Source organism: Acinonyx jubatus, chromosome C1 (assembly GCF_027475565.1).
Source record: "Acinonyx jubatus isolate Ajub_Pintada_27869175 chromosome C1, VMU_Ajub_asm_v1.0, whole genome shotgun sequence".
Taxonomy (NCBI): Eukaryota; Metazoa; Chordata; class Mammalia; order Carnivora; family Felidae; genus Acinonyx; species Acinonyx jubatus.
The window spans coordinates 75,567,420-75,639,508 of record NC_069381.1 but is presented as its reverse complement, the minus strand read 5'-3'; positions in this window follow the sequence as shown (position 1 = coordinate 75,639,508).

The window sequence follows — 72,089 nt, the reverse complement described above, 5'->3', positions numbered from 1 at the left end:
TTGTGACTTGACTTGGGTGGCTGCTCTTGGTTCCCTAATTATCTATCTTTGAGTGTATAAATTTAGGAAATCCTTTGTTGCCTGCCCACCTTTTTTTGCCCTTGTGAACACTGTGTTCCAATAACCATCTCCGTATCTCTCTGGAGGTTGTGGTTCCTGGCTGTCACTCCTGTGTTACCATTCATCACAATAATTGGGCCCACTTTGCTTTGGTTGGTTCTGTGTTACAACTTGACTTCTTTTATTCCAGGATTCTAGAATCTCTGTTCTATAGCAGTATCTTCTGCCACCAGCCTTGGCCTACAGAGTGCACCACTGAGCTGTTCAGTAATGCTGGTCTGTCTTTTCCTAGCACATTCCATATCCATAAGTTTGGTAAATGGAATGTACTCTGGTCCCTTTAATGAACATAGTTGGTTGGGGGATTTTCTTAAGTCGTATATCCATTCTAGCATACTAACTTGTATGATCTTTTAAATTCCCTTTTCCCAAATTACAGTAATTCTGTAATTTCTAGTTTACTAGGTATGAGCCACTGATTTTCCAAGCTTCCAGGAGCTATCCTAGCAGTGTGTTAGCATTGCTTACTGGGATCATTACCATAGACTTAAATCCCCCCAATAGCTGGGAGATGAGTAAATTAGCTCTGAAGAAGAGATTTCATGGAGCCATGAAGTTGATACCACAGTATCTACTCACTAACTCACTGAGAAACACACTATACCCACAATCATTAGTTTTGGAATGACTTTTGTCAAAAGTAATACAATCCAACTTGGCAGCACTATTTCCAAACAAGTGACTCAGACTATATAGTACAGAGGATTTAAAGACTACATGCTGTAGGTATCAAGGAAACACAAGATACTTGTACTGAAGGAAAGCTTTAAATGATATGACAGAGTTGTGGGGAATTGCACCTGCAGTCAACAGACTAATCAGTGAACAGGTCAGAGGGAGTCTTCCAGTCAAAGAGAAAAGTTAGCTCCTTTATATTGTAATATAAAAAACCCCAAACTGAATTCATTTACATGGACAGTTCACTGAGGTCTGTTCATTATTATTTGGCCTTTTCAATCCCGTAGAGAGGTGATAGTCACCAGTGCTACAAGTCCTTCAGTATACAATATAATGATAATAGCAACCTTTTATTGAGTTTTTTGATGCTTGATAAAACATTATCTTCCTAAATACCCACGTATACATGAGAAGGATGATCATAAGGAAATGTGACCCTTGTCATAGTTGTAACCTGCATAATTCTGTACTTATTCCAATGAAGTTTGTTATCATTCAAACAAATTCATTGCTCTTGTTTGGGAATTGCTGTCAGAAAGTGTGGAATGTTACTATGAAATTGTCGAATGTGGTACAGTGTCATTCTGTGCAAGAGGATTTGGTGTTATGGAAACCATTGAGTCATTCATGACCAAATTGGGTGAATAATTTGGAAAGGTAGTCAAAGTAGATAAAACAATTTTAGTTCTTTAAAATAAAAGATTTGGCTTCTTGACTACTAAGCAACAGTAATCTCTGTTTTCTTGGGTGTTTGGAAGCCATCTCTAAAGCATTTCTCAAAAAGTAGTGTAAGAATATCCTCTAAGCAATGGCAGAATTGTTGGAATGAAAGTGACTTCCTAAGGTGAGTACCTGAAGAGCAACACTTACTTGTATTAATTTCATTAATTAAATTTATTTTACTTTGTACACAGGCAAAGAAAAGGAGGGGAACTATTTTATTGACTTAAAAATGGGTGCATTTCCTTAAATGCAAAAAAATTAACTTGATCCATTTTCTTTTTTTTTAAAAGGTTTTATTTTTTTTTATTTATTTTTCTTCCCCTCCCCCCATGGACTTCTGTTAAGTTTCTCAGGATCCACATAAGAGTGAAAACATACGGTATCTGTCTTTCTCTGTATGACTTATTTCACTTAGCATCACACTCTCCAGTTCCATCCATGTTGCTACAAAGGCCATATTTCATTCTTTCTCATTGCCACGTAGTATTCCATTGTGTGTATAAACCACAGTTTCTTTATCTATTCGTCAGTTGATGGACATTTAGGCTCTTTCCATAATTTGGCTATTGTTGAAAGTGCTGCAATAAACATTGTAAAAGTTTTATTTTTAAGTAATCGCTATACTCAACGTGGGGCTTGAACTCACAACCCTGAGACTGAGTTGCATGCTCTACTCACTGAGCCAGCCAGGCGCCCCAATTGTATCCATTTCTTACACTTGAGTCATAGTTGCTTTGCTCAGTCTATTTCATAATATAAGGTTTTGATAGACTTGCTTTCATATACCTTATCTTTAGAATCTTGAGTTATGTCACCAGAGTGTAGCAAATTGTAGCTATATTCTTTTTCTCTATATATTCACTTTATTTTTAAAATTATTGACTGTATTCTCTAGGCTGAACTTTTCATTCCTGTATATTTTGTTTTTGTTTTTTTAAATTTTTTAAATTTTTATTTTTTTTCAGTATATGAAATTTATTATCAAATTGGTTTCCATACAACACCCAGTGCTCATCCCAAAAGGTGCCCTCCTCAATACCCATCACCCACCCTCCCCTCCCTCCCACCCCCCATCAACCCTCAGTTCTCAGTTTTTAAGAGTCTCTTATGCTTTGGCTCTCTCCCACTCTAACCTCTTTTTTTTTTTTTTCTTCCCCTCCCCCATGGGTTTCTGTTAAGTTTCTCAGGATCCACGTAAGAGTGAAAACATATGGTATCTGTCTTTCTCTGTATGGCTTATTTCACTTAGCATAACACTCTCCAGTTCCATCCATGTTGCTACAAAGGGCCATATTTCGTTCTTTCTCATTGCCATGTAGTACTCCATTGTGTATATAAACCACAATTTCTTTATCCATTCATCAGTTGATGGACATTTAGGCTCTTTCCATAATTTGGCTATTGTTGAAAGTGCTGCTATAAACATTGGGGTACAAGTGCCCCTATGCATCAGTACTCCTGTATCCCTTGGATAAATTCCTAGCAGTGCTATTGCTGGGTCATAGGGTAGGTCTATTTTTAATATTCTGAGGAACCTCCACACTGTTTTCCAGAGTGGCTGCACCAATTTGCATTGTATATTTTGTTTTAAATGCATGTTTCTTGATGAAGATATTGACAATTTAAACACAAAACTTGTTTTTCTATTTATGTTCTTAAACTTATAATACTAAATTATGTGTTTTTATAGGAGGAGCATTACATTTGATGACTTCTGACAAATCCCATATATGTCTTTTGACATTTATTTTTATTTTATCTCTTCTACTAGTGGATAGATCAGTTTTATTGTAGCATTGGATGACAAAAATGTGTGCAAGATATGGTCAAAAGGATTTAGGAAAATTGACAATGTACCTATGTGCTAACATAAAACGATTTAGATCATTTTATAAAAAGGTAAAAAAAGACAATTCGGAAAATAAACCACATCCACATTCTTAAAAAACAAATGCTTCTTGTATGGATGTGTCTATCACAGGTAGACTGCTGTGCATGTTAGATGCTGTATGTTAAGTTGCACTGAGAATTTACAACAATTTTCATAGGTGTGAAGGTGTGTAGGTAACTTCAAAATTGATTGTGTCAAATGTCATGCTTAATTAAAAGGTGTTCGTTGCAAATGTAGATCTAAATTTAGGCCTAAGAATTTATCCGTCCTCCCCCATCTTTCTCAGAAAACCATCCACTGTAATTTGGGGGCTTGCTGAACAACCCCAAACAGAGGATTGCTTTTTGTTTGAAGATGAGAAGAACATTTCTCCTAGCAATGTGTGCAAAGAGCTTACTATATAGCAAGTACTAGTTACAGATTTGATTTGGGCATTTATATCCTGGCTGAAATTCTCATTGAAAATTAGGATTTTTAAAAAAATTACACTTTAGTTTCCTTGCTACAATTTGTTATATTGCGCTGCTAAAACAGATCCTATAGCCCCTGTCGTTGTCAGGCTAAGAAATCGATGTTATTATTCTAAAAATTGGTCACTGCTTTGAAACAGAGGCGCAATCAGTCCTGTAAAACAGCATAGCAAATTTGTTTAGAAACAGACCAGATTGTTATTTTGCCTATAGTTTCATCAGCGTGGTTTATTACATTGTGATTATGACAGTTTGGTAGTGATAAACTCCATTATCACTGAACATGCTGAAAAATAGATCTTGGTCTTCAGCACTCCTCTTTGACAGTCTTTTATTAATGATATATTTCCACGTTTCTGTATCATGCTACTGAAATTTGTTAGATGCTAAAAAACAATCATTATATAAATGGCAGATTTTTTTTGGTAAATGTGCAGATTTTCTGCACATTTTCTGGCTAAAATTAAAATTTCAACTTTGGTAGAGAAACCGTAAAAATGAATTCAACTTCCTGAAAATACTTAAAGGAAATTAAAATGCAAAGAGGTATTTTTAAATCTGGCTATTCTTTTCCAAGTCAAAAAAAAAAAAAAAAAAAAAAAAAACAGAAAAAGAAAAAAGAAAAAAGGCTATTCTTTTCCAAGCAAGCAATCTCTTGTAAAAATCCACTTTGTTGCCTCTACTCGAATCATAGAGCAAGATTGCCTCATTCACTAGACTTTGGAAATAAATCAAGGACCATTGTACGTGCTACTAAATAATGTCTGTGATATCACACACCCAGCAAAGATGCCTTCTTTTTTAGTTGCCTCCCTGTCTAACTTGCTCCGTATACTAATGTGGTTCTGTGATGATTGTGGGAGATGTTGATATTTGGGAATGCCGCCGATCGGCTTTCTGGTTTCAGAAATTGCACCAAAGACTTGAGGTTTTAGCGGAATTGATAAGAGGAAAGCCAACATAAGAGCTCTTGCTTTGATGCATGTTATAATAGCCAGCAAACCCCACCATGGGCAGCCTGAGAGCAGGCCACTACTCTGAGGAGCACTCAGTTCTTTGGGGCTGATTATGGCTTATTGAGGCAGAAAACTTGTTCGAGTTCAAACTCTTTGAATTCCTTGTTCACTCAATAGTGTGTCAAAAAAGAGCATTCAATGTTTCATGTCACAAAATCACCGCCGGCCTAAATTGTTCCTATTTCTCTTTTGCATATGGTGTGCAAGAAAATTTTCAGCACTCTTCCGTAGCACCAGAACGCTTTGATATGGGTAACATTGCCATAACAGCCTGCATTAAGGAACTTATATTTTATTCTTCTTTTCAGTGTACATAAAAATCCCAGCTTAGTCCTTTTTTGTCTTTTAGATCCTTTGAACTCTTTCAAGCTATGTTTCAAGACTTTCTGGGCTTTGACGGGGCTGGGCATTCACTGTAAAAGCAGTCAATGCCTCAGTGAGACCACAAGCAAAACTGTGAGTGTCTTAAGCAGGGACCACACAACTCTTGTGAGTATTTGCATATTTTAGCAACTCTGTTGAGTGTGAATCTCAAAGCCGAGAATGCTGCTCATTAATTTCCTTCATTAAATATCTTGGGCCATCTACTTTTCTGAACAGACATTACCTGTGTTGGATCCCTTGGAGCTGATTGTGTGGGTGCCGGTGTGTGCACACGCTGGCTGGAATATAGGTGTGTATATGTGACAGCGTGCTTGTGTATCAGAGTCCTGGCTTGATGTTATTAGAGAATATGTTTACACTGCAGTGTGAGATTCTAGAATCAAGTGCTGATTCAGACACACAAGTATATACCCTGAAGTAGCCAACTGTGGGCTCAAAGAGAGCCAGGCTAAAGCTGGACTGCCCAGTTCATTTTCCAGTTCAGTAGCTGTAGTAATCCAACTTCGCCAGCTGCTAACAAGATTGGGTCTGAAGTTTACCTCCACAATGAGATAATCAGATTACCAGCCACAAAGATCAAATAATGACCCAGCTTTCGAGCAAGTTCAGCAGGCCCTTGATAACACTGTGTGGTCCTTGAGGCTTGATTAAAAAATTAAATGGCTAAACTTTGCCTCAATATTTTGCATTGGGATTTTGAGTGACTTGATGATTCTTTTCATGGTGCACTTTCCTATTCTTCTGTAGGTTTGAAATTAAGAGGTAGGAGAAAAGGAGGATGCTCCCGCTGTGCAGTTGTTCTTGAGCTGGGCTTTAAATGAAGCATGTAGAATTTTTAATTTGGTGGCATAGGGAAGACCAGGCAAACTCAAAATCACTCGTGAGCAAGGAGCTGGCCTGTAACAAACTAACAACCGTTGCCTGTGCTCCACGCTGTCTCCCAGTCCTGTGCTTCTGGACCAGAATGGATTTGGTCTTTCGCTCCCAGGCCAAAAATGTTTGAAAGTTTTGGTTTTGGCTACTATATGATAGCTGTTTTCAGTAGTAAAGGGATTATTCTGAGAGGCATACAAATGTGATTGTCTCACAGCAGATGGTGCGCACTGCTTCACCTTTGAGAAAAGTTAATTAAGCCAAGCATATTGTGCCCATAGAGAGGAAAATGTAGATGAATATTGAGCAATCAAACTCAGTGTCTCCTTTTTTCATGCCTTTGCAATGGGACACAGAATCCCATTGAAAAAGAATTATGTACAGAATCAAATTAATTCACATCCAACTTTACTCTCTTCCCACGTTTTAACAGGGGTGCACACCAGGCCCTTCAGAAGTTTTGTCCACAATCAATGGGCCACACTGCGGTGTCCACTAAATTAAATGAACCAGTGCAGAAGAATCTCTTGTGAGATATTAAAAGGGTGAAAGGCTGTTTAATTCAAATCCTTCCGTAGAGTCTTTTCACAGCCCCCTTTCCATAGTACAGTATAAATTATTAACTAACTCCTTTCATCTGAGATCAATTTACAAAACAGAAACAATTACCCCTTGTTAATGAGAGTGAACGCTTCTAATAATTATGAAAGTTGCGTTTGATTCGGTTTCCTCACAGGTCCTTGTTTACAATCTAATTTAGAGTTGCATCAAAGTGAAATAAAACAGGAATTCTCAGTTTGAGAAATGGCTGGTCTTAAATAAATGGGCTTCACATGTTAATGAGTGTTGCTTGAGGAATACATTCAAATATGGTTCATTGATACCTGCTTCCATTTCATTAATTTGACTCTTGGACGGTGCTTGCAAATACCTAGGTTTCTCAGGGGGCTGCTTTTCAGTTTGGGGGTTTGGGAAGGTGTTCACGCCACTGGCTCTACAAATGGTGGGTAATTGTTGATGGACAGGCTTACTTCGAGGAGAAGAGGGAGAAAGGGCTTTACTGTGGCCTCCCGCCATGCTGAGTAGTTTGAGGCCTTAGGCAGGCTCCATGGGCTTAACTTTATCTTTCCCTTCAGAATCAGTGACGAATCCAAAAGGATAAAGGTAGACTTTAGACACCAAAGGAGCACTGCGACTCAAATAGAAAGGCAAATTTTCATCTCAATTGGATAAAGAGGGGGCAGAGGAAATGACTCAGATCAATGAAAGAAAAGGCCAAGTCTGAGGTAGGCCCAGCAGCTGGGTTTCTGCACCTGTCCAGCCCTCCTTCCCATGACTGGCCAACCCCCAGGCTCAACTATTATTTTGGTTTCTCAGGGTGTATTCAGAGAGGCGAACAGTGATTGTGGAGCTTGAAGGGGAGAGGGAGGCAAGTCATTGGAAGAGAAGGGAATGGTAACAGAGGCCAGCAGAGGCCAGAGTACTTACTAGGAGGTCTTCCTTGACTATGGGGGAAAATCCCAAATAGGAAGAATTTCAGTAACCACCTCGGTCATAGAAAAGTGACTTAATAGATGAAGCCTTACAAATCATAACTTTGTGGTAGGTTACAATAGCTCACTATGGGGAAAGGAAACAATATTATTTGAGGACCTAGAAATGATGAACATACTAGGCAGTAGTGGCCATCTAACTGCTCTGATAAGAGAACTTTATTTTAGAAGTGTTATTGCAGAAATTAAGTCCTAAGTAACTCATTTTTTGTAGATAGAGTTTACCAAAATCTCTTGTGAAGGAGCACCAGGGTATCATTTTAAGTATGCTGTATTTTTTTTCCTATACTTTTTAAAAAAATAAGCTTTTGATTTTTAGAATAGTTCGAGTTGTGGAGATAGTACAGAAAGTTCCCATATACATCCTACCCAATTTCCCTCATTATTAACATCTTCCATTAGTATAGTACCTTTGTCACAATTAACCAGTATTGACACATTTTAAAAATTATTCTCAGTTTTTTTAAGTTTGTTCATTTTATTTATTTATTTATTTATTTATTTATTTATTTATTTATTGAAAGCGAGAATGCATGTGGAAGGGACAGAGAGGGGGACAGGAAATTCAAAGCAAGCTCTGTTCTGATAGCAGTGAGCTTGATGTGTGGCTCAAACTCATGAACTGTGAAATCATGACCTGAGCTGATGTCAGACATTTAACCAACTGAGACACCCAGGTGCCCCAAGACTATAGCTTGCTCAGATTTTCCCTGTTGTCTGTTCCAGGATCTAATCCAGGATACCACATTACATTTATTTGTCCTTCTGGATATAAGTTTCTTGATTTGATGGCCTTGACACTTTTATTTATTTTTATTTTATTTAAAATTTTTTTTAACATTTATTTATTTTTGAGACAGAGACAGAGCATGAACGGGGGAGGGTCAGAGAGAGAGGGAGACACAGAATCTGAAACAGGCTGCAGGCTCTGAGCAGTCAGCACAGAGCCCGACACGGGGCTTGAACCCACGGACAGTGAGATCGTGACCTGAGCCGAAGTCAGACGCTTAACCTACTGAGCCACCCAGGCGCCCCAGGCCTTGACACTTTTAAGTAGTGGTTGCATTTTTGAGGGAAAATCCTTTCATTTGTCTTATGTTCCTATCATTAGGTGGGGGTTACGGAATTTGGGGAGAAACACAGAGGTAAAGTGCCATTCTCATCACATCCTATCAAGTGTATGTTATCAAAGTGGTGTCACTATGGTTGTTAGCCTTGATCACCTGAGTGACGGTGTGTGTGTCCTTTCTCTGTTGTAAAGTGACTCTCTCCCCCCAACCCACCCTTCCCCCCCCCCCCCCCGCTCTTTGCATACTGTTCCTTTTGGAAGGAAGTCACTGTGCCCAGCCCACACTTAAGATGTGGGGAGTTATCTTCCACCACTAGGAGGGTGCAGATATCTATATAAATTACTTAGAATTCTTCTTTTTAAAAAAGATTTTAAGTAACCTCTACACCAATGTGGGGCTTGAAATCAACCCCTGAGAGGAAGAGTCGCATGCTGTACTGACTGAGCCAGCTGGGCACCCCACATGACTGAGAATTCTTATGCCTGGAGTATTCTTCTTTTGTCCAACTTATTTATTTATTCATTTATTTACTTATTTTGAGAGCGAGAGAGAGAGAGAGTGAGCACATGTGCAGGGAAGGGGCCGAGAGAGAGGGAGAGCTAGAATTCCAAGCTGGCTCCGCACTGTCAGTGTGGAACCAACCCAACATGGGGCTAAAACCCATGAACTGGGAGATATGACCTGAGCTGAAGTCAAGAGTTAGACACTGAAGCGACTGAGCCACCTAGGTGCCCCAAAATTTGTAATCTTTTTTTTTTTTTAATGTTTGCTTATTTATTTTGGAAGAGAGACAGAGACAGAGTGCATGGGGGCAAAGAGAGAAAGGGAGAGAGAATCCCAAGCAGACTGCGTGGAGTCTGATTTAGGGCTCAGTCTTACATGATCATGACATGAGCTGAAATCAAGAGTCAGATGCTTAACCAGCTGAGCCACCAAGGCACCCCTTTTTTTCTAACTTCTTTATTCAGTCATTTATATCATTATTCGTTTTATGCTTTGGGTTATAATCCAGTACTACTTTATTTGTTGGGTTGCTTAAAGTGTTTTAGCTTTTGGGAGCTTTATCATTGGCTCCTGTGTCGCTTTGGCAAACTCCATTTTTTTTTTTTTTTGAGTACTTCCTTACTTTCCCACATTGTAAGATGTTCTAGACTCATCTTGCATATTCTCTGTCCCAGCCAGCCCCATACTCAACCTGGAATCATTTATCCAAGAATCTCTGGTTTGTTGTTAAAAAGTAGTATTAGAAACCAAGATCTGGGAGCTAAGTGTCCCTTATCTTTTTAAAATGTTGCACTCCATTAAGGAGATGAAATTTGAACTCTAGTAACATCCATTCATCTATCCAAACATTCATTGCAAAAATTTTTGGAAAGCTTACAATGTACCAGGCTCCTTGCTAATACTGGGAATAAAAAATAGAGCAATATTTGTTTATATAGAAGTTCTCAGTTGGCTAGTAGCAGGAGCTTAGGCCCCTACACAAATGCCATGATGAAATCTTGTTTAATTTTATTTGACAAATAATTGTCATGCGCAGCAGAAATTGTGCTGAGTACTTGAGATACAAAGAGAAACATAGCCCAGTGGTTGCCTTTAAGGAATTTACATGTAAGTGAGGTGGGGGTGGGGATCAGAGAACACATGTAAACAATCAAAATACAGTGTGGTCTGGGATGTGGAATCTACTCCCAGTAGATAGTTTGAGAGTGGGATAATGCATCCTTCCCCAAATAGCTTTCCAACGGACAATATCCAAGAGCAATACCTTAGTCCCCAAAGGTCTGTACTATCAATAAATCTAGCCTTAGCCTTTATTTTTATTTTTAAAGTTTATTTATTTTGTGAGGGCGAGTGTGCATCTGTATGTGCAAGCTGGGGAAAGGCAGAGAGAGAGGGAGATAGAGAATCCCAAGAAGGCTCCTTGCTGTCAGTGCAGAGCCCAGTGTGGGGCTCAATCCCACAAACCATGAGATCATGATCTGAGCCAAAATCCAGAGTCAGACACTTACCAAGTGAGCTGCCCAGGCACCCCTAGCTTTGGTCTTTCTTAGTGTCTGCTTTCTCATGTGTTAAAAAATCCTTCAGGATTTTACTCGTATAAAATATTTGCCCTATCTCACCAATAGAACTGAGCTTGTATAGAATAATCCTTAACTTATCCCACAGACTGCTCTAGAAAGAGTGTCTGTGTCCAACTTTGAAGACTTTGTTCTTCTTGTCACTGCTGCCACCCCCTGGAGCTAGGACACATTACCGCCCCCTTCCATGAAGCATTTTATATTGGGGCTAAGTTCCTTGCCTTTGTCCTATTTACTCAAGTATGGAACTGTCCAGTCTCACAGGTTTGGAGACTGGATCTGCAGCTTGGATGTAAGTATTTATATGTAATGGAAAAAATTAATAGGTACGAAAAATCCCGTAACTTAGCCTGACTTTGTCCAGGATTGCTAGACTTGGAGTCATGTCATTTGGGTGTATAAATGGATGACTTTGGCCAAAGCTGTTGATGGCAGCAGTGAGTTTTCATAGTGTCCCCTCAGTCTCCCTCTTCTAGGTATGTGATCTTGGATAAGTTGTTCAATATTTCAGACTCTCAGTTTTCACATTTGTAAGGAGTGGGAGTATGACAGCTTTGCTAACTTCTTCTTGGGGCTGTTGTGACTATCCAGTGAGTTAATGGATGGGAAATCATTTTTTCTAATGAAGAGTGTGATAATAATAGTAATACTAATAATTATTTTTGTCATCAAAATATTCATTGAGTTTATAAGCACGTAACTTTGGAGCTAGATAGACCTGAGTTTAGTGCTTCATTCTGTGTCCTTGAGCAAGTTATTTACTGTCTGAATCTCAATCTCCTCATCTAGTAAAGGAGTGATAGTATCAATTTTAGAAAGGGTGCCAACATATGTGATTGCATACTTAGTGTTACAGATGCATGTTTGTGTCCTCCCAGGATTCCTACGTTGAAACCCTAATCTCCAGTAGGATGGTATTAGGAGGTGGGGGCTTTGAGAGGTAACCACCAGGTCATGAGGGTGGAGCCTCCATGATAGGCTCAGTGTCCTCAACAGAAGGGCAAGAGATCCACCTTCTTTCTTTCTTGCATGTGAAGACACAGCAAGAACATGGGTCTTTGCAACTCAGAAGAGGGTTCTCCCCAGAATCTGTACTATGTTGATATTGCCATCTCAGATTTTTACCTTCCATTACTGTGAGAAGTGAGTTTCTGTTGTTTAAGCCACTCAGTATATGGTATTGTGTTAATAGCAGCCCGAGCTAAGACTCTTAGACTAAGGTTATTTATTGTCATTATCTAAACAACACTGATGGCAGGATTCACACCTAAGAGAGGCATTAAAAGATGTAATTTCTGTGAAGATTAAATGATATAATTGATTCATTCCTTTAAATATTTATTGCTATTTTCTAGGTGCTAAAGAATATCAGTGGGGAATAAAGCACACAAAAATTCCTATCTTTAGGGAGCTAACATTCTGGAAGTGGTGGATGATATACAATAAAAGAAAATTAACAAGTACTGTATGTAGACTATTAGGTGGTAGTAGGTGTGTTATGGACAAAGATTAAGCAGAAGCGGGGATTTCTGATTTTAAGTAGGGCGGTCAAGGAAGGCCTCACTGAAGGAGGTGGTCTTGTGTAGTGACCTGAAGGTAGTGAGGGTGAGAATCAGAAGACTCCCTGGGGAAGAGCTTATGGGGCAGAGGGAAGAACAAATATAAAGGCCTGAGATGAGCATTGACAGCAGGCCTGGCTGATCTTGAGCTTTATAATTAAGGCAGGACACTGATGGGGCAGTCTGTGTTCAAGACTGGGTTCTGATTCCTTTTTTTAAATTTTTTTTAATGTTTATTTTTGAGAGAGAGAGAGAGGGAGAGAGACCAGCACAAGTGGCGGAAGGGCACAGAGAGAGAGAGACAGAGACACAATATGAAGCAGGCTCCAGGGTCTGAGCTGCCAGCACAGAGCCTGACATGAGGCTGGAACTCACAAGCTGTGAAATCATGACCTGAGTCGAAGTTGAATGCTTAACTGACTGAACTACCCAGGTGCCTCAGTTCTGATTTCTTCTTAGAATGCTGATCCCAAGCCACTGGCTCTAAATTGATTTAGGATACTCTACCAAACTTGCTCCATTAGCTGGTCACACAGACTGCCACATATTTTACCCTAAGTCTGTTCATGATGGCACAGTCCATCTGGGCTGGCTTGGTTTTAAACTGTAAATAAGACCCTGGCCCACCTCTTTTAACTTGCAAAATCTAAGAAACCTACCCAACCAACCAAAAATGTTCATCATGCTTTAGGATGAGATTCTTGGCTTCTTTCCCTCAAATTAGAGACTGAGAATGCATGCATACCCCCGGAGGCGGAGGTGTGGGGGAAGAGCTTGCAGTGGCATTCCAAGCTTGAATTTTCCTGAAACCTTGAGTTTATCTTAATAATGAGTGCAAAATTTACAATATGCCTGTTCTATTTTTGTAAAAGAGTAAACTTTGGAAACCGTGAACACTCCAAAAATATAGCTTATTTCCTGAAGCTTGATATCCCCCTTAGTACCCTGCTGTGTACCCTGTGGGTACCCCATCTTGAGAAATACAGAAAATTGGACTATACTAAGTAGAATTATCTTGGTTTTGAGGTTAAATATTCTGTTCAAACTATATTAGATCCACAAATCTTGCAAGTGCAAATTTGCATGCAAATTGTCACCTGTGCCTAATTTCCTTGTAGTCATGTTGTCTCTAAGATACAGATTCCCAAAGTAGTTAAGCATTGCCTCTTTTTGCTTCATGCTTGCTTTCCTTTCCTTCCGTTCCCTTCCTTCCGTTCCCTTCCTTCCGTTCCCTTCCTTCCTTTCCTTCCTTTCCTTCCTTTCCTTCCTTTCCTTCCTTTCCTTCCTTTCCTTCCTTTCCTTTCCTTTCCTTTCCTTTCCTTTCCTTTCCTTTCCTTTCCTTTCCTTTCCCTTCCTTCCTTTCCCTTCCTTCCTTTCCCTTCCTTCCTTTCCCTTCCTTCCTTTCCCTTCCTTCCTTTCCCTTCCTTCCTTTCCCTTCCTTCCTTTCCCTTCCTTCCTTTCCCTTCCTTCCTTTCCCTTCCTTCCTTTCCCTTCCTTCCTTTCCCTTCCTTCCTTTCCCTTCCTTCCTTTCCCTTCCTTCCTTTCCCTTCCTTCCTTTCCCTTCCTTCCTTTCCCTTCCTTCCTTTCCCTTCCTTCCTTTCCTTCCTTTCCTTCCTTTCCTTCCTTTCCTTCCTTTCCTTCCTTTCCTTCCTTTCCTTCCTTTCCTTCCTTTCCTTCCTTTCCTTCCTTTCCTTTCCTTTCCTTTCCCTTCCTTCCTTTCCCTTCCTTCCTTTCCCTTCCTTCCTTTCCCTTCCTTCCTTTCCCTTCCTTCCTTTCCCTTCCTTCCTTTCCCTTCCTTCCTTTCCCTTCCTTCCTTTCCTTCCTTCCTTCCTTCCTTTCCTTCCTTTCCTTCCTTTCCCTTCCTTCCTTTCCTTCCTTTCCTTCCTTTCCTTCCTTTCCTTCCTTTCCTTCCTTTCCTTCCTTTCCTTCCTTTCCTTTCCTTTCCTTTCCTTTCCTTTCCTTTCCCTTCCTTCCTTTCCCTTCCTTCCTTTCCCTTCCTTCCTTTCCCTTCCTTCCTTTCCCTTCCTTCCTTTCCCTTCCTTCCTTTCCCTTCCTTCCTTTCCCTTCCTTCCTTTCCCTTCCTTCCTTTCCCTTCCTTCCTTTCCCTTCCTTCCTTCCTTCCTTCCTTTCCTTCCTTTCCTTCCTTTCCTTCCTTTCCTTCCTTTCCTTCCTTTCCTTCCTTTCCTTCCTTTCCTTCCTTTCCTTCCTTTCCTTCCTTTCCTTTCCTTTCCTTTCCTTTCCCTTCCTTCCTTTCCCTTCCTTCCTTTCCCTTCCTTCCTTTCCCTTCCTTCCTTTCCCTTCCTTCCTTTCCCTTCCTTCCTTTCCCTTCCTTCCTTTCCCTTCCTTCCTTTCCTTCCTTCCTTTCCTTCCTTTCCTTCCTTTCCTTTCCTTTCCTTTCCGTTCCCTTCCTTCCGTTCCCTTCCTTCCGTTCCCTTCCTTCCGTTCCCTTCCTTCCGTTCCCTTCCTTCCGTTCCCTTCCTTCCGTTCCCTTCCTTCCGTTCCCTTCCTTCCGTTCCCTTCCTTCCGTTCCCTTCCTTCCGTTCCCTTCCTTCCGTTCCCTTCCTTCCGTTCCCTTCCTTCCGTTCCCTTCCTTCCGTTCCCTTCCTTCCGTTCCCTTCCTTCCGTTCCCTTCCTTCCGTTCCCTTCCTTCCGTTCCTTCCTTCCGTTCCCTTCCTTCCGTTCCCTTCCTTCCGTTCCCTTCCTTCCTTTCCCTTCCTTCCTTTCCCTTCCTTCCTTTCCCTTCCTTCCTTTCCCTTCCTTCCTTTCCCTTCCTTCCTTTCCTTCCCTTCCTTCCTTTCCTTCCTTCCTTCCTTTCCTTCCCTTCCTTCCTTTCCTTCCCTTCCTTCCTTTCCTTCCCTTCCTTCCTTTCCTTCCTTCCTTTCCTTTCCCTTCCTTCCTTTCCTTTCCCTTCCTTCCTTTCCTTTCCCTTCCTTCCTTTCCCTTCCTTCCTTTCCCTTCCTTCCTTTCCCTTCCTTCCTTTCCCTTCCTTCCTTTCCCTTCCTTCCTTTCCCTTCCTTCCTTTCCCTTCCTTCCTTTCCCTTCCTTCCTTTCCCTTCCTTCCTTTCCTTCCCTTCCTTTCCTTCCCTTCCTTTCCTTCCCTTCCTTTCCCTTCCTTCCTTTCCCTTCCTTCCTTTCCCTTCCTTCCTTTCCCTTCCTTCCTTTCCCTTCCTTCCTTTCCCTTCCTTCCTTTCCCTTCCTTCCTTTCCCTTCCTTCCTTTCCCTTCCTTCCTTTCCTTCCTTCCTTTCCCTTCCTTCCTTCCTTCCTTCCTTCCTTCCTTCCCTTCCCTTCCCTTCCCTTCCCTTCCCTTCCCTTCCCTTCCCTTCCCTTCCCTTCCCTTCCTTCCCTTCCTTCCCTTCCTTCCCTCCCTTCCTTCCCTCCCTTCCTTCCCTCCCTTCCTTCCCTCCCTTCCTTCCCTCCCTTCCTTCCCTCCCTTCCTTCCCTCCCTTCCTTCCCTCCCTTCCTTCCCTCCCTTCCTTCCCTCCCTTCCTTCCCTCCCTTCCTTCCCTCCCTTCCTTCCCTCCCTTCCTTCCCTCCCTTCCTTCCCTCCCTTCCCTCCCTCCCTTCCCTCCCTCCCTTCCCTCCCTTCCTTCCCTTCCCTTTCCTTTTCCTTCCTTCCTTCCTTCCTTCCTTCCTTCCTTCCTTCCTTCCTTCCTTCCTTCCTAAATTGAAATATATTTGACATATAATATTGGGCAAGTTTCAGGTGTACAACACGTTGATTTGATTTTTATATTGTAATATGATTAGCACCGTAGTGTTAGCTAACACCTCTATTGTATCACGTAATTACCATTTCTTTTTTGTGGCAGGAATAATTAACTCTAGTCTCCTTAACAAGTTTGATGTTTATAATACAAACTTCTTTCTCCCCCTGTCTTCTCACTCCTGGCGTGCTTCTCCTTTTTGTATGTTCAGGTCTCTTTTGTCGTCTTACCTATTTTATTTAAAAACATGTTTGCTGAGGCCAGACTGCCTTTTTAAATTTTAAAATTATTTTAGCACTATGATTGAGCTATGCTGCCTGGGTTTTGAATCTCCCTTCCATGAGTTACTGGCTCTGTGACTTAGACAAGTTACTTAATCTCTCTATGCCTGCTTACTTAATTTTTTTTTTATTCTTAGTGTGCGAGTTGGGGAGAGGGGCAGAGGGAGGGAGGGAGACAGAGAGAGAGAGAGAGAGAGAGAGAGAGAGAGAGAGAGAGAATATGAATGAATGAATGAGAATCTTAAGCAGGTTCCACGCTCAGCACAGAGCCCAACACAGGGCTCCATCCCACTACCCTGGGATCACAGCCTGAGCTGAAATCAAGATTTGGATGCTCAATCAACTGAGCCACCTAGGTGTCTCTATGCCTGCTTATTTTAAAATGAGGATAATGATAGAATCTACCCCCTAAGACTGTTGTGAGGAGGAAATGAGTAAATGAATCTGCAAAATGCTTACAACAGTGTGTACACATAGAAAGTGCTCGGTTAGTGGTATTTGTTGTCTGTTATTACCAGTGTTTGTTCTTTTCTGTACTTGCCCACTGGAGTGTGCTTAACACAATAGAGGCATTCATCTTCGCCTTCCTCTACTCAAAGTGCTCCCTTCCAAGTGCTCTCACAGTACTTCCTACAAAGTAACCCTTCTCATTGTATTGTGATGATTTGTTTACAAAGCCTTGTCTCTTTAGGCTAGTTGATGTGAAATCTTGCCCACCTCCCTTCAGGGCACATTTGGCAATGTCTGGACACATTTTGCTATGTCAAATCTTGCCAGTCACTCAGTCTCATTTGTGCTATCATGTAGTATGTAGAGGCCAGGGATGCTGCAGAAGTGCTAACCATCCTGCATTACACAGGATAGGGTCACAACAAAAATTTACTCTGCTCCGTATGTCAATAGTGCCATGGTTGGGAAACTCTGCCCCAGGCTTTGAATCCAAAGGGCAAGGGTCCTCCGTCTTTACGTACCCAACTCTGGTATAATGCCTGGTCTGGAGGAGGTGCCCATCTTTACATACCCAACTCTGGTATAATGCCTGGTCTGGAGGAGGTGCTCAAACTATTTGTTGGATCGTTCCTGTGTGAACGGTGTTGATGCAGAGGACATGATATTCTAGAGGAAGTTCTGCCTGCATAAATACTTGCAGAAGGCTATTAACCATGGTGTCTGACTTGGGCATTTTCATAAAATGTTTGTTCATAAGTCTCAGCACTGATAGCTTTGCAAGAGAGGCTCTGTCTAATGCTGGATGTCTCAGCATTTTAATTTCTATCTTTTCTGTAGCATCTGGTCAACGGTGAAGGCCTAATCCACATGGATCCTCTGATGCAGAACCACAGAGAATGAGTTTGACTCATTTTAGATCTTGACCTAAGAAGAGTCCTAAGAAGATTTCTAATCTTTTCTCTTTTCCTCTTGTCTTTCTCTGCTTCCCTCTCCACAACCGTCTGGAAATGGCTAGAACAGATGTGACTCCTTCCTTGCCCAATCATGGCTGGAATTGCTAAGTGGATCAGCATGGAGGTGCAGCCTTTTCCCTCTGCCTCGCCAGTTGCTACCAGGCTGGGGACAGAGAGGAAATGACTAAAAATTGAACGGAGGCCTCCAGCAGGGCTGTGAGGAGATCTAGCCCATTTTTAGCACCTTTTAATGTGAAAATGTCTCTCAGCAGGATATCCCCCCTCATTGTTTGTTTAGTTATGTGATCAGGAAGTGGACACAATTTTCTTGAATTATTCCTGCCAGACACTAAATTATATCTCAGAGAGCAAAGCTTTTGATTTTTTTTTTCCATCACCATTCATTTTCATTTTTGTTATCACACAAGGCTGGCTGGTAGCAGAAGCCATTTTGTCACTAAATTCCATTGGAAGTGGTGGTGGGGGTGGGGGGCGGAGAGCCAGTTCAGAGAATAAGCAAGAGAGTCGCGCAGTTTAATGGTATCCAGAATAGAATCCAACTAAGTTTCCTTAACATTCTGAGATATCCACATGGATTCAGAGGAGGGATCCCAGGATCCTCCTAAACCATCCCAGGAGAAGGGGTCTATAAAGGATGTTGGCTCAGATTTGCCCAGTATGGGGTGGGAGTAGGAGGCTGGTTCACTCTGTCTATAAAGTCATTACTAAGCAGGGTGGGAAGTAAAGGGTTGGGATCAGAAGAGAAAGAGAAATTACGCTGTGCTATGTAAAATGAACTAAAGCTGACATTGGTTATAAGTGGAAGAACTTCTATTAAGGGAGGAAAAATGATAAAATGTGATTGAGCTACGAAAAACTGCTAACTTTTAAATGATTTCTGAGATAATTCTTTTGACAAGAACTGCCTGTGTGTGTCCAGTTGGAGCCATGTTTATACACAAAAATTATTACAGTCAACAGATATGCACCAGATGGCTTCAGGCATGGGTGGGTGCTGGGACAAAGAAATGAAAGACAGTGCCTTCAGAATCGTCCTCTTACCTACTGGATAATCAAATTAATATGCTTATGACTAAAATCCATTATCTGTAATCATGTTTCTGATAGTAATAACTCCAGTTGTTATTTTCTGTGAGAGTCAAATGAGATAATTTATATATGAAAGCCTGTCCATTGGAAACTATAAAGCACTATATATGTCTGTCACTTTGTTTTTAGGATGTAAGTATAGAAGTGGCCTATATCACTTCTACCACATCTTCCTGGCTTAAAACACAGACAAGTTAATACAAGGGCATCTGGCAATATAAAGGAGCATGTGGATATTTGGCAAGCACTAATACATTGTTTTGGAGGGGCAGAGGGAAGGGAAGTCTATCTTCGGAGAAATGTCTATTTAAGTTCTTTGGCCATTTTTGAATTGGGTTATTCAGAGACTGTCTTTGTCCCATTGTGTATTCTTGGTAGCCTGTGGAAGATCAGTTGATGGTAAATGTGTGAATTACTTTTGGACTCTCTATTCTGTTCCATTGGTCTGTATGTCTGTTCTTATGCTGTTACCATATTGTTTTAACAACTGTACTTTTGTAATATATTTTAAAATCTGGAAGTGTGATGCATAGAAAACATCAGAATAGAAAGGGAAGAAGTAAATTTATCTATTTGTAGATGGCATAATATATGCAGAAGACCTTAAATGTGCCACACACAAAAAATCTATTTAAACTAATAAATGGATTCAGTAAAGTTGCAGGATACAAGATCAATATATAAAAATCAGTTGCGTTTATATTCACTAATAAGAAACTAAAAACTAAAGAAACTAAAAACAGTCCCTGTTGCAATAGAATCAAGAAGAATAAAGTACTTAGTCATAAACTTAATGAAGGAAGTCAAACACTTGCACATGGAGAACTATGAAAGATTGATGAAGGAAATTAAAGAAGTTACAAATAAGTGGAAAAACATCCCATGTCCTAGGATAGGAAGACTTAATATTGTTAAAATGTCCATATTACTCAAAGTGATCTACAGATTTGGTACAATCCCTATCAAATCCCAATGACATTTTTTACAGAAATAGGAAAAAAAAAGGGGTGTCTGAGTGGCTAGTAAGGTTGGACGTCTGACTTCAGATCATGATCTCATGGTTGGAGAGTTCGTGCCCCATGTTGGACTCTGTGCTGGCAGCTCAGAGCCTGGAGCTGCTTCAGATTCTGTGTCTCCCTCTCTCCCTGTAACCTCCCCCACTCATGCTCCATCTCTCTCTCTCTCTCTCTCTTTCTCAAAAAATAAACATTAAAAATTTTAAGAAAGAGAAAAAAAAGTCCTAAAATTAGTATGGTACCACCCATACACACAGATCCCTACATAGTGAAAACGATCTTGAGAAAGAAAAGTCTTGCTGGAGGCATTGCAATGTGTATGTTTTTAATAGGGAAAGTACTTGAAAAAATGCATTTGAAAAAATAAGGACTGGGGCAATGTAAAAACCTTGTTAGAAACTGCAGGTTTATTATACTGAAAATGAACAAAATTTCAGAAGATAGGATTTTGAAAGATACATTGGTTTCATGGTCTAAACCAAGTGTTTCTAAAAGTGCTTAGTGTTCCGTGGAATAGTAATAACAGATCTTTTGCAAGGAGGAGTGTTCTGTGATCACCTAAGTTTGAGAAATACTGGGTAAAACAAAGTCAAGGCAGTTTCTTTGTATACAGGACTTGTCTGAGTCTTTAATAGGCATGGTGAACATCCAAGAAGAATAGAGTGTGTAGCACATCTCAAACATGTATGACCATGATATCCAACTAATACAGAACATTTCTCAGCAGTGATGTTTCTGTGAAACATACTTCAGAAAGTGCCATTTTAGAGCAATGATATTCCAGTTGTATTGTGTTAAGTCCTAGAACCCTGTAGAGGTGCTTGGACACTGCCACAGAGAAGAGGAGGAAAGGTAGGAGTGTATCCTCCCATTGTAAATGATCAGTTTTATGTGTAGATATTTGAATTCTACATGACATTTTATATCGACTCCCATAAGATATTGGCAAATCACTGTTATAAGGGCTGGGGAAATTTGTGTTTTTCTTTTCTTTTTAAAAAAGAAATGCTGAGGAGTGCCTGGGTGGCTCAGTCGGTTAAGGGTTTGACTTTGGCTCAGGTCATGATTTCACAGCTTGTTGGCTCAAGACCTTTGTTGGGCTGTGTGCTGACAGCTCAGAGCCTGGAGCCTGCTTCAGATTCTGTGTCTCCCTCTCTGTCTGCCCCTCTGCCACTCATATTCTCCCTCTCCCCCCCACTCATATTCCCCTCCCCCTCTCCCACACAGACACAGATAAAATAAATAAAAACATTAAAAACATTAATAAATCATTTAAAATAAACACTGAAGGGGGCTTGGGTGGCTCAGTGGGTTAGGCATCCAGCTTTGGTTCAGGTCATGATCTCATGATTTGTGAGTTCAGCCCCACATTGGGCTCTGTGCTGACAATGCGAAGCCTGCTTGGGATTCTCTCTCTCTGACTCTGTCTCTGTCCCTTCTCCACTTGTGCACTCAATTGCATTCTCTCTCTCTCTCGCTCTCAAAATAAACTTAAACACTGAAATTTCCAAATATAACTTTAATGTAGCTGTAAGATTGTCTATGCAATAACAGATTTCAAGAACATGTGCTCTGTCAGTGCTATTTAGAAGGTAATGCCGGCATACTAAGGCAAGGTTGCATGCAGCACAGGTGTGTCCCTACAGACATCATGAAGTGTGGACTTGATGTGCTACACTTTGAACTTCCTTTTCTTCAAGGTCTTTTCTGTGGACTCACCATATCTTGACTTTTAAGTTTCTTTGTGTCCCTTCTTAAACATTAAATTGTTATGAAGATCTTTGGTCATATAAACATATAAAGGTTATTGATGAATAGTCTTTATTAAGAAATACTGCATGCATATGAAAGGTGCGAAGATAAAAATGTATCAAGCATAGTATAGTTAACCCCTGTCTATCCACCACTGTGCTTTCCCTAAATTCCTGATGTCCTCCACCACCCCCTTTCCTGTAGGTGGAGTTTATCATTGGTATGTATTTTCTTGAAACTTTATTTCATAACTATGTATACCTAAACAACATGGTATGCTTCTGCACATTTTTATACTCCCATAAAGTTATATTTATGGATTTGTAGCAATTGTCTGTTTTCACCCAACATTGTGTTTATGAAATTTATCCATATTGAGGGGATCACCTAGTTCCTTAATCTTCACAGTTATGGAGTATTGCCTTATGATAACATACCGTATTTTTTAGTCTATTCCTGATGAACATCGAGTTGTTGTACTTTTTTTTTTTTTTTTTTTTGTAATTACAGAATGAGGCTGCCATGAATGCTTTTAATTTTTCTATGTGCACATGTGCAAAAGTTTCTTTAACAAGAAGTAGAATGATGGGTCATAGGGTGGTCCTATGTTCAGCTTTATTAAATTGCTCTCAAGTGATTGTGCCAATTTATTTGGTTACCAACAGTTTTTAACATTTCGCTTGACTCTGCATCCTGGCAAACACGGAATGGTAAGGTTTTCACCAATCAGGTGGGGAATATTTTAATATTTTAATTTGCATTTTTCTGTTCACTTGTGATTCTACATAGCTCTTTATTGGTTTTTGGCCTTTTGGATATCTTATTCTTTGAAATGCCTCTTCATTTCTTTTGCTTATCTGAAATCTTTCATGTTTTTCATAGCCTTTCTCTTTTTTTTTATCACAAGTTGGCAATGGCACTTTATTTTTTCTTTTCAACTTTCTGTTCTGCGGCTTTCTTGACCTTTTTGGCCCAGATGCCAAAAAAGAGTTTTAGGTCCATTCTGGAATCTGACAAGGTTATTTTGTGGTTTTCTATGAGAAAATTCAATCCTACCTTAATCACACTTAGACTAGTTGAAGAAGAAGAATGTGGTTTTGGCCTGTAGCCTTGTGTGATGTCTTGAATAACCTCTCATCTCTCAGAAGGCTGGATTGAGTTGATGGCTACACAAGGCACAGGGGAGTGGAATGTGCCCTGTCAGGAGTCAAGCCCAGGTGAGATACTTCGATCTCCAGGATGAAACTGGAGATTTAACAAGACTCTACACTTCAACTTAGCACTTTTCATCTGGAAACTCAAGGCATTCAGGAAACACTAATTAATTAAGCTTTGCAACAGCCTTGTGAAATAGGTAAGGATAGTCAGGAACGTATCTCTAGGGAAACAACATGGCAGCTGTTTAGCAACATGCAGGAATACTAAGTGGCAGGCAGTAATGAACTACAGAACTGCAATTAAAAAATGATAAGAGCACTTGGAGGTGGGGTTCTGGTTTGGAATTTGGCCTGGATCCTGGCACTAACAGCTCTAGTGCTGGCAGGAGGCTGGTCCAGGCAATGAGTGCTGCTGAAAGCCCAGGTAGTACCTCAGTGTTCTCTTAGATAAGATGATGTTTGTTTATTTAATAACATTAGCTATTGCTGCTCATGACTCAAAGCTTGCTTCTTTTTTGAGGAATGAACAGAGGTAATGTAGAAAACCATCAACAAAATATGTACCCTTTGGGGTAAAAATTTCTATTTTTGATAATCAAGAGATTACTCATGGGTTTTCTTCTTTGTATCAAGACTGGGGGTAAGGGAAGCTAATTGGAAGCAAAAACCACAACAACAATGCCAGCATTTAGGATTTTAGAAGAAAAAAAAATTAAGTGATCAAAAGTTGAAATTTTAAGGACATCAGAGTAGCTCAGTTGGTTAAGCATCTGGCTCTTGATTTTTGGCTCAGGTCATGATCTCAGGGTTCATGAGTTTGAGCCCCACGTTTGGGCTTTGTGCTGGGTGTAGGGCCTGTTTGGGAATCTCTCTTTACCTTTGCCCCTCTCCCTGACTTGTGCCTGTTTTATGTCTCCTTTAAAAAAATTGGAATTTTAAATAGCTTTTTTTAGTAAAGGAAAAATAAAGTTAGGATGATCTGTGTTGTCTCTGTGTAGAAATTTTCCACTTTAAGATCCTGAATTATTCTTTATTGACAAAAGCTATGAGCTCAAATTAAAAAGAGTTGGGTGGATTCTAGAGAATTATTGGCTCTTTGTGTTATGGGGAATAAAATGAACATTTATTGGGTATTTCTACTTTGTGCCAAGTATCTTATGTAAGTTAATCACACTTAAATTTATATATATATATGTATACACACACACACACACGTGTATATATAAAAATACATTTTTCCCCCATGCAACTAATAAATTGACCTTACAGAAAGGCATACAATGAAAATAAAATAGGGGTGCCTGGGTGACTGAGTCAGTTAGGTGTCTGACTCTTGATTTTGGCTCAAGTCATGATCTCAGTTTGTGGGATCAAGCCCTGTGTCCAGTTCTGCACAGACAGTGAGGAGCCTGCTTGGGATTCTCTCTCTCCCTCTTTCTCTACCCCTCCCCCCCCAAAATAAATAAATGAGCTTAAAAAAAGAAAAGAAAATATTTCCTCTCTCCTCATTCTTTTGTAAATACACTTACAGAAAAGTTTTATGTATATACCTATATGTGTAGAAATATATATATAGGGTGTCTGTTATATGTATGTATATGGGTACATAATACATGTATACTTCTTAATATGTGTAATTGACACAAATGGGGTCATACTGTGCATATCACTGTCTACATAACTTTTAAAATGTAATAATATATACAGGAGCTTTTTCTACTTAACCACTTCTAGACCAATCTCATTATTTTTATTGGCTGCATGGAATTCCATTCCATGAATGTACCAGAGTATATTAACTTGGTTCCTGTTGATGGACATTTAGATCATTTCCTCATTTTATAATGACCAGCATTTATAAAGATGTATCTGTATCTTGGCATATGTTTTGAGTAATTCATAAAAAAAAAATTTCCAACAAGGCAATGGCTAGGTTAAAGTATATGGATGTTTAGAAGTTTAACAGGTATGGCCAAATTACTATCTAAAAATATTATGTAAATTTATACTTGAGTAAAGATTTAGTGGAAGTTCCAAAGGAACTTGAATAAGTTTTTATTTCCACACAGTATTGCCAACTCTGGGTATTGTTTTTTTAAAATTTTTTCCAGATAGGTGAAATATGACATCTCATTTTGATTTACATTTCTTTGAATTTAAGAAGTTGAACAATGTTTCATGTAAGACCTTTGTCTTAGTTTTATTATGAACTATTTATGGCCTTTGACTATTGTCTGTTGTAGTTTTTAAAAATTGATTTAATGTCTTTTAAAATTAGGAAATAAGCTTTTGGCATTCATATCACATATATTTTTGCAAGTATTTTATCTTTTGGCTTTACTTAAGCATTTTTTTGTACAGATATTTGTGTCTATGTGGACAGTTTTTCATTTTTTGTTTCTAGTTTTTATGTCTTGTTTACCCAGATCTTTCCAATTGAAGTTTATATGTAAAGCTGCCTATGTTTATTCTAGTGATTTCACAGCTTTTATTTTTGCAATGTTTTGATTCCTCTGGGATTTTTTTTTAAATAAGAAGTGATACAGTGTTGGGTTGCACTTGGAAGCAGACTGAACAAGTAGGGACTGTGGTAGGCAGGCTCTGTAGTAGCAAGAGGATGAGGGGACCCCTGGTTCCTGCAAGGTGATATGATAGGCTTGTTTGAATAATTTTGCAGGCTGGCTGGGAAGCAAAAGCAGTGGGGTTGAGCAGGTGGAGAGCAGCTGGTCCTGCTCCCAGGGAAACTAGTTGAGTGGGGAGCCTTTCCACTGTGGGAAGGATCTACTTGGTGAGGGCAGGGGAGCTTAAGCCTTCGGAGCCATCAGGCTCTAAGATACCAAGGCAGCACATGAAATTTTATGCCTTACACTACATAGTCGGCCAATTTCGGTATTTTAGTTCAGTAAAACATCTTCATTATATCTATTGATGTAAGAACATGTTAAAAAAATAAGGTTTTGCAGTATTCTTCTCTGAAAAAAAATACTGCATTTAACTGTTAAACCCTATGCTTCTAAGTAAGATTTTCGTTTAAAAACAATTTTATACAGGCTTGGAAACCAAAGGACTTCACGCAACTATTTCTGATGTATCACTAAAACTTCTCCACTCTTGAAGATAGTTAAGAAGAGGTAAACAATGAATAATGAAACCTATGTAGAAGATACAGTCCCCTAAATTCCAGGCTCTTTAACTATAAAGTTGCTCTTTTTGGCTTTGTAATTATAGGTATTTTGGAAGAGACACACTTTGAAACTAAGTAAATACTTCATTCCTCATCACACTTAGTTTATTCACTTGCTTTATTCATATGGACTCCTGGTTTTTACATATTTTAACATGTTATAGTTCACTAATATTTTTATCTTAAGGCCCACATTGTCCCCAGTTTGGTCAGTGAGAATCCATCCCTTCGAGTGGATTCTATGTTGAGGATATGGTTGCGTTAAAATCTACCATCTTGCTACCTCTTCTTTGTTCCATCTCAACTCTTCTCTGCTTTTGTTTAGATCAACTATTTTTTAAAGTAACTTTATTCCCTTTATCGACAATTGAGCTATAATTTTTTGATGTTTTACTTCAGTGTTTATTTAGGATTTATGGTATCCACCTTTAATTTATCACAGTCTGTTTTTAAGTAATCAACTACATGTGTCTTATAAGAACCATAGAGGGGAGCCTGGGGGTGCTCAGTCAGTTAAATGTCTGACCTCGGCTCAGGTCATGACCTCACAGTTTGTGGGTTCTAGCCCTTTGTCCGGTTCTCTGCTGTCAGCACAGAGCCTGCTGCAGATCATCTGCCCTCTCTCTCTCTGTCCCTCCCTTGCTCTTTATCTCTCTCAAAAACAAACAAATATTTAAAAGAAAAGAACCATGGAGCAGTATACTTCTAATTCAATTCTCCTGGCATCTAGACTATCATTGTTCTACATCTTATTACTGTATTTGTTATGAATGTCATAATGCAGTGTTACTATTTTTGTTTTAAAATGTCATTTATATTTTAGGTGGGTAAAAAGATAAAATACTGTTATATTTACCCAGACTTATTTACCACTTCTTGTGTTCTTCATTGCTTTGTGTAGATTTGTCTAGATTTCTGTCCATTACCTTTTTTCTTTTGTTTGATTGACTTCCTTTAATAGTTACTGCAGTGCAGATCTGCTAATGAATTGGTTTAGTTTTTATAGATCTGAAAATGTCATTATTTCATGTTCATTTTTGAAACAGATTTTTTCTTTTTTTCTTTTTTCTTTTTAAATTTTTTTAACGTTTATTTATTTTTGAGACAGAGAGAGAATGAACGGGGGAGGGTCAGAGAGAGAGGGAGACACAGAATCTGAAGTAGGCCCTAGGCTCTGAGCTGTCAGCACAGAGCCTGACGCGGGGCTCGAACTCACAGACTGTGAGATCATGACCCGAGCTGAAGTCAGACGCTCAACCGACTGAGCCACCCAGGCGCCCCCAGATTTTTTCTTAGTATAGAATCTGGGTTTAAAGTTATTTTTACTTTCAAGACTGAAGATATTGCTCCATTATCTTTTGGCTTCCATTGTTTCTGATGAGAAGTCTTCTGTCAATGCTATGGTTATTTCTGTAATTTGTCATTACTTTTTGTTGGTTTTCAACAGTTTGATGTTAGTATGTCTTTGTGTAACTTTATCCAAGTTTCTTGGACTCAGTTGACCTTCTTTAATCTTTGGGTGTATAATTATCATTAACTTACAAAATATTTAACCATTATTTCTCAAATATTTCTGTTTCGTTTTCTTTAGAGACTAATTATTCATAAATTAGGTCACTTGGACTTGTCTTTTTTTGTCTTTTTATGCTGTTTTGGGGTAATTTCTATTGTATGTCTTCAAGATTACTCATTTTTTCCCCTGCAACTTGTAATTTATTCTTACCTTGTACACTTTTCATCTCAGACTGTAGTTTTTATTTTATTTTATTATTTATTTATTTATAATGTGTTTTTAAAAATATTTATTTTTGAGAGTGAGCACAAGTGGGGGAGTGGCCGAGAGTGAGGGTTACAGAATTCAAAGCAGGCTCCAGGCTCTGAGTCATCAGTACAGAGCCTGACACAGGGCTCAAACCCACAGACTGTGAGATCATGATCTGAGCTGAAGTTGGACATTTAATCACCTGAGCCACCTAGGCACCTCTGTAGTTTCTAGTTGTAAAAATTTACTAGAGGTTTTTAAAAAATATTTTCCATATTTCTAGTTAACATGCTCAATCTTTCTTCTAGCTTCCTGAACACATGAACTGCAATTATAATAACTGTTTTTAATGTTCTTGTCTACTAATTGTATTATTTGTGTCCTTTCTTGGCTGGTTTTCATTGACTTCTTCTCATCATGTGCCAGGTTTTTCTTGCTCTTTGAATGCCTAATAATTTTTGGTTTGATGCCAGATCTTGGGATTTTATCTTTTCATGTGCTGAATATTTTTATGTTCTTAGAATACATAATGTGTCTTGCCTTTAATCTTGGTTCAGCATGACCAGAGTAATGTTTATTCAGGGGTACCCTCTTTTGCCATTCTTTAAGGGTGGGACTGCTAGTGACAAATACTGTTAATTTACCTTTTATCTTACAATGTCTTGATTTCCCTTTTATTCTCGAAAGATACATCTAGTTTTGCTAGATGTAGAATTCACAATTGATGGTTCTTCGCTTTCTGCACTTAAAAAATGTGCCACTTTCTTCTGGTCTTCATAGCTTTTGATGAGAAATCTGCTGTAATTTGCATTGGTATTCCCTTATAAGTAGTAAGTCATTTCTGTCTAGCTGCCTTCAAGATTTTTTCTTTGGTTTTCAAAAGTTTAATTACAATGTGTGTTGCTGTGGATTTTTGTTTATTTTCACCTTCTTAGAGGTGTAGGTTTATGTGGGGTTTTTTGTTTTTTGTTTTGGTTTTTTTTTTTTTTGCCAAATTTGGGAACTTTTCAGATATTATATCTTTGAATACAATTTTAGTACCACTCTCTTTTCCTGTCCTTTTGAGACTTTGGTGATATGCACGTTGGGTCACTTGTTAGTGTCTCATAGGTCCCTGAGGCTTTCTTCCCCAACCCCTCACACCCCCCGGTTCTATTTTCTTTTCAGATTGGGTAAAATCTATGAATATATTCTCAAGTTTACTGACTCCATATTCTGTGATAGCCACTGTACAATTAAGGCCTCTAAGAGATTTAAAATTTTCTGTTACATTCTTCATTCTTATAATTTCTATTTGGCTTTTACTTATAATTTCTGTTCCTTTGCTGAGATTTGGTATTTTTTGACTTGTTCTAAGAGAAGTTGTACTTGCTATTGAAGTATTTTTATGATGGTGAAATCTTTGTCACTCAATTCCAATATCTGATTGGTGGTGGTATTGGTGTCAGTTAATTTTTTTTTTCTTCCTTCAATTTGTGATTTTCATGGATTTTGGTGTGATGCCTTTTTAAAAATTGTATCTTGAACATACTTGATATTAAGTTAGGTAACTCTTGAACCTATATTTTAGTAGGCAGTCACCCTGTTTAAGTTTAGCAAACAGATCGTGGCTTACTTTGGTTAGACTGTGATTCCAATGATACTGTAGTTTATAGAGCATTTATGGTGCAATTTGGTAATGTTGGTTTATCTCCTGTGGTTGGGGCTTCCATGGATCCCTCCTGGTGCTTCCTAAGGAGCAGAAGGGGTTCTGCAGGCCAGTGCCTGGTATTTCTAGGTTAAGGAGTGTAGTCTCAGTTCTGGTGGGAAGGAGAGCACTTGCTCTGGTTGCTTAATCTCTACCAGGCTTCTGACAGTTTCCCCTTGCCTTACCTTTACCTTGATGTTATCAGTAGGACTCACATTTGGTCTGGAAGAGGAATAAATCTACCTTGGCCACTTTGTGTTGCTAAGTTGGAGATTGTAAAATACCAGGCTTTTCCTAGAAGAAAGTAGGAATAGTTGAGTGATGTGCTTATTTCTAAATATGATCCATTCTGCCCTCCATTTATCAGAAAAGATCTTTTTTTTTTTCAAATCTTTTTTTTTTACATTAATTTTGAGAGAGACAGTGGGAGTGAGGAGAGGCAGAGAGAGAAGAAGAATCTGAAGCAGGCTTCAGGTTCTGAGCTGTCAGCACAGAGCCTGATGTGGGGCTTGAAGCAACAAACAAGTGGGATTGTGACATGAGCCAAAGTCAGACGTTTATCTGACTAAGCCACCGAGGTGCCCCAGAAAAGGTGATCTTCTTAAATACAAATCTGATTAGGTAATTTTCTTGCTAAGGTCCTTCCATGTTTTTCCTATCATATCTGGGGGAAAAACTCCAAATTCCTTACCTTCCCCTGCATGCAAGGTCACATTGGCCTTTCCTTTGCAGGCCTTTCTAACCCACTGTCTGTTCTTCCTCTCCTTTACCGTGCTCCATTGATAGTCCTTTAGGCCTTGAAGATGCCCATTCTTTCCTACCTCAGGGCTTCTGCATACACTTTTCTAACTCCCTGCAATTCTGTGCCCCTGTTTTCTCTTGGCTAGTTCCTCAGCTGCTAGTCCGTCCCACGTTGGGGTCATCATCTCAGATCTTCCCTTTGTCTGTCATTTTCCATCTTTATATCTTCCTTTCTTTATAGTGCTTGTTAGAATTTACAGTTGTTTTACTTGCCTGTTTCTTTGTTTTTTGTCTCCCCCCCCCCCCCCCCCAGAATATAAGTTGTATGAGAGCATAAGCTTAGTCATACTAGGTCATTGTTCTATTTGTTAAATAGTTGAAGGTAGAGGTTTAGTAACTTTTTGAACCACAATCAGTTAAAATGTGGCTGGGAATTTAAGTACATGCCTGCAAGTTGATCTGCACAGACACAGGTGTGTTTCTTGCCATGTAAAGTCTATCTCTGTAGTCATCCATTTTTTGATTCACTAGATAGGCATTTATTGAGCATATGCTAAGTGTCATCATGTTTTAGGGATGGGGCTTATGGGGACAGAAATGGAAGACACTGTTTTACTTGAAGAATCTCACATCCTGGCAGGAGACCTAATCAATAAATAACTGGTTACAGTGGAGTCTGATAAGCCCTGTAATAAAGTACTGGAGAGGAAGGAATCCTCCTTGGCTCCTGAAGAAAAAGAGATGAAGATGGTTTCTGGAGAGGATGCTGCTGAGCCGGAGTTTGGAGGCACATCTCGTATTTATTATACTGGAGCCTAATGTAATGCCAGGAGTACTTGAGACACTAATGGAGTTTGGTTATTGTACTTGAGAATAGGAGAACCAGAAAACTGTGGAAATGAGGATGTGTGGAAACAAGCTCTAAATAAAGCAAAAGTAGCGTAGGAAAAGGAATGGAGATGTGCTAGAATGTGGCCCATCTGAAGAAAGGCAGAGACCAGTTTGGGAGAGGTAGAGGGGGTATGTTGGGGGGTGGTGGGAGATGAAACTAGCCAGGGCACAGGGGCAGATCATGAAGCACATTATATACTGAATATGAAAGGGGAGCCATTGAAGGACAGTGGTATGAATGTAGCTTACGTTATTTCGAAGCAACAACTAGAGAAAACATGCTTGTTTCTGTTCTATTTGGGCAAGAGTTTTGCCAGAAGATTTGATGCATCCTTAGATCAGACTTCTTTTGAAAAGTGTAGGCTTCTATAATGCTGATTTTACCATTACTTTGCTTTTTCCTGAGAGAAACTCACTTTAGTGCCTGGCAGTCATATGCTGTTTACATTCTTAACCACTTTAAAAATACCTCAGAAACTGCTGTTATACTCTTCTCTGCAGGCCTAGGAAGAAGAATTGACCTGTAACTTGCTTAGTGAAACCCTCCCTGTACATGATTTTCCCCAGGTAGAGGATTGGGGCATGCAGGGTAAACTGCAGGCCCTGAATGTGTCTTTGCCTTCCTCTTTGGAGCCAGAGACAGTCTGGAAATAAATACCTTCTTAGGTTGAGTCAAGTTGAAAACAACATGCAAGGCACCCAATTTACACCTGTGGGGAAAGAGGAAGCTTCAACTAGAGCTAATTGAATAGCTTTGCCCTTATAGCAGCTTCTTGTGTTTCTGCTAGTGGAAACAAGGCCCCTGGAGAACTAAGAATCAGGTGGCCTAGTTTCCCTGGGAATCCTTGTATTCTGGAGAAGTACAGGATTTCAGAAGAAATATTTCCTGTTTTTTGAACACGTGGAGTGTGTGCAGGATAAGTAATCTATTAATTCTCTGACACCTGCAGGGGGGCCCTCAGCTTGACAACAAGCTGACAATGGAGAGCAGTGTCTGGGTGTGGGCTATGGAAAGGGGACCCCAAAGCAGAGTACAGGGTCCTACCCTGAAAGAATCCATCATTTAGGGCTTCACAGATACTTGTCTCTGGAGGACTATTCAAGTAGTAACTAGTGAGTCATGACAGATCTGAGCAGACTTGCTGAGGAAGTCTTGCAGAGAAAGAGGGGAGTGCCACAGGATGGGATAGCCAGACAAGGCTTTCCAACGGTGATGAATTAGGAGCAGGACCTGGCATTAATCTGGAATTTGACTTGAAGAGGAGATGTAAGGCCATTGCAGATAGGTGGAAAGCAACAGAAGGTGATAGATAACCAGAAGTATCTAAAAGTCCTATCTAATCCTATCTCTGCCCTGCTTACAACCTGTCCCTTGTTCCTCATCACCTGTAGAATAAAGTGCAAGCCCTTAGCCTGACATATCATTGGCCTCTGCTTAGCTTTCCAGCTTCCTCATGCTTCCCAAATTGTGCTGTGGTCATTATAACTTAACAATATCTTCCTTTTATGCCTCTTTGAGTACTCTATGCTCTTTCATGCCTTTGTGATTATGCCTTGAATGTGTCCTCTGCCTAGAATGCTCTTTCTTGCCCTGTCAGCCTGGTGAAGTCTCACTCAATCATCAGAGCTCTTCTAAGATCTCACTAGCTGTCCTGGTCATTTAGTGATGGGAGTTGGGTTAAGTGTGTTGGGTCTGATTCCAGAGCCTTTGCCTTTCACCACTGTTCTGTGGCCGGGTCTTAATTTATGAAGGTGACTGAGTGATGAAATGGAGAGGTCAATGCCACTGAAAGAAGAGTTTAATAAAATGCATGATTTTTCTAGAAACAAGTGGCATGGCATGGCATGGCTTGCCACCCAGGGCCACAGAGGAACACCAGGAAGCAGAAATAGGAGCAGAAACAGGTTTATTGGGATTACCAAGGGAAGGCCAGGTAGGGCAGGGTAAAGAATTCAGGATTGGCTACTTTACAATAGGGCATTAGGGGTGGTCTCTTGTTGCTTGTTACCTGACCCTGGAATGGTTGCCTTTTGAGGTATGTAGTCTGGATAGAGGACTTTTGTTTTGGACTGCTTAGTTTGCATCCAAAGGCAAGTTCCTGGCTTAGTTCTTTGCTACCTGGAACAATTGGCTAGTCCTAAAAGAGGCAGTCTTTCCCTTGTCAGAAAGGTTTTTAAAAAAATTTAAGCTTAAACATCATAATATACAGGGGAGTACAACCACTATGCTATCTGTAAGGAAGACTCCATTATTCACAATAATTTCATGCTCTTCAGAGTTAGTCTCAGTGGGTGAGTTAAGCACTTTGGGAAGAGAAGTGAGTGCTCCATGTTCTAATTCCTTCCTGCTATGTTACTTTGAGCAAGACCTATTTTACCTGTGGGCTTAATTTCTCTCATTTGTAAAGTGACTGACTGCCTTGGTCTTAAGTTACCTACTGAGTATTTTTTTATTCTATCAATATATTCAGTTTTCTCATAGTGTAGGAATATTGGCAAAATTTAGCTGATGGATATAGCATTGTACCCAAGCACTTAAATGAATGATTTCTTCTTGAGTGTAAGAAATCAATTTACTGATATAATACGGTCTAATATCAAGGTAGGGATTTAAAAACAAACTGAAAACAAAATAGGACTCGTCTGTGTAGGAAGTTGGAGGAAAGAAGGGTAAAATGAGTCAGATTTTTCTCTGTGTTGGCCTTGTGACCTGAGGCAGGATTACCCTCTGATTCTCAATTTCCTCTTCTGGAAATGGGGTACTAACATAATATACTCCTCAAGGTTTTTGTGAAGATTAGATGTGGTCATGTGTGTAGAGATCTTTGCATAGTATCTGGTGTATAATACGTAGCCCAGTGAACACTAGCTGTGGATAGTGGGTTGGTGTCATAGGGACTGTAAGGGATATGGGTAGTTAATTGAATTTTTAGGGAGACCTCAGGCTTTGTTCACTAGCAAGTATTCCAGTTACTATTTCAATTTCAGGTTGGTATGCCCTAGAACTCAGAGTCAGGTTTTTTTTTTTGTTTGTTTGTTTTGTTTTGTTTTGTTTTGTTTTGTAGTGGTGATGATACCCCTGACATCTTGGATATAAGTATTAGTATAGCCCAAGAAAATCCTGAATACTAAAAGTACAGAATATAATTAATGGCAGTAACAACAGCTGCAACAACAATATAACAATGGTCAGATCTTTCTACAGAGCCTGTGCTCTTGACCATTTTTGTTTCCCTGAGATTCCTTACAGTCCTCCTTTAAGGGAAGGGGGAGGCCGGTATTATTATTCCATGGCCTGAGACACTCCGATGTGTGCAGTAGATAAAGTGTCTGCTGATGACAAAGCAAGAGCTTGTGTGATGTCATCAGATGGGCAGGGAATAGTGCTTGTGAGCCAGCTGCCTGAGGTACTGAAAGTTTCAGAATGCATTACCCTTGGAGAGAGATGCATTGACATCTTCTACTAAAATACACATGTAATCCTGGAAGGTATGGTGCATCCATCCTTTACCATGTTTTCTGAAATCATAAATCAGATTAGTAAGTCTCTTGGGCAGGAGGCAAGGGAAGGTATGGAACATAGGTATTCTTTCACTTCTAACAATAGTTGAATACTAAACTGTGTATCTCCTCTGTGCCCAAATCTGTTTTTCTTTTCAATGGTTTTATAGTTGAGAGAAAGTAATCTATGTAGTACTCCGTATAGTATTGCATTTTGTAATACAAGAAAACAAAAATCTTTTTTCTAAATGAAAAATACCTTTGGAAAGCTTGTAGTAGGTATAGGCTAGTTCAAGCTCAAGCTTTCACTTTTTACTTAAACTTTCCTGATCTTCATCATATTCTCTCTCTCTGTGTATATAAGTACATGTCCTTTCTTACTTATTGCTTTATTGACTGCATTTAACTTACATTCTCAAGTTACTGAATAAAGTACCCTATTATGAAAGGCCCCAAGGAAAATATGAAAAATCAGTAAATAAAGGACCTTTATCCTCAAAAGTCTTATAATATAGTGGAGAGACAGGTTACAAAGCTGGAGGGCAGTGGGTGCCTGAGTTAATGGCTATGGAGACACAAGGGAAGACCATGGATACCACCAAGGATGAGACAAGAAAGGAGAACAAGGCAAACATTGAGGTTTTGAGTTTGGATTATTGGAAGAACCATGGTGCCATTGGTTGAAAGGGGAATGTCAAGAGGAGAAACAAATTTAGGGGGATGGGGATAGGATATGTTGTGTGTGATCTAAATATGTCAGGTTTAGGTGACCTAGATTTGGATGCTGCTTAAGATGTTCAGCCATGTTGTCATCTCTAGTGAAGGTTGAGTGTATTGCTGAGTTCTACCTCAAACTCAGGCCACTTCATCTTCCTGATACTTATTCCACAGGACTTTGTGCTAGGCAATGAAAATGGATTAAAAAGATACAAATGGCATGATCTTTGGCCTCCCAGAGTTCGGTTGAGTGGGTGGGACAATTTGTTTTCAACAGTGCAAGGCACTAAATAGTGCTATGGGCAGTGATGTATAGAAGGGCAGAAGAAGAAGCCATAGGGGGCAAGCTTGAACCTGAAAGCAACTACCTGTAGAGGATATTCTGAGAGTCCAAAGATCAGCATGACCTGGAAGACCTTCTTGATGAAGCTGTCCAAAATAAATAGACCTCCTTTCCCAGCATCAGGCTTAGGAAAAATGAATAAAGACAGGGTAGCAAGTCTACGTTTTTATAGTAGTAACCTTATTTATATATGTGGTTAAGGCAACGTCCCTAATTGATTTTTATCTTTGTGCAAGGAAAATGGTTTTTTTGATACCCAATGAAGGGGAATTAATGCTTTGGCCCCTAGGAGTAACCATCACTACTGGGGGTGGGGGAGCTGAGGGAAATCATCCTCCTTTTTGCCTGCCACTTTACTACTCCACTTTTATCAGGGTGCATTCTGGGTTCTCTATCTCCTAGAGCCTGCTGGCAGTGTGTTGAGTCCCACTCAGTGTTGACTGCCTGTTACTGCTACTGAGCTTTGTTCTTATTGGCAGTGGTGACTATGACCTTGGAGTCTAAACTTTGACAGACTGCAAATATGATGGGACAGGCACCTGCTTAATATGGTTATTGTCTGGGGCTGCCTTTGTCCCATGGATATGATTTTAGAGGCCCTGTATATTACTCGAAAATCCTCACAAGGGAAGTTTTCCAGTCTTATGGAGGAAGTATTGAAAGGAGCCAACTTCCTAATGGTTATTTATGTGGTCATGACAATGGGATTGGGGAAAGTGAGAATATATTGGAAAGCATTCTTGGGACAAGGCAAACATTCGAGTACTATGGAAATTTAAGAGCAATTTTGGGGTTAGAAAATTTAACTTTGGGAGTAATAGTTGTTACTCTTTCTTTAGAGCATACACTGGTAACAGATAGTAAGGATGTCAGAATAAAGGCTCTACTACCTCATTAAAATAGTGCCATCTAGTGGTGAATATTTCAAATTGTAGCTAGGTGCCCAGAGAGTTGTCCCAAGCCCTCAGGGGGCTTGGTTTGAAGATCAAGCAGTATTTGTAATGTTCTCATTCATTTATTCATCCATTATTTCACTTAATTTATTTATCATTTACAACACGATGGGCATTTTGATGGGTGCTTTGTGGGAAGAGGTGAGGAGGACACCACCAACCCTGAACTCAAGGTATGCACACCCTAGTAGGGGAAAACATGATAGACCCGTGATTACGGTACAGACGTAAGAGCTCTGGAAGAAGTACATTGGGGACCCAGATGACTCAGATGTCACAGAGTTTTCAGTGACATTGCTGGAAAGCCCTCTCATGTATATAGAGGACTTAATTTACAGGGGGGATATCAGCAAGGAAGAGACAAGCTATTAGAAGTGTTATCAACTTGAACCTGGGTTGGATTCCTGACCCTGCCAGAACACTCTTTTGGGTTCTCATCGTATCTCTGCCCTTACCTGTAAATCAGGAAACTGAAGGAACTTAAGTTTGTTGCCAAATGGAGCTCTCTTTCTATCATGGGCTTGGCTCTCGGTATCCTAGGATATAACTTGATGGACACAGGTGGTATGTTTAAAACCCTGGCCATTTTTTTCAGGAACCAATTAATAAACTTGCACATGCCTTATCGGGCCTTTGCTCATTTATATTTTCCTTTTCTTTATGCCCTTGGAGTTTTATCCTAAATCTATTCGTCCTGTAACTGTCTCTGTGTGATCTACAATTCTCTTTTGCAGGAAAACTCATTGTGCGATCCTGTGGAGGTATCTTTCTAACTCCAGGGGTTGTTTTCTCTTAAAACCAGCCAATAATGTTGACCTACCTACTTTAATGAGTGTTGGTAAAGTGCTTTAATTATGAGTTAGTATTTTATACCATCTAAACACAAGCAAAAGACTTGTTAAGCCTTTTCTTCACTTGTTGTAAGTTTCATTGTGTGAAGATTTCCCGTCATACTGTTTTGGGTAGAGTTTAACACTTAAAAAATGTCTAGTTCATTTACTTTTTAACACTATACTTCTTAAGTAAGTCTTTTCACTTTCCTTTGAACTGGATCTTATGGGTTTCCTTAGTTTTGTCCTCCTTCCTTTCCCTATGTTTTTTCAAATCTCTTTACTTCCCATGGTGTGGCTCTCCTTTATGGTCATAATTCTTACCTTTATTTTTCTTCTTGCCTATCCAAACTCTTTTTAATCTGTTATTTATCTCTTCTGGTTCTGCCAATTCTATGTTTCTCTCACTCTGTTTGACTTTTCCATGTGTCTTTCGTTATGCTTCTTTTGGTGTCTTGATCTTTTAGTTTCTACCTCTCACAAGTTTGTAGGTAGTTGCTGACGGAAAGTTCCATGTTGAGTTTGTCCAAGTGACCGCCATTGGAACACCACTCTACTGGTCTGAGGGAGAGAAGAGGTCTGTCAGGAAGAAATAATGAATTTATGTATTGATTCATTTATCAGACATGGATTAAGTTAATATCTAGTAGGTATCAGGTATGGTGGTAAGGGCACAGATAGAAGAGACAAGTTGTTGCAGATAGATTGACAGATATAACGAGATTGAGATCATCCCTGCTTTCAAAGATCTCATAGTCTAACGAGAAATAAATAGGTCAACAATTATTATGATACAGTTATGATGGGGCTAAAACAGAATTAGGTGGAAAGCATTATGAACATGCAGAGATCTGAAATAATAGTGTCTGAAAGATGTGGGAAAAATTCACTATGCAAGAGGCATTTGGATTGGGACATAAAGAATGATTTGGAGGCTTATTGGAAGTAGTTTGAAACCATGAAGGGTATTACTGGGTGAGAGATGAATTACGGAAACATGAAGCCTTAAATGCATGTGGTGGGTCCAGGGAAATGCAGATGGGAGATGCGGGGATATAGTGGCAAGTGATGAGACTAGAGAGACGGGAAAGAGACAGTTTGGTGGAGAGTCTTACATTCTGTATGATGGAGTAAAGGAATCCTGTAAGTACTGGGGAGCCATGGGTGGATGGCACTTAAGTATCTGGATTATGTGTAGGGTAAGGGGATGGATAACAGTGAATAGATTTGTTTTACATTACAGAAGTCAAATGGACAGAATTGGTGACTGATTGGATGTGGAAGGTGAAAAGCAGGGGACATTAGGAAACGTTTGCTTTCATTGGCATATTTACTCCCTAGGATTTCAAATTGTCTTCAGTTCCATCCTTTTTTTATCTCCTAGTGTTGCCTTTTGTAGTAGGATCCTTTTGTAGTAGGATCTTTCCTAAAGAATCTAAAATTTGAAGCCTCTTTTCAGCTTCTTGGAGAAGGTGTTCTAAATCGTGGTACTTCTGTTTTCTTTCTTGGATTGGGCTGACTTGTCTGTCCAGCACTGGTGGTTCTCAAGATAATCATTGGTTCTACTCTAAAGCTTCTGAAGGAGGCAGATGATGGGAAACCGTGTCCCCATAATGTGTATGTGGGTAGTGGTGGTGGTGTTGAGGGAAAGCTAAAGAGAATTTCACTTAATCATTATATAGACCAAGTCCCCTGTAATTGTTGATTGGGTGGAGGGAGAAATAATGCAGAATGGTGGATAACCTGAAAAGTACATTATTTTATATTAAATTATTACATGTGGAGGGAGAGACTTGAGAAGTCTGATCAGCAGGCTTTCCCCTCTTGCTGTATTTTACTTAGGTCACCATTAAAATTGTTGTAGGTTTCTCACATTCAAATAATGGAGTAGGGAAGGATGTCAAACTGATAAATTTTATGGAGTCTTCTGACCAGGTTAGGATTCTTTTTCCTCAGGAGGATTCACTAAGAGATAATTACCCTGAATTAGGATATGACCTAACATGGTGATTTAAATGACAGACATCAAATTTGAGGTCTAGCAGCACTTCCTGTACTCTACAACTCAATCTGTTAATTCAGTTGACATTTTTTAGATTACATGTTTTTTTTTCTTTTTCAAGGTCACATAAAATTCATTAACTCTAGGGGTTTATGATTCTCCCTGCACTTCTCCAGTGTCTTGAGTGCATAACACATTGTTTCATCATAAGTATCCGAATATTTTTGCGGAGGCAATGATGCCCTTGTCTTGAGTCTTCATCAGGTGCATTAGATTGATTGCATTAGTAGTCTGACTTTTGCATCCTTGCTGTATCTATGCACTTTGAGCATATGGCACTGTAATTCCTCTCATTGGAGTTGATTTCTCTGCCTTTAGATTCTGAGTTGCCACATGACTTTCTTTGGCCAGTGGAATGTAATTAGTTTGACTCTAATTTTGATGTTTGACCATTGACACATTTAGACTTCCACCCTTCACTTCTCTACCAGTGTACATCTGGCTTTTACAAGAAAATACATATGCGCCTCCTGAGCTTTTCGCATCGATGTGAAGTTTGAACTCCTTAACCTGCATGACAAATCCTTCTCCATTCCCACCTGTCAGCCAGCCAATGTAAAAGTGCAGCCTTCTTTCTCCTCTTATGCTCTTCCAGATTGTCTTGTGTCTACTCTGTTCCCCCAAGAAGTCTCTTGTATGAATGATAAGCTTTCTTTCAAATTATCTTGGTGTGTGAAATATCATCAGTCTTGACATCCAACCTATTAACTGGGGAAGGTGGAGAGGCAGTGTCCATCTCACCTCCACAGCATGACTAGAAAACAACTGTTCATCTATGTGATACTTGCAGATGTTTGAAAAAAAATGCCTACACATTTGTGCTTCAAGTGTTGCTCCGCTGTCATGGCCATGAGAACATGCATGGGCTAGCCTGCTGTAGGGTGAAATACATGGAGCAGAGACTGGTTGCCCTGTCACCCCAGTCAGTACTCAGTCAACAGAAGTGACCCCAGATATGTGCGCAGGCTAAGCTAACATCAACAGAGCTTTCTAGTCAACGCACAGTTAACCTGCCGATGATGAGTGAGGCCAGTCATAACCAGCTGAGATTAGCTGAACCCCAAACTTGGAAGCTAAATAATGTTTGTTATATATCACTGAGGTTTGGTGGTTGTTATGCAACACTGTTGTGGAAATAGATAATGGATAAACCAAGTGTGGGGACTTCAAGACTGACCATGGGATAAATAATATAAAGTCTCCAAACTTCAACAACTGTTATTGAAACCAAGTCCAAAAATGAAGCAAAGGATTATAGTGCAGCTCATGGTTAGCCCTCTTTCCTTCTGTTTGTAAGAGTTTATTTTGTTTAATTTTTGTGTGTGTGTGCTAGGACTCTTAATAAGCAATTCAAAAAAAAAAGCCTTAAGTAAGATTAGCAATTTGCACCTTTTTAAAAAATTAACAGCACTCTGTTGTTTTGATATTGAGCTCCATTATCAATTTGCATCTTTAAAGAGGTGTAACCTTTCTCAGATATTTTGCTCTGTGTTCTTATATTTAACTAGCAAGACTTGATTTTTACATTGCTTATGTTGCATTTACTTCTGCACAATTAAAGTAAGAGGAAGAGAACAAAAAACCCAAGTCTTCAGGAATTAGGGGCATGATGTAGATTTCTGAAACGTGGGCTATCCAGGACTGATGGGAGATCCTGTCAAGGAGTCCTTGATATTAATAAAGGAAGAAAAGTTCTAGAATTTCAGGAGACATATGAACCAAAGTTTTTGCATGCTTAAATGATTGCGTACTGTGTCTTCTTATTAAACCAATGCCAGGGTACAGCCTGTCACAAAGTCTTGAACTCTTTTCATATGACAGGTGCATCTTGACCATGTCCCCTTTCCACTTCATTTTGCCTTGTCAAATGTCTAGCTCTCTGCACCCAGATCATCCAAAAAGGAATTTCTGGTTGGTCCACATTGGGGTCATCCTTTGCTTTCTAGTGTCATCTTCTATAGAAAGAAGATTCAGGTTGGTGTCAGTGAAATCCTTCTTCGCAAGGTAAAGGTACACTAAGTATACTTTATTGCTTAGAAAAACAAAATCCTAACCATACTGTCCAGCAGAAGGAAAATCTCTTAAAAAACTAGAATGTTAGTAATAACCTGCATTTTTTTTCTGGTACCTATGTCAAACTTTTAAACACTTCTGAATCTTCTGGAATTCAGTTTGAACCTAGTCAGTGAATTTTATCAAACTATGAACCAAACTGATACATATATTGTAGTTTTTCAATAATGGCCCTGTTTAAAACTGGAGCTTAATTCATATTTCCTTAATTTCCATCAAAATTTTCTTGAGCTGAATTGATTCTCTGCTGACTTAAATCCCTGTTGAGATCCTAGGAGAGGGCAGTAGTTCTTGGCCACTTTTCAGAGTTGTGTGTGAAATCTGAAAGTCTTGGCTCTATCCTTGATAAAAGCCAGTTTCACCTTGAATAAACTTCTAGTGGAATAAATAAAAAAGATGATGTCATTCATTGCAGAAGAGGGAAAAGACATGACCCATTCAGGCTGATTTTATGTTTGTCTTCACCATGTAATTGAAATCATTTGTTAAATCTTACTTTGACATCAGTCCAAGCAGTTTGCCAAAGGATATGTGAATGTGTTGTTCTCTGTGGCAGTGTTCTCTCAGTATTTATATGGAATTCCCTTCAGGGAACCTGATCCTGGAAATTTCCAAAGGATAGTTGTTAATTTCTAGTAATCATTAACGTACAAATAGTCCCCCAATTTTTTTAGTTCCCATATTTCTTTAATCTAAATTATAGATTTGGAGGGGCACCTGGATGGCTCAGTTGGATGAACACTCAACTCTTGATTTCAGCTCAGGACATGATCCCAGGTCTTGGGATTGAGCCCCATGTTGGGCTCTGTGCTGAGTGTGGAGCCTGCTTGGCATTCTCTCTCTCTCTCTCTCTCTCTCTCTCTCTCTCTCTCTCTTCTCTCTCTCTCTCTTCTCTCTCTCTCTCTCTCTTTCTTTCTTTCTCTCCCCCTCTCTACCCTCTCTCCCCTGCTCACATCTCTCTCTAAAATTTTTTTTTAAATTACATTTTTGGAAAACATATATAAAAATATATAATCTATAAACATAATGTATAAAAATAATTGCATCACTTAGAATTTGAGAACATATTAGCCACATTGGTTAATTTAACCAAGGTTAATTCTAATAATGGACTCATTGACTTTTCCAAAGATAAAATAGACAGGACTTTCTCACACATATTGAAAAACTCAAAGAGGAATAAATAGTTAAGGTGCCAAATGTGTTTAAGAGTTGTTATATAAAATGGGCTGCATTTGAAAACAAAGAAAAAAAGATGCCTAAAAAGATAAGGCATAAAAGGAGTTAAGGTGATACTGAGTAGGCTTTCCAAAAAAGTAGCTACAGGAACCATTAACAAAATTTAGCCTCTGGCTCAACAGTGAGTAATAGGGCATTCAAAAGAAAAGATGTGGTGGTCTTCACTAATGAGGAGCTGGCAACTGCAGCTGAATTTAAATTTCAGGCGACCACTGCTCTGATTTTTTAACTTTTTCATTTTATGTTTTCTAAACTACAAAGTAATCTGTTCTTGTTATAAGTGAAATGATGTAAAGATGAATAAGGAGAACACGAATTGTTACTGCCCCTTCCATTTCCAGCCCCATGCTTTTCAAGGATTCTGTGTTAGCTGACTGGTTTGGGCCTCCCACACTTTACTCCTTTTTTCTTACGTACAGATACGTAAATACATGCTCATGCATAATTCAAAAAAATCGTACTAAGTAGGACCATACCATGCACATTAATGTGCAGTTTGCTTTTTCCTTTGGAGTATATCCTGGACAATCCTGAGAGAGAATAAACACAGCCAGTTCTATTCTTTTTCATTTTTATTCCTACTTTCTTTATGTGAAAGTATGTATGCACACACAGAGTTTTACATAAATGGGATCATTTAAAGTTGTTCTGACTTGCTTTTTATTGTCTTCACTGCCTTTTTCCTCTTTCTCTACTCCTACCCTTTCCTTTTCTCTCTCAGCCTTGTTTATACCTACATACACAATCTGGTGTACATCCTTCAAGTACTTTTCTCCATTCTCATATAAGCCTTATGCACAGGTGCATGTACACACACATCCATGTAGGCACATACATTTCACTTTGTGTCTTAATCCTAAAATGTGCTTCGGGTTGAGGTTGGACAAGGTGTCCCTTTTAAATCTCTCTCCTGGATTCCTCTTTAGATCTTATCTCATGAAGTTTCTCAGTGGTTTTGGCCTTAGCCCACTGATCTTATTACTATTTTTAATAAAAGCCATCTAGGTTATTTCATGCATTCATACAATTTTATTACCACCCTTTTGCTGTAAATGTCTAAATCTACATTTCCAACTTTTGGTGTGGATATTCAACTTGCTGCTGTACATTTCCACCTAATTTTTCCATAGGTACCTCAAATGGAACATGCCCCAACTCCTTCCTTCCCTTCTGCCCTTTGCATTCCTATTGTTTATCACAATTGATGCTATCATCATCCATCTGGATGTCAGGCTAGAAACCTGCTACTTGAAATCAATCACCAAATTCTGAAAGCACAATAGAACTGTTAATATCAATGTTCTATTTGTTCCTTCTAGAGTAGAAAATGCAAAATATTTATCAAGATTTAAAACAAAAACCAAGAGGGGCGCCAGGGTGGCGCAGTCGGTTAAGCGTCCGACTTCAGCCAGGTCACGATCTCGCGGTCTGTGAGTTCGAGCCCCGCGTCAGGCTCTGGGCTGATGGCTCAGAGCCTGGAGCCTGTTTCCGATTCTGTGTCTCCCTCTCTCTCTGCCTCTCCCCCGTTTATGCTCTGTCTCTCTCTGTCCCAAAAATAAATAAACATTGGAAAAAAAAATAAAAAAAAATAAATAAAACAAAAACCAAGAGAGACTATGAGCAGAAGGAGAATCTGGGAAAGAGTACTATGATCCCAGGGAAAAGAAGAGCAATCGGATTCAAGCAAGCATGGACACTCAAGCTACATGGAGAGCATACCCCTGGTCTTGGCCTCCACCCATTGCCCATGCTAGGGCCTTCCATTCTAGACCAGTGACTTCTGTGTTACTGCTTTTGTGTCTCTGCTTCTTCAGCCAGTGTGAGCAATATAGAACAGAGATTTGACCTTTGAATGACTTAGCATTGTGGTACATGGATGAATGTGGCTTCTTTTAAGGACTAAAGTTAGTTCAGATTTAACCAGCAGAAGAATAACTGAGGAAACAAGGACCATGAGTGATGGAGAAAGCTGCCATCAGAAGGCCACTGGGTTACTTGTGTGGGCATTGGACAATAGGCTGACAAGACTGCTCTCAGTTCTTCTGAGGTATCATACCAAATCAGCCATTGGAGTGAATGCTTTCCATATTGTGTGTGGCTGGTTAGTATACTTAGTCTATGTTCTTTCTTGTACTCTAAGAGCTAGAATAAATGTCCTCTGTAGCTCCCTGAGGCTTGATTACATTATTGTCCACTGGAAAGAGAGTTTAGATATTAGGAACCAGAAAAATCTGGCGTATGTAACTATGGATACAATGGAACAAAGTGTTGGGAAGAAGATATAGATGGCAGTGTTGAAATAAGACTGGTAATGGGAAGGAAGAGGAACCTACAGTTCTGATGATGGGTGTTGTTTTAGTGAAAACCCTATTTTATCATCATTGAATTTTTTTTAAGCCTTTGAGGAACACTTCACAAAAATGATGAACTGAAATCCCTGGGTCTCATTTGTCATGGATACTTAGTCTCCTTACAGACTATTTTGGTAGTTTTGGCAGTTGTTATGGAAATGAATCTTAAGTCATCAGGATTTTTATATTAGAGTATGGCAGTAGAGCGGCCATAGGATGAGTTGAGGTCACTATGACGTTAGGCAACATGTCTGTAATGAAGAGCATTGCAAGATTAATGAGTACTGAAGGTTCCTTTGGAATTCCTTAGTCTTCTCCTTGGCGGAGAGGTTCATGCTTCACAAGCACTTAGGAACAGACCATCATACTTCATTCTGGCTACCAACTGCTGAAAGCTCTACGTTATTTAATGAAAAGTTTGAAAAATATTTTATTGTCCTGAAGGCAGGTTCATAGCACAGGGATCATCTTTCTGGTCTGAACCTACTCCTGTAGATCATACATGTGTAGGAGACTCTTTGAATATGGGCATTTTCAGATAAAGCCTGGATTGTTAGTTAGGTACCATTGTGGTTGCTTTTTAGTAAGGGAAATTGGATCCAATTTTCAATGAGAAGTGGTTTGGCTCTCCATATCCTCAGGGAGGGATTAGCAGCAAGAAGTTACGGAAGAGAGCTATTGGTTCCAAATATTAGTAGGATTCAGATTATTTGGCAGTTACAATGGAGTAGGAATTAAACATTTTTGCAGAAGCAGAAGGCTAGTTTTTGGTCAGTTATGTACCTATGCATCATAATTTCATAAACCTTGGTCCCAAAGATGTCTAGTAAAACAAATGAGTTCACATCCTAAAAAAGTCTGCAATCTTCACATTTAGGGCACTAGAAAAAATGGGAGTTAATAGGATCATCTGGTTTTCCATCTCTCCTGGGCCAGTGCCTAAATGTGGGAGCATAGAACAGCTGAAGATAAATGATGAGAGCTGGTCTAGAACTATTTTCCTAGACCTTACATTTTAAAACCAGCTAATCCTAATCATGTACTGTGTTCCCATTGACGAACAAAAATAACTACCATATATAATGATGTTCTTGTGTGAGAGGGGGAAAGACTGGAGGTTTATGCTGCCCCTTTAGAAAAATTCCCCCTTTTCTGTCTCCTCTGTAGGAAGTGTCAGAGGTAAAATGAGATGACCAGCCCTAGGAGGTCACCCCAATTTAGTCAATGCTAGCGGATTAGTATTAGCTAACTAGGGGGACAGATTTGCTATTTAATCTAGACTGAAGAAAGCAGAGAGGAAAAAGGGCCAAGAATGCCATGGACTTGAGAAGCCCCCCAAACAGTGATCTCAGAGAAAGGAGTAGAAGGTTGGTCGCTGAGTTCTACAGAGTTACTTTTACCCAGAGGGAATGTAGGTTTGTTTATCTTTGAAAGAGAGAGAGCACAAGCAGGGGAGGGGCAGAGAGAGAGAGGGAAACACAGAATCCAAAGCAGGCTCCAGGCTCTGAGCTGTCAGCACAGAGCCCGACACGGGGCTTGAACCCATGAACCATGGGATCATGACCTGAGCCGAAGTCGGATGCTTAACCAACTGAGCCACCCAGGGTGGCCTAAGTGAATGTAGGTTTTAAAAGCAGTATTAGCCATATAGGAAGCTTTGGGCTGTAGGGTAGAGAGGTCCCAGTCACATCTCTTGGGGTAGCAGAAGTTTTGCTTTTGGGAGCATTCAGTTGCTTGAAAGCCTTATTTTTTTGAACAAGGTATGAAAAAATAGGAAAAATATATTCATCTCAAGGTCGCATGAAAGGCACAATTTAAGTAATGTCCTTTGCAATTCTACTCCATCTGAGGAAATTGCTTGCTACTCCCCTTCATTCTTAAGGCCTTCTTTAGGTGTTCTTGTTTTTCTGGCTTGCTGCACTACAAGATGGCGCCTGATGGACGATAAATACACTGCGCTGGAGATGAATTTCAAATGTGGAGTCTATGAGCAAATCTGAAATTTAGCCAAGTATCTTCTCCTGTTCCTACTTTTTATTCCTTATAATTTCCAAGAAACTTCCTGCTAGCAGACTTCTCAGACAGTGACAAACTGAATCCTCATTAAAACAAAGAAAGGTTAAGGGGAAAAAATAACCTATTTAAAATGAGGTAACTCACCAGTCTTTCAGCTGTAAATTGACAATCGGATTTATATAAATCCATAATTGTATCTCTTTTACCTGCAGTTAGGCTAGTTAATGATGAAAAAAAAAAGTATACAGCTGATTGTGTAGCTTTAATGAGGATTCTTTTTACAGAGTTAAAAAAATCCACCAAATTAAATTCTGCCAATTTACTCCATTGCAAATTGAGCACCACCCTGTGAGCAGGGGAAAAAAAAAGAAAAAGAAAAAAAGAAAAAAAAAATCATCAAGTAGCTTAAATCAGTTACAGCTAAATGTGTAAGTCAGCATGTGCTTTAGCCTTTAGTCATGAAGAATATATTAGATTTTAAAAATAAATGGCTTTCTGCTGAGTCTTCATTGCAATGGCTTTCTGACTTTTAATTAAATTTTTAGTACTTGTGGATGCTTCCTCATGTACTCTGGCCACAGAGCTCGAATTGCCTCCATCATTAAGTGGAGTGGAAAACCAAATTGGAGATTATTAAGCTTGTTCATTTCTTTGTTATCGGTAGCTGGTGACTCTCTCCTTTTTACTTGTTAAATAAGGATGGAGCTTTCTACCAGGATATTTTCCAAGAATGAAATAAGCTCTCGTAAACAGAGCATGATTAGCCTTAATTCGGGAGCTTGTTAAATGTTCCTCATTATACATTTCTGGTCTGTTTCATCAGTGTTAAATGAACTTAATGTAAATTAATAAAAACAGGTTTGCATTATTTGTAACAGGATTGAGAGTAAAGAAGAAAACTGTAAGCAACACTAAACTCAGCAACTAATGTTGAAGTTTGCACTTTCTCTGCTGCCCTTTCTGTTCTATGGAATTGAATAAACTGTTCCAAAGTTTTAATATTTAATCTTTTGGAATGGAGCATTACAGTTTAGGTCTTATATTAGAGACTTTAATTGCTAATTTGGTGCTTTTCTGCAAGTCTTGTTTTTGTTCCTTTTGAACTCCCCAGAAATAAAGAGATTTAGGAGAATAATGTATTGTATGAACCAATCTTCAACAAAGGAATTTGAATTTTCATACCAACAGGGTTAAGAACAACATAATTTTGGCTATAGAACCTAATAGTTGGTTGGTTTTAAATTCTTGTTCTGATTTATAAAAATGAGTGCATTGCAGATGCTTCAAGGCAAATGTGTAATGTAAAATTCACATTGTTTTAAACAGTGACACTTCTCAAAATACAAGCCTGCTTCTCCTAATTAAGGAGAGAAGCCAAACTAAAAAGACTTAAACATGCATGGAAGGTCAAAAAGCTAAGGGCCAGTAATCTAAATGATAACATGATTTATCTCTAAGATGTGGAATTAGATGCCTATAAGCAAGTAAGAATAATTGGGGAGCCCAGCATTTACAATTTTGGGACCTTCATTAACTCAAATAGGATGTGCCTAAATTGCAAACTCCTTTAGATGATGATGTCAGGAAGACGAGGCTACAGTGTTTTCAAATTTATGGTTATTGTTGGGACCAGTGGGACATCTGTATTTGGGGTCATGGTTATTTGTTAACTCCAAAAATATTGTAAATGTGCAGAAGAACTGAACTAGTATTTAAAATTTTTGAAACCAAGTTAAAACTTGAAAATCATGAGAAAAGTGTATCATGGAGGAGTTCTCTGGAACTTATTACTGAAAATTTTGTCGTTTCTCCGACTAACAGTGGATGTTAACTATTTAACATTAGTGGAAACACATGTAGCAAAATCTTTATTTTCATTAGAATTCTCAGAGAACGTCTTGTTCACCGTCCAGAATAATGCAAACACAAAGTATATGCCACCAATACCACCCATGGTAGATAGAACTAATTGTTCACAGAATGCATTTCCGCTCAACTTGGATTGGCCCCAGAATTCTTCTTAACACAATAATCCAGGCAGCTCCTACCAATATATTACAGTTGTTATGTAATGAGGGTTTTTTTTTTTTTTTTTTTTTTTTTGCCATCCCTATTCTAATTGGTGAAATTTTGGATTACTTAGAGTGAGCTAGAAAATCTCTTTAACTTTGTGGCTGAAACATTTCAGAACATTTTTGGCCTTAGAGTATGGTGAACACATTTTAATCTTCATGTCGTGACTCATTTTAATCCTCGCTCCTTGAAGAACTTGTCGTAATTCATTGCCAACATTATGAAAATTAATTTTATTTTCATAATTACATATGCATAAAGTACAGCAGATTGGACGGAAATCGTACTGAACTGAGCATATTTACTAGAAAATTTCTCTTCCTCCTTCCCTCTTCCCTTCCTTTTTTCCTTCTTTTCTAACAAATCTTTGATCCCTTGGGATTTGGTCAAATAACCGAGAAATAATTTAAGTTTTCCAAAGCATGGCTTGGAGGAAAGGCAGATAGTAGGCCTTCTGAAATGACCAGTCAGTGTTAAAATGTTGTCGATCTGGCTTTGTCACGGGACTCTCCACTGTGAACCTCAGCCTCATTCTGCTTTGCTGCTCTGTTTATATTTTGCCCTAATTCAGCTCTAACTGTATCCTCTGGTATTTCCATGCTCACATTCTTGTTATGAGTGAGCTTCTGTCCTGGGTCCTTTTACTGGATTAAGATACACGTAGCCCTCTCCTGCCTTAATCCCCACCTAAAGCATTAACAATCCATTCTGGTTAGTTGACAGCTTTTATTTGCACAACTCTATTTAATAGTTTGCTGGGTTTTTAGTCAATATATTTAGTGAATGAAAACTTACCCTTGTTGGTGTGTACTAAAGACCACCAGTATTTCCATGTGCCTGTGAGTGTGTGATGGTCCCACAGAAAAATTCAGGCATTTCTGAAAAACTTGAGAGAATCCAATTTTTACCTTATTATAAAGAAATGTAGGGGCGCCTGGGTGGCTCAGTCAGTTGAGCATCTGACTTCGGCTCAGGTCATGATCTCATGGCTCGTGGGTTTGAGCCCCACGCTGGGCTCTGTGCTGACAGCTCGGAGCCTGAAGCCTGCTTCAGATTCTGTGTCTCCCTCTCTCTCTGACCACCCCTGCTCTCACTCTGTCTCTCTCTCTCAAAAATAACTAAACATTAAAAAAAAAATGTAAAGGTTTGACATGAGGCCTGCATGTGGACTTAATGTGGTAACAATAAGTGGCTCTAGATAATAAAAAAAAAAAAAAATTCAGAAATACACAAAAGTGACAGTATTTTAAAATATGAGGAAGAAGAAAGGAATCATAGGTCTATAAAATAATAGTGATGATGATATTACAGAAAATATTAATTGAACACATACTATGTGATAGGCAATATTGCAAGAGCGTTGTATGCATTAACTCATTTCATAACCACAACTACCTTATGGGGTAGCTACTCTTATCCCCATTTGATGAAAAAAGACACTGTATCATAAAGACAGAAAATGAGTTGGTCAGTGTAAACAGATAGCAAATGTCACAGCTGGGAATTGAGTCTAGGGAGTCTGACTTGAGAGCCCACATTTGGTTTGGTTGCTTTTCCCAAAGCTTAGTGCTGTGTTTTCCTCTTAGTATTCTTGAACTTAATATAAGAAAGGAGCTATGTAGGTATAGTTACCACATCATAAGTCAAGCTCTTGGCAGAAATAACAATGCTAGAGAATAGAGGAAAAATAGAGGCTTCTGGAGGCAGATAGAACATGGGAATGCCAAAGGCCATTCATTTTTATCAGTACAAAGGTGCTAACCTCCAGGAAGTCAGAGTGAAACCGGAATCAGAAAAGTGTTGCTGAATTTCAGACTTCAGATAAAACTGGACCTAATGTAGGATTGTTCTTTGTTACCAACTTCCCTTATTGCCTCTGGTATTGGGGGAAGAAATGAGATAATCATGTTCACAGGCATCAAAGGAGGTGAGTAACCAAAGCTTAGAGTTGGTATAAATAAAGCAGGGGCAAATCAAGGTGAGGAGCTGGGTCAAAATCTACCATCTAGTTAGGCAGGCATTGTGGAAGAAGTAGAACAAAGGAAACTAGAAAGTGCATGTAGGTATTCCAAGTAACATTGCATGGTGGGGATAATGGGGGTGGGGGGCCTGGGACAGGGGTCTGGACATTGGTTACCACCCCAGTCATCTGGCAAAACTGATGGTGGTATACTCTGGACAAGCCAGTTGTCATTGTGTTTTGGATGGATTCTAAGAAGTTACCTTTGGAAAGAAATTACTGTGCTTTTCATACTTAGCATCTAATTTGTTTGAGGTCTTACACAGAATCCTAAAATGAACACAGTCATCCTTGTTGGTAGGTTAAAAAAATTACCAACAATCATGTTTTCCTTTGACCCAACTCATCCTTCCTAATATTAGCAATGCTGATTTATTTAGTTGAGAGTCACCTGGACAAGTGCTGTCAGCCCTCTAGTTAATTTTTGTTAAAATTCTCTCTTCTCTGCCACGTTTGAGGCAGGTACTGAAAGGGCCCAGGTAGGTGCTACTTTACACAAGTAGAACATCATCTCTGCCAGGCATTGTTCTGCCTCTTGGTCCTTTATCAGATGAATGTACACAATGTATTAGACCCTATACATATGACACCAACACTTGAAAAAACTCGATGGGGGAAATCTGTAATTGTGACTTCTGACAGCTCTAGTTTATTTCAGGGGGAAAAAAGAAAAGCAAAAGAGGGAACATTACTTATTCATATAATCTTGGGGAAATCTTAACAGGTGGTGAGATCTCTTTCTAGAATCCTGTGTAATCTCATCAGTCAAAAGTAATTCTTGGGATATTTAGCCCAAGTAAGGATGGCCACACAGGCTGCTCCGATGGACTTCTTTGGGAAGGCTCTTAGACGACTTTTGAGTGATTTTTCATTTATGTTTGCCAACTTCATAGATTTTTCCCAGCATAAAATACAAAAAAGCAGAAGGAAACCCTGAATATATTTAAAAATGATGTCTATTTCTGCACAAACTTGGCAGAGAGGAGTTTTCTAAGAAACAGTTGAGTTCATGGCATCACTCTGACAGGGCAAAAGTCTTCATTGAACAAAACGACTTGCCTTCCCCCATCCTGCCCTTCCTTCAGTTTGCCTCTGCAAAAACAGTCCATGGATAAATAAACTGGCAAAATTGGGAAACCAGGTGATCACAGCAAAATGATATAATAGTAACAGCTACAATTTATTAAATAACCAATCTATGGCAGGTGCTTCACTGGTACCATCTCTTTGAATTTTGATGGCAGCTCTGTGAGATAGGTGTTGACCCTGTTAGTTGGGGTGAGAAAACCAAGACTTAGAAAAGTCAAGTGACCTGCTAAGATCATCCAACTATTCAGAGGTGTAGCTGGGGTTCAGGAACAGGTCTGCTGGATTGTAAGGCCAGTGCTTTCAACACCATACCTGCCATGCTGCTTCCCTATGGTACCTGCTTTTTAAAATTTTGCGTCCCCTAACTCCCACCAGAAACAAAGGAACAGCCGTTGCCATGTTACCAAGTTAAATACTGTGAGGGGCCAGACAGCCTCACCTGGATATTTCTGATCACTGTGTGAGAACTAATGCTTTGGGTACAAGCTTGAAAAAAAAAAAAAAAAAAAAAAAGAGGCTTCCCCAGGCAGGCAGGTGGGTTGGCTAGCTGGGATTAAGGCCGGGGACTCTTTGCTGAGCAAGGTGCTCCTTCCTGTCAGAACACATTTCTGTAGAGCCCCGCAAGCTGGTAGCACCTCCTCTTGCTTCTGCCTCCTAGTGGGCTGTCTGAGGGAGGCTATACATATGTATTAAGTTATTAAGCGGTGGTATGGGTTCTCACAAGTTCAAACACAAAGCATGCTGTGTCTCTGCTCCAGCATCTCCAGGAGGGCCTGGATTAATAGAAATGCAAATAGAGCATCTGCACAAGGCCATATGATTAGAGCCTCCCCCTCACACCTCAAAGTCAAGAGCAGAAAAACACTGCATGTGAAACACAACAAAAAATGGTGATATAATATGCAAAGTCTGTTACCCGTTTCAACAGCAGTCAGCAAAACATTTCTTCTCACACCACTCACAACAATTTCTGCCCCAACTTTATTATGTAAGCTCATGTTTTTCATCGGCATAAACTTGCTGTTGGTGTGTTAGAGTCCCTACTGACTCCTTTATTGCCTGAGATTCTGCACACTGCTGTCTGGCCCGCTCTGGAAAGAGGCTCTTAAAAAGAGAAGTGCGGCCTTCATTTCTATCTCTGCTCTCTTCATCTCTTTAGGGTAGAAATGCAAGGGTCAAAGAAGCACTCAGCCCAGAGTTTACTTTTCAGTTTTCAGAGAGGGCCAGGAATCCAAACTTTCCAGCCTTGGTCTGGTGTGAGTCACAGCTTCCACAAGTTGGTTCAGGCTGTAGGGCCGAGTCATAGGTCTTGTCTCCATTTGAGCCCAGTAGCCTTCCTCTCTTCTGTGGCTGCAGTTTTAATTCTGTACACTGACAGGGACCATATACCAGCTCCTAGCCCCAGTGGTGTTCCATAGGTTTATGCGATGATTTAATTGCATGAGAGAATTGCATGACTAAGAGGAAAAAAAAAAGTCTGCTCGCCTCTCTGTGCATGCTGTGGGCAGGAGGGGATCCATGTGAAGGAGTGTGGATGATTTAGTGCAGTCATCCCTCCTGGAGAAACTGCTCGAAGTCCACATGCAACTGGCTCTTATTATTTTTTTAAAATACTTACTTATTTTTGAGAGAGACAGAGCACGAATGGGGGAGGGGCAGAGAGAGAGAGAGAGGGATACAGAATCCAAAGCAGGCTCCAGGCTCCAGGCTGTCAGCACAAAGCAGGGCTCAAACCCACAAACTGAGAAACCATGAGCTGAGCCAAAGTCTGACACTTAACTGGTTGAGCCACCCAGGCGTCCTGCAACTGGCCCTTCTTGGTCTCTTCTTTCTGCTCTTTCCTGCCTCAAAGTTAGAGGGGACAGTGATGTGGCTGAGAATGAGTCATGTCTAGGGATGGACTGTGAGGTGATGCCAAGCCAAGATAGTTGGTATTTTCTAGATTCAGGCAGCTTTATGAGTTGAGTGACTGCTGAGCTGTTGGAGAGTTGATGGACTCATCAAAAGGATGCTTGTATTTTTCCTTGTATTTCTAGAGATGTTATTCATTAGGGGCAATTGCCTACAAATTGTTGCAATAGATTTTCTGAGCTTATTCATATAAAGCATTCCATCTACCTCCTTATTCACTTACTGTCCCTGCCCCAACATTGTTCCCTATCTCTTCCCTGGACCACTGCCATCATTTTAGGGCCACTGGGCTCTTTCCTGCTGCCATTCAATTCAAACATACACACTTCTTCCAGATTCATCGTTCAAAAACACAAGTCTGATTAAGTAACTTCTCAGCTAAACACCTTCAGTGATTTCCCATTGCCTAATAAATAAAATGCAGTCTTCTAATTCTGGCCTTTAAAGCTCTCTAGGCTGTGGCCCCCAGCTGCATTTTTCAACATTTTAAACTGCCTATATTCCATTCATATCATGCTATTTTCCTTTCTCTGTAAACACCTTCACACCATTCACCTCACTGAAAATGAAGCTCCTCTCCTGGTCCATACCCACTCATGGATGTATCCTTCAGGACATATTTGTTTTTATGTTTATCTTTTTTGAGAAAGACTGCAAGTGAGTACACTGGGGAGGGGCAGAGAACCTTCAGGAAGTATCTTAACTGTTACCTTCTGTTGGAAGCCTACCAAATACATCCCATGACTACATATCACACTTCGTCCCTCTTTTTGGCCAATATCCCACTTTCCCCTATACTTGAGGCAATGCTGGTCACTTGGGTAGGCATGCAGTAGATAGTTGTTGAACAAATGAATAAATGCTGAGTGAATGTGCATCTCTGTCTTATCTACCCCTAGAGTTTGTGAGATTCCTGAGGAGGCAACAGTGTGAGGTAGCAGAAAGAAACAGGGTTTTAGGCTAGAGAGGACTGGTCCCGAGGCTCTTCGTGGCCATTTATTAACTGAGGGACTGTGGGCAAGCTACCTAACTTCTTTGTGCCTCACCTGTATTGATGCCTGTTGAATGTGTGAACTTTGGTTGTGCATTTTTTTGTTCATATGCATATTCTTTAATCCCTGGAAGTGTTGAAAAGCAAAGTATTGCCTGTCTCACAGATAGAAAGCATTCTCCTCACATATAAATCATGGCATGAACTGACATCATAATACACACCACAGACCTAGTAAGATTTCACTTGAAAAATAATGAGGCAGGGAAGTATTACATGATCACTAGCATCTCTCTCTTTGACAACTAACTCTGAACAATAGAAACTATATTCTTGCTTGTAAAGACTATACGTTGTGATAGTTTAACTAATTTGGGCACCCAGTAATAGAAATGACAGTGCTGCTAATCCAAGTGTCTATGGTGAAGAATTTCTTGGAAAAAGAAAAAAAAAGGAGGGAAAACTTCCCACGGTGATTTCTTGCATCTGCAATCCTAAATCTAATTTAGTATTAGTGCTCCTGACAGGAAAAGAAATTTCAGGGCAGTTACTCACACTTCTGAAGGTTTTATTTGGTTTAACCTCAGAAATAACTGTACTGATGGTGCTGAGTGCTCTCAGATGCAGGTTTTTTTCTCTGAAATAATGGACTCCTGAGTTTCTTCTCTTCCTAAAATTAGGTCTGAGATGCTGTCGGAGCTTCCTGATGAGTGGCTTTAACTACCATGTGATGTTAAAACATAAAAAAGTGATCCCTTGCCCACTTAGTAAGGTGTTTTTTTGTGAGCACATAAGAAACCAGGAGACCTCACTGACCACACCATAGATTTTAATGTGATGGACAATGGACCTCGTTGGAGCCTCATGTCCTTGTCGTCATGCATTTCTCCTGTGAGCCAGGACTCTCTTTATTCCACAGCCACTGAATTATGGGGAGAGTTCCATCCATGTCCTAGATACTCTGGGGGAGTCATTTTCATGTTATTTATAGTACTGTTTCCCTTTTCTTGATATTTGTCCTTTTCTTACAAAACTTCCCTCTGGCCTCTTGTTGAACTACAGTAGTAAACATAAAACTCCTTTTTCTGTTGGCCATGAGATAAATAACCGAACAAGAAATAGTTAATCTTATTATGAACACTACAGGTGTAATACTGCTTTATGTCATAGCTCTGGCAGGAGGAGTTCTAGTTTTGGTATAGGATGTAATTTAACACAAGGCAAAGTTTTTATTTTTTTCCTTGTCTGATATAATCCCACAGAACTTTGAAAATCACTAACATTAATATAGTTCTTGACATATCTATAAAGTATTTCTCACAAAATTTAAAAAATTTAATAGAGTAGCCTTGTGAACTTGGATGTTATTTTTATTTTTCTGATGATGAAACTGTGGGGAGGTACGATTTTGTGATTTGTGAGAAATCCATATTTGGTCATTCAGATTACAAAAATATATTTCTCATATATATTTGTTATTTGTCCACCGTTCTTGGCTCACAGCTCCCCAAACCCTTGGAATTTCCTAAGTGTGGCAAGTGATGAAGGTGTCTTTTGTTACATTAATGACGGTGACTTTTTGACATTGCCCAACACCGGGGGCTGGTTGCCAGGAGGATCAACTCTGTGATTAAAGAGTTGAAACTTGGAGGTCTAATCCCATCTCTGGGGAGGGGAGAGAGGCTGGAGGTTGAATCCACCAATGGTCAATGGCTTTGTCAGTCATGACTGTGCAATGAAGTCACCATAAAAACCCAAAAGAACTAGGTTCGAAGAGATTCTGGGTTGGTGAATACATGGAGATTGGGGAGAATGGCACACTTGGAGAGGGCATGGATGCTCCACACCCTTTCCCCATACTCTATCTCTTCATCTGGCTTTTGGTTCAAATCCTTTATTGTATCCTTTAGTAAACTGGTAAATGTGTTTCCCTGAGGTCTGTGAGCTGCTTTAACAAATTAAAAGAACCTAAGGAGGAGGCTCTCAGAACTTCCCATCTGTAGCAGGTAGATTAGAAACACAGGTAATAGTTTAGGGCTTGCAACTGGCCTCTGAAGTAGGGGAGAGGAGCAGTCTTGTAGGACTGAGTCCTTAACCTGTGGAATCTGATACTATCTCTAGGATACTATCTCCAGGTAGTGTCAGAACTGAGTTGAATTCTTAGACGCCCTGCTGATGTCTGAGAATTGTGTTGTATGGGACGACCTCCCTCCCCCCGACTGTGGAACTGGGTGTAGGAGGTCTTGACAAGTTGAGTAATAGAAACCATAGAGCACCTTGTAATGATTCCAGTCCTGCCAGCAGTGGTTTTCAGAGACACCAGGACTTGGAACTCCACCCATAGACAAGTGAGAATCCAGGCCGGTAGACATGTCTGGTACCTGGCATGAAGGTTCCAGATCATAAAGTTTAGGGAGATTTGAGGCAAGAATGAAACCCAAGTGAAAGCCAAGCATGCTGTCTAGTAGAAGTGTTGTTCTGAAGGGACAAGAGGGGGAGGCATATCCAGGGAGGAGGTGACAGGACAGAACATACGCAAGCACATCAGGCCTCTAGGTGCAGATTATAGAGACAGAGTTGGACCTTGGCAGGAATCTGAGTTGTTGAAAAATAGCTGTAGCTGTTTTGTATGGGACATTTGTGGCCTTGGCCATGAGCAGGGAGGAGTGGGCTAGGATGTCAGATCATGACTTTGGCAATGTTAAGTTTTAAGAATGACAACACCCAGAAGATACAGCACATCAAGTGAAGAAACATTTGAACATGTACTTAGTGTTAAAAATAGAAATAGCCTTGCATCTAAGAATTTCCTAAGCCATCCTTTTCTTCTTTCTTTCCTTTTCTCCTTGCTTGACTTCCTCATGTCTCTGTATCCTCCCTCCTTCTCTCCTCATCTTCCTTTATTTAGTTTCTCATAGTGCAACTAGTTGACTTTGCTAAAGACTGTGAGGCTCTTAGGATGCAAATGTGACTGAGAGAAACATTTACAAATTTTTTGTCGATGTGGAAAACTATGTGCCTATCTTTATTTTTGTCTAAAATGTTTTAACTTTTCAAGTAGGTGAATTCATGGGTTGGAAATAAAAATGATTTTTAGATGTTTATATTGAATGCCTATGACTCTGAGTGTGTGTGTGTGTTGTGTGCACACACAAAGAAATATAATGCTTACTGTTTGGAGTATTTAAAAGGAGTACCCATACTTTGAAGTCATAAATTAACTTTTATTTTTTATTTTAAGTTTATTTATTTTGAGAGACTGAGAAAGCGAGCTGGGGGGGGGGGCAGAGAGAGAGGGATAGAGAAAAATACCAAGTAGGTTCCGTGCTGTCAGCACAGAGCCTAATGTGGGACTCGAACTCATGAACCATGAGATCATGACCCGACCTGAGCTGAAACCAAGAGTTGGACGCTCAACTGACTTGAGTTACCCAGGTGCCCCCGAAGTCATAACTTAACTTGTAGTATCTTTATATTTTTTATGTAGTTCATTCCATTTATGTAAATACAGCAGTCAGTATTTTTGCTGAATTACTATATATATTTTTTTTCAACTCTAAGCTTCCCATAAATCTCTGGTCCTGACAATAATTTATATTTCATTATTTTATTTTTTTAAAGTTTATTTATTTTGAAACAGCGTGAGCGGGGGAGGGTAGAGAGAAAGGGAGAATTCCAAACAGGCTCTATATGGTCAGCGTGCAGAGCCCAACATTGGGCTTGAGCTCCCGAAAGCGTGAGATCATGACCTGAGCCAAAATCAAGAGTTGCATGCTTAACCACCTGAGCCACTAGGTGCCTCTATATTTCATTATTTTAAAATCTTCTTCCCATATGATTTAAAATAACCCTTTATTAGTCTTTACCTTGACTTCACTTGTTGGGTAGGTACTTAAAGCAAGTATGAAGATAGAATAGGTGGGTTAAGGTAACTGAGTAATTTATAGAATCCTAAACCCTTTGCTATGGAAGCAAAAGTATTTAGAGCTTGAAAAATGGGGATGGTCTTTCTATGTGGATAACAGTTAGTCTGGGTAGCAACACACACTTTTCATGATCTTTTTCCTTTGTAGACACGTGACTATAAAAAAACTGTGTTGTTTAGGAAGAGCATGGAGTAGTTGATCAAAATACACAAGTTTACCCTAGGGCTATAGCTATTCATGTTCCTTTCTTTTCAGAGAATCTATGCATTAAGTCCCAATGCATTAAGCTTTGAACAGGTTATAGCACTAAGTCAATGAGATGCATTATCATCATTATTACCATTTAGCATTCACATTTCATCAGCATGCTCTTTTCCTAGTTCAAGATAGCAATTTTCAAACCAATGGATGGATTTAAGCTTTATCTTCATGAGCTCATCACTAAGATTCTAGTACACTTTATACTCATGGAAAATACTACCTAATGTTCTAATTATGTATGTCATTTTATTTGAACTCAGAAATTTCAAAATCCCCTATGCATAGGTTTTCCAAGTGATTGCCCTCATCAAAATTACACAGCCAAAAAGGAGGAATAATTAGCAAAATGGGAAGTTATATTTGGGGCTCATATAATTTTCCATGCTAATTGCTCATCTTGGGAGCCCATTCTGGGAAGCTGTTAGGAAGTGGATTTTTAATATGTGTATACCTGGATGTAAAGCCTTGCCAGTGTTCTTAGAGAAAGTGAACAGCAGTTATCCCAGAAAATCCCCATCTCAAGTGATAGAGGGAAACAGCATTTCCTTTTACCTCCAGAGATCCTCACCTGAGATTTTCTAGGGGCTGATCCCAATTCATTGTATTTTATGAAAGAGAAAGAGGCGACTAAGGAATATTCTCTCACTTTACAGATAGGCTCACTGAAGTTATTTGTCCCAGGTTGTAGAGTAGGACCAAAAGAAATACCTGGTTCTGAATTTATTGTGTAGATAATTCACCAACTTAAGAAAAAAATAAAGTAGGACTAGAAAATCAAATAAAGAGTATATTTACAATGGCAATAGAATGCACAAAGGACCTCCTAATTTTTCCCAGCCTCTCACTCCCAAGCAATTATCTGGCTAATAATTACCTCTTGTCTTTTTTTTTTCTTTTCTTTTCTTTTTTTTTTTTTTTTTATTGAGACGGATTTATTTTAGCTAGATATCAGGAGAAGGTCATGGAGAGACCCAAGACTAGCTATGAAAAATGGACTGGGCCAATTGGATTCTTTTGAGGAGTTGTAGAAGTTGCTCGTGAGAAGATTGGATAAAACAGCGTGCATTAAAAGATAGTGTAAGGTAGGGTAAGTTCATGCTGGGCCATGTGCAGGCTAAGGACAGCCAAGGAAACTGCCTGATGGGCAGGAGAGTGAGCTGCCACTCATCCTAAGTCAGAGACAGATCATGAAGACTCACACGTGAAATGAGTTGTTCCCTAGAGTTAATGGGATTTACCCAGTGAAGCCTGTTGCATTTCTGGGATTCCTTTAAGATCTCTTTGTTGTTACTCTACTTACACATATCCTTATGTTAACTCACTTATTACCTCCCAACATTCATTTTTCTTCCCTCCCTCCCTCCCTCTTTCTCTCTTTCTCTTTCTTTCCCCCTTCCCTCCCTTCCCCCTTTCTCTTCTCTTGTCTCCTCTTCTCTTAAGTTTATTTTTGAGAGAGAGCCAGAGAGCAAGAGCATGCCCATGAGCAGGAGAGGGGCAGAGAGAGGGAGACACAGAATCTAAAGTAGGCTCCAGGCTCTGAGCTGTCAGCACAGAGCCTAATGCGGAGCTTGAACCCACAAACAGTGAGATCATGACCTGAGCAGAAGTTGGAAGCTAACCAACTGAACCACCCAGGTGCCCTTCTTTTCTTTTCTTTTCTTTTTTCTTTTCTTTCCTTTCCTTTTCTTTTCTTTTCTCTTTTCTCTTGTCTTTTCCCTCCCTCCCTCCCTCCCTCCCTCCCTCCCTCCCTCCCTTCCTTCCTTCCTTCCTTCCTTCCTTCCTTGAATGCAAGCAGAGGAGGGGCAGAGAGAGAGGAGAGAGAATCCCAAGCAGGCTCTGTGCTGTCGGTGCAGAGCCTGATGTAGGGCTCAAACCCATGAACTGTGAGATGACCTGAACTGAAACCAAAAGTCGGATGCTTAACCGACTGAGCCACTGAGGAACCCCTCCCCAATGTTTTTCTTGAGTTTTATGTGATGTCTGCTGCTTGTAATCAAATCAGCTAAACATAAACCCCTTTTACAACAATAAGTGACATTCCTCCTTCCCTCAAAAGACTAACCACATTTCTCAGCCTCTATTACAAAGCAGTGTTGCATTTATCTCTACATTGAGGTAAAACATAGATGTTTGTCAGGAGCCACTTTTGTTTTTTTTTTTTTCTCTGCTGATTTATTACTCTTCAATGCTTTTGGTAATCCTGATAGAGAACAGATCACTTGAACTCATAGTCTTCAAGTAGCTTTTATTCAAGTACATAATCTGCAAATAAGTAATGCAAAACCTTCAAAAGCAGAGCCTGAACTGGCGGTGTTATCTGGCATCTTCATGGTTTCTAATCCTATCAAAGTTCTTCGTAGAAGTAGGAGAACCTTATTGATTTGTCCATTGCAAGAGGGCAGCAGTTGGGAGTCAGAGAGAGAGAATGAACGAATGATGAACAACTGAGTCACAGTGTTACTTAGCCATAAGTCATCAGATAAAGTTCCTTGTTAATCAAACTTTGTAGCTAACAGAGTCACACATAGCAATACCCTCCTTCAGTCTCTTGTGAAGCTGGTGAGCTGAATTGGGCTTCCTAAAGGCTTCCATAATGTCAGTATATCAGCAATACTGTATTGCTTGCTGAGAATCCCTTAGTTCCTGTTGTGTTGCAGCTCTCCAAAGTGGTAGGGGAGAGAGTGACCTGGACCTGTTCAGATTTTTTTGAGAAAAGTTCTGAGCTCACTGTTATGAGGGAGGTATAAGATGGAGGAGGAAGTGGGGTGCTACAGGTAACCCAGATCTGAAACAGAAAACCTCTCTCTCCACCCTGAATTTGTACACAGTGGTATTTTCCTGCTGGGTTCCTGAAATCAGAGTCTGGTATTTGTGCCCTCCTTGCCAAGTGATGGATCCTGGGCATTTCAGGTAACAAGCTACCTGCTGTCTGAGCGGAAGTATTTAAATACCTGCTGTTTTTCATCATTCGAGTAGTTTCCCCCTATGTTTCTCCTGCTAGGGAGCAAGGCCACCATATGTACAGGGCCACATGGCCGGCAGAACGTGAAGATCACGTTTGATGTTGGATTTATTTGATGGCATATCTCTGGCAGCTGGGCTTCTGTTGGGTTTACTTTGGCAATTCTGGACAGGAAGATATCATCATTATGCTCTAACTTATAGAATATCTACTGGCTTCCAGTCTAAGCTGAAGGGTTGAGCACCAGTGAGTGTGATTATCATCACCTAACAACTAAAATGGAATCATAATAAGTTCTCCAGATATTAGCTGTAAACCTTAGAGTTGTTCAGTTTTAAAGAGTGGTTAAAATCGTGGTTTCTGGAGTGGTTAGGCTTGGGTTTAGATCCCAGTTTCACTTATATTGGTGTTGGGCATGGAGCAAGTCACCTAGCTTCTTTCTCCAACTCTCCATTTACTCATGGGTAAAATGAAGATAAAAACAGTATCCACCTCACAGAGTTGTCTTGAGGATAAATGAGGTAATGCCTATGAAGCTCTGACCTTATGTCTGTCATACAGTGAATGTTCAACAAACATTTGCTCCCTTGGCTTGTGCCAGATGGTCCTTCTGATCCTTCTCTTGTATTTCCCCTAACCCAGTTAGCAATGCTCCAAAGTATTAAATAGCTTACAGAAAAGATGTAAGATTTATTTTCTACTTTTCTCCTTAAATATTTTAGGAAACAGCTTTGCAAGATTTATGCCAAATACAAAGCAGTTCAGAGGAGTATAAATGCTGGCTGTTTTTGTAGTCCCGCCCTTAAAAAAAAAAAAAAAACTATAGGAGCATGAGACATGAAGACAACGTGATAGTTCTCTTTGGATAAGTGTCCCTTTGGGGGTTATGCTTAGTTTTCTATTGGTGACTTTAATTGTCAGGGATTTTTTTTCCATCTTTTTTGTTCCCGCTGGTTATACCCTAGTTCAAGGTCTAGGCAGAAGAATGGAATCAAAGAATCCCAGATCCTTGATTTGAAAAGGGCTTGAAAGGTCATTGATTCTTGTTGCAGGTGGCAGATTGTTCTTTTGTCATGTTTTGGATGTACTCTAGTAGTTCTGGAAAGGTCTTATGAGAGAAGTGTTAAGGAATTATATGAAGAAAAGTAGATGGCTGTAGACGTATCCTCATAAGAAAGGCCATAAAAGATTTTTGAAGGAGTGGAAAAAGAAAACGATAGATTGAAAAAAAAATTGGAGGAAGAATAACAAGTTTGAAAATTTAGACTCTATAAGAGTAAAGTTCACATTTGAATCAGGCTGCAACCGGAAGGTTTCTGAAGGTTTTAGGAATGAGCATCATGATGTTAAGTTTCATGAAGCACATTTTGAAAATACCTCAAGCTGAGTCTGCTTTTAGAAGGCCCAGAAAAAGGATCTCTCTCCTTCCACGAAGCTGTTAAGGTTGTTAACATTATGATCAAGATTTTGTTTCTGAAATTATAATGTAGGGACTCTTAATTTTTCCTTGATTTTTTTTTTTTTAATTTAAGTGAAGGATTTATCTACAGGTTGTGAGAGTTGTAACAGTAAATAATCATTTACTAATATCGTGATTTACTAATCACGATATTATTCAGCCGTGGAAAAAACCAGGCCATGATGCTGAATGGACTGAAAATACAAAGTAAAGATCTGCCTTCGTCTTTTTTCATCTCCGGTACCAAAGTTGGGGTATAAACCTTGGACTACATGTGCCCCTGTGGATCAGCACTCCTGTATCCTTTGGATAAATTCCTAGTAGTGGAAAGTTTGGGTAGTTGAGAAATTATCCTGTTGATTTTAAATTTCTGGAAAAATGAAAAATGAACGCAGGCTTCATTTTAGTCTCTGCAGTCAAACAGAGCCAGATGAAATGCCAAATTAACAGACCACATGGGCTGTTATAAACAAGTCAATCCCTTTTACTTATTAGAGCAATAGAACATGTGTAATACACTGGCCTCTTGTTACTTACAGAGTATTGCTTGTTATAGTGAGATGGAGGTGGGGCTAGTGGAAGAATATTTGCATGACAGAAAATCTATATGTGTAGGAAAGAAGACAATTTGTTAGAAAATTAGGAATGTTATTGAATGATCTGTTGGCCTGAGCTAGTTGGATTATTCACCATTAAGTAATTACTTTAGAATGCAGCAGGTGACCTTGTAACCAATTCAAATATTCTAACATAGAAATCTTCCTAATTATAAATTGTTTGGTTTATTACTTTAAGAGAAGGCCAAAGAAGAGAAATGAGGTTAAAATGAAGGGATCCTGAAGGGAACACTCTATAATAGAAGCCATTTGACAGAATAAGTTCATATCACTGGAGGTGATAATTTTGTGGAAGTGTATATTTTTAAATACGGACCGTGTAAATATAGGTATATTGGTTCAGAAATAGCCATTTAAATTTAATCCTAGATGCTTCTTTCTTTTTTCAACGTTTATTTGTTTATTTATGAGAGGAGGCTGGGGAGACAGAGCGCTAGCACGAACCAGCATGCATGAGCAGGAGAGGGGCAGAGAGAGAAGGAGAGAAAATCCCAAGCAGGCTCCACACTGAAGCACAGAGCCTATCGTGGGGCTTGACCTCAGGAACTGTGAGATCATGACTTGAGCCAAAATCAATAGTTGGACGCTTAACAGACTGAACCACCCAGGTGCCCCATCAATGTTTCTTTCAAATGCCAGTGACAATTCAGGATTTAAATCACTTAGGTGGAAAATAACTTCACGACTCAATATCACAAGGTGGGCATGTCAATGGGTCTTGTGTCATGTAGGCACTTAGGTAACTGGTAGCAAATGCAAGTCCTTGAGAGAGGGAGTGTAAGTGGGATATTAGCATTCTTGGTTCTCAATACCTTATCCTCCCCCTTTTGAATATGGTGCCATGTGGGTTTTAAGGAAATATCTCAGATCTCAGGCAACCAGCTGAATAGTGATGTGGGCAGAAGTTGAGGCCCATTATCCAGAAATTTACATATATTAAAGTTGATGAAGTCTTCCCATTGACTCTGGAAGACCTAGAATAGTTCTAACCTTTGGAGGCAAGGCACCAGATGCTGGGAGCACAGATATGGAAACAAGCAGAACTCTTCTGATTCTGCAATAACCGTAAGATTATTTATTTCTCCTCTCATCCGCCCTGTAGACAATCAGGATTTCTGTTTGATTGCTGAGACTCTGTCCCTAACCATGCTTGGCAAAAACGTTTTCTTATCTGTGCAATAGATAAGCTGTTTCTATCATTTACTGCTTTCAGCTGACCTGTGGATATTTCACCTCTTACCCCATTCCTCCCCCACAGATGAGGAAATGGGGACTCAATTGAAACCCCACACTTAAAACAGTGTTAAATTAGGGTAACAGTGCAGATCTCTTGCCCCTAAAGCTAATGGTCTCATCTGCATCCTGATGCCACCTCCTCAGGCTTGTGTAGTGTCCCTTTCAGGAACATTTGCATTTTCTACCTTAGAATGTTAAGGTTTTGACTCCTGTTAGAGGACTTTTTCGCAGTGTTGAGCAGATGGTCAAGTGTTTGTGGGGTGGAGGGCCCTCCTGATCCTCTCTGAAGTCATGCAGTTTATTCTTTAGGTAACAGTCGGGCCCTATCCCCAGAATTTGAGCGTATAATTGTGGTGTCATTGTCACCACAGGCTTCTAAATTGTGTGAATAGGTGAGGTGTGGCAAAGGAAAGGAGAGAACAAAGTTCTCAGTCTCCATTTTATGAGGAGGCAGCTGAAAGGTAAACATTCTTGTGAGGCACAGGTTGTGTTACATTAACAGAGTTAAGGCAGAGTCCCAGATTTTGGCCTTTTCCATCAGTGCTTTTTTCAGCAGACCCTGTAACCACCATCTCTTTTATAGAAAACTGGAAAACTTCATTTGCTAATCTAGAAAACCCTTGAGCTAAGCCCAACTCACTGTGTGGTTAACAAGGACAATTCCTTTAAAATGTTTTTTTCCCCCCTTGCTTAGTGTTGCTGGCATCAGGTATAGTTATTTATATGTTTTCCATTTGCTGCTTGATTTATTTTGGAGACTGACACTTTTACAAGCTGACATCTCAGCATACAGACACTTTTTTTTTTTACTCCACTGAATGCAGTTGATGCTACTTACTGGATGCCATGCCGAGCAAATCCTAGTTAAAGGCTTCTCTTTGTGCTGCAATCCATCACTCCTTTTACAGTTCTTTCTCTGGAAGAGTGTAAACTGCCTCCTAATTTTGGCATCTGCTACCTGCCTTTCTGGCTGCTTCCTGTTGCTTCCTGATATCACTCTGTCAGGTAGACACTTGAGGATTTCATCGCTACCCAGGTGTACAGCAACTTCAAAATGAGAGGTTTTGTTTAAAGCTTCTTTTGAGATCCTTGTGATGGATGAGTACTTAATAGGAAATGAGCTATTGAACAGACAACTGTTAATCAGCTACTATCAGTGGGTTGTTGCTTTATTTCCATTTGAAAAACATTTATTGTCCATCTATAATGTACCAGAAGATTTAGGAAAAAAAGTAAGGTGCTGCTTTTTCCAAGGAGCTGTCAGTGTAGTAAAAAAATTGCATGATCATCTGTTTGATAAAACTCTGGAGTAAGTCAACTTGCCTACAATTTTTCCATTCTTTCTACTTTTTTATTTTCTTCCACGTCTTTTTTCTAGAGCCATATAGAACACCGTACACTAGGACCTCATCCTTCTGTCTGTTGTAGAACCTTTGGACTCCCTCAGTTCATAGCTGATTAAAGTAGAGAGAAGCAATGACCCTCCATGCAATATGTCATTGCCAGTGGAAGTGGTTGAGAGCTGATGGTGTTTCAATTGGCTACTGATACATTCCTTCCCCTTTCTCCAATGTTTTCTGACAGATACATGGGAACTCAAGATATCTGTTCCAACTGAAATTGGCACATTAACTCTTTAAGGAGTGATGTTATTAAAGTGCACCCAAAACTTCTTACTGTTCCCTCAGTAGCCCCTGAACTTTTCAGTATATGCCTGGTAGGGCTTGCCAGGTCAGCCTTGGAGAAGCGGTTTTCAAGCTGATGACTGTTGAGTGCTGATCAAACCCTATTATAGATCCTATGTTGAACCAAAGTCTCTCTAGTCTAGTTTGTTTCTGGTTGGTTCAACAAAAGTGTAGTGACTGCCTACTATGTGTCTGGTACCAGATGCTGTGGGGTAAAAAGATACGTTCAGTTTTTCAGCATCTCACTAGGTAGGAGGTGAGACTGACAAATACATAAAAAGCTTTGAATACAGGGTATAGACTGTATAAGTGCTAGGCTACAAATACAATTGAAGTGCTGCATGAAGAGAAAGGAGCTCTGATGGGAGGGTCAGGACAGACTTCCTCCAAGCTGTAGGATGTAAGCTGGAAAAAGGATGGCATGCATGGGCCAAGGCTCTCTCTTGGCAAGGTTGCAGTTCTTAACTAGAGGGATGTTCCTGGAACTTTGAGGGCAAAAGCAGGGGGAGAGGAGAGAGGATTATTGTTAGGACCTATGATTGGAAACCCCAATTTTTAGTCTAGTTGTTGAGGCCAAGAAAACTCGTGTAGGATCTCTTAGATGGTATGTGTGAGAGCAGAAATATGTGTGTGTTGGGGGAGGAGGGACCTTGAGACGAAGGACAGAGTAAGTGGTAACATTATTGGACTAGGTGAGGACGGCTGAGAATATAAACCAGCACTGCGGTGTGTGTCTGCAGGTGGAGCAGAGATTGCAAGGGTTTGATAGCAACTGGCTTTGATGGTGAGAGAGAAGGGGAAGAGGATTGTATTTTCAAGCCTGAAGTGCTGAGAAGGCAGTCCCACTCTTTAGATAAGAAACACATGTAAATTTGTGGGGAGAACTGGGGGTGTTAATACTCTATGCGTCCTTGGTCTCTTGTGCAGAGGATGTTGAAAGTCCCTGAAAAATAAAGTGCCAGATAAAATTCAGGATGACATTTTAACCTACACATTTGAGTGGGCTACGTGTAATGTTCCTCCCTGATGGCAAGGGCCGTGGCTAGTGTTTCCCACCCAGGGCTCAGTGTCTGGCAGGAGGCCAAAAAATATTAGCACAAAAGGTTCCAAAAAGTCCTTTCTAAAGAAACATGTTAAGTTTTGCTTAATTCAATATTTTATTTGGCCCTGAACCCTTTCGGTGAAGCTGTCTCATAAATGTCGGTCCGAGCATTCTCCAGAATACACTTTAAGAAACACTGCCTTAGGGTACTAAATGATTTAAGGGTTAAATGAGTAACATAAACATTCTAAAGAGAGAGGGAATTGAGGTATATGTCTGTCTATCTATCTGTCTATCGCTTTCTCTATCTAACCAAACCAAAGGAGTGAGATCTTTGGAAGGAGTGCGCCTTGGCAAGGGCATAGCCACAAAAAAGGATGAATGGCTGACCTTTTCCCCCTCACCTGATCACAGGTTTTAAAAGACTTGCCATCAATTTTAAAACATGTCTTTAAAGCTCTAAATATGGCCCTAGGTCTTTACTCTTTAGACTCAAGTTCAAGATGATGGTCACAAGCATGTCCTGGAGGCAGTTTTGAGCGCTTTAAAAGCTTCATTTAGTTTTCAAATGTTTATCAGTGCTCCCAGCACTGTGGATGGCCAAGAGAGACTTTCAGAATTCAATAGAAGTATGAGAAACGAATGGAGCCCAGAATTTAATTATTTTTAAAAAATAGGATAATGGTTCTATTAAAGGGGAAATGTTGCAGCACACACAACGCACGCAGTGACACACACTGAAGGATTTAGATTTTATCTTTTGTATGGAAACTCTTTCAGGGATGGGTAATATGCAGAGAAAGAATGTCAATGCAGCAAATACTAGTGATGTTTATTTCTTTGTTTGGATGGTTTTTAAGAAGGAGAGCAATGTTTATTGCAGCATAGCCTTTTAAAACCTAGGCCCCACTGAAAAACTGAGGCACTTTAATAATCTCTGCTTTATATATCAGTATTATAATAACTATATTCCACAGGCACTGTATTTACATCTATCATGCCTGGAGTCAAACCTTGGATATTTCGTGGTTCTGCTACAGCACATGTTCTGTTACTGCTTACTTAATAACTAGTGGCCATGCTTGCCTCTTGTCAAAAAAGACTGTTATTTCATGAATGATTAAAGTGCTAGAAACCCAAGATTTATGGCTCTCTGGCTCAAAATGCTCGTGTGGCTCTTGTCTGATTAAAGGTACCCATCATCGACACGTATTTCATTTACAGTGTAATTCTTGGGTTACCAAGGTAACATTCAGGTTAATCAGCTGCACCACACTTCGCCTAATTGAGGGAGAGCACTTCAGCTTCCACTTCAGTCCCTGAAAGATGACAATCTTTTTTTCTTTCATTTTTTTCCCCCAGTATGACATTTGGAGGCTATTCCAGATGCGCTTGACTTCGGAACCATTTCCCTCTCTGGCTCTGACACATGGCATTCCACCTTCATCCTGGCTGCTCTTGAATAACTGGCTTTTACAAAGGCCATTTCCCTATTTGTTATATGTAAATAGGGTGACACTATTATGTACTGTTCTCTGCAATTACAGTGAGGTGGTTGAAGTTATTTGGTATATTAATATCAGCACGTTGGAACGTGTTTCCCTATTTAGTCTTTTGCTCTTGGTTTCCTGACTGCCTGAGCACTTGGGATATGAGCGAAGAATTTTATCTGCAGCAGGGGATTGAGACGAGCCTAGGCTTCCTAAAAACTTTGTGCGCAAAGCTGTTAGCTGAGATTTCCAAGTGTCTTTTTAATTCTCTCCTTACTTCCTCTCCCTCTGAAAAAGTACAGGGTTAACCCGTCAGCCGGCTGCTGGTGGCCACACTAAGGAGGCAGATACTACTTGGCATCAACCAAAGTTCTAAATGGAAAGCTGAGGATAAATGGTTTTGAACCATTGAAAACAGATGTATGGACTATTTAGCCTCCAACCTCGGGAACCCCTGTTGGAGAGAGGCAGTGTAAAAAATCATGCAAAAGCAAGGCCTCTAAAAATTATTCTCGATCTGCCCAAGGTGCTGATGTTCAATTAGATGAGTTTTGACCTTGACTAGGGAGAATTCCAAGCAAAACTGGTTATGATTAGCTGAACAAAGATCTCCCTGTTCTGTAGGAGTTTACAGTCCTTCGTCTCCGCGTATGAGACATTGGGCCTTTTTATGTGATATTTGCTACAAACATTTCCCTAGTTTGCTGTTCACTTTGCAGTTTTAGTTCCTTTGAATGACTTAAAATTTATATGTAGTTAAATCAGATAGTTTTTACTTGGTAATTTCTTTCACTGTTTTAAGCTTAGAGTGATCTCTCTCCAAAACTTGGGTATTTTATACTGTTTATTCTTGCTGTTGACTGATTAATTTTAAAGCATGACAGAACTTTTAAAACTTACTTGGAATTGATATGGGTACATGGTACGAGGTATTGACCAAACTGGCAGCTTATCCTGCTGGCCAGTAAACACTGTTCAGTGAGCCAACATTCCTCCCCTCTCCTGACTTGTGATTTCTCCTCTATCACGGATCACACATACAATTTACTCCTGAGTCCTCTGCTCCATTTCCCTGGCTTGGCAGTCCATTCTTGTGTTAGAATCATGCCTGTTTTAACTAGTATTGCTAATTGGTATTCATTAGTATGCTTACGGCTAGTATTGGAACAAGGAATGAGGATACTTTTGCACTTAGTAGTTAGCAGGGAAGATTTTAATTCTAACTTTATTATTATTATATGGTATCCTATGAATCTGTTGGCACTTGAATGTGTATATAGGCTCAAGAAGTATGATAAAAGCATGTTCACTCAGCTTTAGACTTTGTTACATATTTAAGAGTGGCATTATTGTTTGTTTTTTTTTAAGCTTCTGAAAGGGATATTCAATACGTGTGCTGTGAGATCTGGTTATAGAGAACTAAAAGCAAGCTGCCATTAAACCTAGGCGAAAACAAAGCAGAGAAGAATATGAATGACAAAAGCTACCGTTTTGTACCCAAATGTTAGTAGACCATTATGGGCATCCTTGAGCTATAGGATTATGCCTCCTTGCCCTCTCTCCTCCTCGCCTTGTTTTCCTTTAAAAAAATTTTTTTTGATGTTTATTTTTGAAGGAGAGAGAGACAGAGCATGATGGGGAAGGGGCAGAGAGAGAGGGAGACACAGAACCCAAAGCAGGCTTCAGGCACCAAGCTGTCAGCATAGAGCCCAACACGGGGCTCGAACCCGTAAACCATGAGATCATGACCTGAGCCGAAGTTGGAGGCTCAATCGACTGACCCAGGCACCCCTTGTTCCCCTTTTAAAAATACTTTTTAATGTCATCATGAATAAGGCAGCTTTGGATAGTACCTTTTAGTTATTCAAGGAAGAAGTTATATATCCTTGTAATGATCATCATGATTGTTAGCAGTTATGAATTCGAGAATGTTGATCTCTTATTCACCTTCAGCCCCAAGATCTGAATCCTTGTTTGAATGTATATTGATGATGTCATACACGTTACACGAGACACAATCTCTTCTAAAACACACAGTCTGCTCTGGATTGATTACTCTGTTGACCAGAATTTATCTGTTTTCAAATAAGGATTTTTAACCAGATGTCATCTCTGCAAGTTTTTCATGTTCCAAG